Source organism: Numenius arquata, chromosome 5, assembly GCF_964106895.1.
Source record: "Numenius arquata chromosome 5, bNumArq3.hap1.1, whole genome shotgun sequence".
Classification (NCBI taxonomy): domain Eukaryota; kingdom Metazoa; phylum Chordata; class Aves; order Charadriiformes; family Scolopacidae; genus Numenius; species Numenius arquata.
In genome coordinates, this window is record NC_133580.1 from 70,428,943 (window position 1) to 70,499,266 (window position 70,324).

At 45.2% G+C, this 70,324-nt stretch overlaps 4 protein-coding genes across 5 annotated transcripts; 3 read left to right on the plus strand and 1 right to left on the minus strand.

Moving 5' to 3' along the window:
- Positions 1-233: 233 nt before the first annotated feature.
- Positions 234-12,606, plus strand: LOC141464793 (alpha-fetoprotein-like). Its single transcript, XM_074147904.1, has 15 exons — positions 234-360; positions 659-785; positions 2,176-2,236; positions 2,460-2,595; positions 3,552-3,754; positions 4,269-4,416; positions 4,624-4,721; positions 5,254-5,383; positions 5,987-6,201; positions 7,504-7,636; positions 8,269-8,366; positions 9,520-9,658; positions 9,997-10,220; positions 10,886-11,018; positions 11,970-12,606. The coding sequence occupies exons 1-15, from the start codon at positions 352-354 to the stop codon at positions 12,012-12,014; spliced, it is 1,899 nt and encodes a 632-aa protein (XP_074004005.1). The 5' UTR covers positions 234-351; the 3' UTR covers positions 12,015-12,606.
- Positions 12,607-15,257: 2,651 nt separating this feature from the next.
- Positions 15,258-32,726, minus strand: RASSF6 (Ras association domain family member 6). 2 transcript variants are annotated; one of them, XM_074147540.1, is made up of 12 exons: positions 32,567-32,726; positions 30,471-30,702; positions 27,824-27,913; positions 22,558-22,636; positions 21,521-21,672; positions 19,559-19,650; positions 18,941-19,125; positions 18,495-18,596; positions 17,768-17,819; positions 17,189-17,307; positions 17,007-17,104; positions 15,258-16,324 (listed from the first exon to the last, which is right to left on the minus strand). In XM_074147540.1, the coding sequence occupies exons 3-12, from the start codon at positions 27,892-27,894 to the stop codon at positions 16,249-16,251; spliced, it is 1,026 nt and encodes a 341-aa protein (XP_074003641.1). In that variant the 5' UTR covers positions 27,895-27,913; positions 30,471-30,702; positions 32,567-32,726; the 3' UTR covers positions 15,258-16,248. The 2 variants fall into 2 exon arrangements, with proteins under 2 accessions (XP_074003641.1, XP_074003642.1); XM_074147541.1 differs by lacking the exon at positions 30,471-30,702.
- A 27,090-nt stretch (positions 32,727-59,816) lies between these two features.
- LOC141464507 (interleukin-8-like) lies at positions 59,817-61,652 on the plus strand. The gene is made up of 4 exons (XM_074147467.1): positions 59,817-59,880; positions 60,058-60,193; positions 60,962-61,045; positions 61,622-61,652. The coding sequence occupies exons 1-4, from the start codon at positions 59,817-59,819 to the stop codon at positions 61,650-61,652; spliced, it is 315 nt and encodes a 104-aa protein (XP_074003568.1).
- Positions 61,653-65,068: 3,416 nt separating this feature from the next.
- On the plus strand, positions 65,069-67,950 carry LOC141464628 (interleukin-8-like). Its single transcript, XM_074147644.1, has 4 exons — positions 65,069-65,132; positions 65,992-66,130; positions 67,211-67,294; positions 67,875-67,950. Exons 1-4 carry the CDS (start codon positions 65,069-65,071, stop codon positions 67,948-67,950), a joined length of 363 nt encoding a protein of 120 aa, XP_074003745.1.
- The last annotated feature ends 2,374 nt before the right edge of the window (positions 67,951-70,324 follow it).

Consider the following 70,324-nt stretch of genomic DNA (forward strand, 5'->3'; position numbering starts at 1 on the left):
CAAAAATTTGACATTTTATCATGCTGATGCTTACAGCATAGCTTTTTTAATGTCAGCAAAATAACTGAATTAACTGGAATTTTCCCCTTCATTCTACAGTTTTGCACATGATTTTCTTTCAAGATTCGGAGACATTTTGATGGGAATTGTTAACGCTGCAAAAATATTGCAGGGGGTACTTCAGCCTTTTCCCTATGGCACCTTGGGAGTGGGGAGCAAGAGCTGGCTTGTTCAGCAAGGAGGGATGCAAAAATACCAGGTTAACAGCTGAATTGGGGATTTTTTTAGTCAACAGCGTGTCACGAAGGCATCTTCTGCCCAGCAGTCACCTTTGAACAAGCGTATAAGTAGATGCAATCAGTAGGCACAATAAAAACCCCAGGGAGTGTTTAAACTTCATGTTTGAAGTGTGATAAGTTCAAAAATGTCTATTTGTCTAAATTTTAGGGGGAAAAAAAAAAGAGTCTCCAAGGTCCGTCCTTTGCAACAAGCTGGTCCGTTCATCCCAGTGAGCAAATAATGGCGTGTCTAATTATTGCGGGAATATTCCAAAAGGGCTAATGTTATATATGACAGTAAAAGGGTTTTGATTAACCAGGAAATGTTCAGGAGAGTATAAAAGGAACGCTTTCCCCTTAATTCTTTCGGCCTTTCGCAGATGAACCAAGCTCACCCCAGACCCCGGCCAAAATCTGACAGTATGGACTGGAGAACAATAATTTATGTGATTTTATTGGTGAGCCTCACTGTAGTCAAAGCCCTGCCTAGAAGTTACCGGGACGTAGGTAAGAACATATCTCATATTTTAACTCTTTCCTTTTGTATAATACCGGTGGCTGCAGCTTAGCACTCACGGCTATTTGGTAGCTCACTTCCCCACCGTGTTTTTCCTTATGGGTCAAAGGTACACAACCAAACTGTACACAGCTGTATAAATGTTTTGTGCTAAACCTTAGAGATGTTGCTTCTTTATGGCTTGAGGCTCTCTGTGGAGTGCAGGACGGCCTGTCTGTTGAAGGGTAGTTTAATCCCCAGGGATGTGGTTGTGCCATGGATTTTAGGTACTCCAAAACCTGCTGAAGTAAAGGCTGTGATTGCTCCAGCTGCCTTCCAAAGTCCCTGAGGAAGGGAGACAGAGAGGTCCCCAGAAGGCTGCTGCCTCCAGGTGGCTCTTCAGAGTCGCTAAATTACACTATTGCTCCTTATTATCCTTTGGAGGGGTCTTACTCTCTCTTCTCCAGCTACTGAAGGACCCTGCAGTGGCCACACTCTCACTAAGGTTAAAGTGCCTAAAATGGGACAACCGAAACCCTCCAACTGTGTGTGGCTCAGGTGCTGCTTTCACCTTACACGTTGTTATCATTAGTCAACTTTTTCTTCATCTTTATAACTTCCAAGTGCAATTAAATGGCCCAACAGTGTAAACCAGAACCTCTGCTTGCATTATTTAATCTCATGTTGTCGTCTCAGTTGTCACCCTCACATTACTCAGAGGGAGAACTTGGCTTATTTCTTTATTTTATTTAATCCTTTTACACTGATCTCAGCCCTACCGACATGAGGGTGAGACAGTAACATCTTGATATGGGAACAGGCCTCTTGTTTTAAAATTAATCTCTCAGAATAGTCTCTGAAAAACGAGGAACTCAAGAAATTATTGCATTTAGGTTTGCTTGTGGCGAAGGAAAAATATGGGACACATTTGTTTTCCTCTGGGCCGGTTCACAACACGGACAGAAGGATGCAGCGCTGGGGATTCTGGAGGAGCTTTGCCTACCAATGTAGTCCTCCATCCATCACGTTTTCTGCAGAGAAAATCATTCATCCCTAGCTAAAGAGTGGTCAGGCACACCTTTAGCTATGGCGAGGCTAAAAGGTGTTTTTAAGGGGCTTATTTAATCATGTGAAGTGCATCAGCAAAGCAGGTTTTAGCATATTGCTCTCCACAACACTCGAGCCAGGCAGGGAAATTTTATTGGCCCTATTATATTGTAGGTCAGAAACAAAGAGTTTCATGTCCTCATGCTTAAGTCAAATAGGAGGTGAAATCTTATGTGTTCCTACTCCCAGTGCCCCAATACCCCAGTCTTTCTCCAAAGATCCAGTACCAAAAAAAAAAGGTATTGCATGTAATATTTAGTAAACATTTTTTATTCAAATTATCTTGTTTTTCAGAGGAAAGAAACAGCATTGGCCAACGTTTTTCTCAGCTGCAGGAGAATAACTTCAAAGCCATGTAAGTTGTCCAGGTAAAGCCTCTAACTGCAAATTTGCTGCCACCCACCATCCTTGTGTCATTTGGAAATGAGCACACATGGTGTGTCAAACAGCCCTTCTGCCAGCCCGCCCCGACTCAGCCCGGGGTGACACGGACCCTCTTACTGTCTCACACGTAAAAGTTTCATAATTAGCTTTTAGGTATCCAGCAATAGGCTTAATGCTGCGTGTTCTTCTCGTAGTGCCGTGATCATGTTCGCTCAGTACGTGCAAGGAGGCACCTTTGGCAGAGCTGTCAGAATGGCTGAAGACGTCACGGACCTCGCCAGAAGATGTGCTGCTGCCACCGGGGCCCACCCCGACTGCCTGAAGCCTTTGGTGAGCTCATTTGTGCTTCTAATTTGGCAAACATTTTCAGAAATGACTCGTAATTTCAGAGCCCCAGTGTGTGTTTTTCCAAAGAGGTACGAATACATTATCAAGAGATGTGCCTTCCTTGCAGATGCACCTTTGGCCTTACTGACTCTTTCGTGCCCCGACTTATAAAGCATCTCAAGATAAGTGGAGGAAAATCCCTTTTCTTCCCCTCACCCCAAATATCACAGCATCTTTTGAAACCCTTGACCTGTATCTTTCTAAAAGATGTTCAGAAGGTTGTCCTTTTATGGCTGGCGAAGCCAATTTGGAGAAGCCAAAGTGTTTCTAGCAAGTGTGATGTTCATAGGGCTTTGTTCCACTCCGTTAACTCACGGTCCTGGTTTTGGTGGGGTCTGCCCCCACACGCTGCTGGAGCCGGCGGATTGAGTGGTGAGACACGAACGTCGGTCTGTGTTACGGCTCGTTTCTGATTTGTGAGACACACGGAATCAAACCCTGAATTAAAGCAGCTCCCAGCCGCGGCGTGACGGACGGCTGGCCCCGAGCGCTGCTGCTTGGTGAACAACAAACAGGACACTTTTCCTTGTACGAACCTGAGTGTGGTTAGAAAACCATAGATCCCGCTCTGCTGTGACCTGCACTACACACGTGGAACCGTCCTCCTGATTGTTATCAAGAAAAAGGGTCTGAATAATGTTATAAACTCAGAGTGTTTGAAAAGCATTCCGCTTTGGAGTCTGCCTTGGTGTAACAGCAGGTATCGGAGTTTGAGAAACCATCACCCACAGGTTTAAGAGCTGAGTCTGATTTGCGCTGCAGTCAAAGCAGGAGGCAATGACGAGAGAATGAGTTTATGCAAGTTGGGGCTTGTTGGCTTAAAGTAGCCTCCTCAGAGAGTGCAGAGGAGTAAAATGGAATCCTCACGCAAATGAACTTTTTCCCCTCATTTTTCACAGGACAGTATCTTCCTCGATACAATATGCCAGGAGGAAAATCTTCCCAGGTTTACTGATTGCTGCGCTAAAAAGGATCCCGAAAGAAATGACTGCTTCCTCTCCCTTAAAAACTCATCGAGAGGGTTCTTTTCTCCTTTTGAGAGGCCAAATGCTGAAGCTGCCTGCAAAAATCATTCACAGCATCAACATCAATTGACAGGCTAGTAAGTAAATAAATCATAGATTTCATAGATTCATTGCCTGGATACGAGTTACGAGCCTGGAGACAGCAAATGCAGAATCAACCAAAAAGTTCAGTCTCAGGTTCTCTGTAATCTCCTACTTGTTTTTCTTCCTGATGTGAATTATTTGTGCAATTCATCTAAGCTGTAATTGTCATTTTGTGAAGCCCGTTCTGCCACCTCCTGCTTCGGATATAGGTCCAAATGACGAAGCAGCTGGCCTGGTTTGTGGTACTCCACATAAAGGACTCCTCTGAAACCAAGGGCAACCCCTTAGTCATTAAAAGCCAAGCAGAAGGTTTGCTGCCCCTAAGCCAGAACTGACAAGATTTGAGACTTCAATTTCCAGGAAAATGTCACCCCTATCAGAAACATTGAAAACAACCACTTTCTGGCAGCTATCATTTTAATACACAGCAGATGCTGCAATAACACTGCTGCCCCCTGCATGTAGGGCCTTATGCCAAAACTAAAGACATTTTTCTCTGGGTTTTAGCTTTATCTACGAGGTTTCCAGAAGGCATCCTTTCCTCTACGCCCCAACAATCCTCTCTGTCGCTCTCCGGTACGAAGAGATGATGAAGAACTGCTGTGGAAGCGCTGAGGACCCCACTCACAACCCGGAGGAATGCTTCCGGAGACAGGTACTCCACGGCAGGGCTTTACTTTATTAATGTGACCCGTGACAAAATAGTAAGCACAGCAGTTAGTTCACAGCACAGCTTGGACAGCATTTTTCTTTCACTATTAAAAAAAAAATCCCTGTTTAAAAAACCATTGCTGCAGTAGTTTTAGCAATAAAGTGTTGTCTTTTTTTTCCACTTTCATGGTCTGCACCTTCCTTCTACCAGGCACCAAAGGTGGTGAAGCCGGTGAAAGAAGACGGCCTGAGGCAGGAACACACATGCGGAATCTTGAAAAAGTTTGGAGAAAGGACCTTAAAGGCTCTGTGAGTCTTCCTCATGTTTTGTCCTTATTTCGAAATCCAGCGTGGCTGTTGCCTGTGGGTGCCTCCACACGGTACCGTGACCCCCAATACCAGCCTCATCCCTTCGGTGTGCAGGGCACTAGTAGCATCTAACAAGGCAGACAGATTCAGAATACAGATTTATGCGTGACAGCAGTCACTGTTTCCTTACACACTGCCATTAGCTTTCAAAATCTAAGCCTGAAATTTGAAACGAACACATCTCTGTGGTGAAAGTTAGGGAGATTGTGAGCAAAATACAGCTCCTCTTCTCTTGCTCCTGTAATTTCATGCTCACCCACCACATTTCTTTCCACCACCTCACACTGCTATTCACCCAGGACCCTCAGATAACTCTGAAAACCTCAGCTATTGGCTTCAAGGGACATTTATTTAACTTCAGCGGGAGCAGGGAGAGACCATTCCTGAGCAGTTTGGGTACCCCCCCCCCAGGAAAATGATGACACAGTCTCACGCTGTGAATAGAGACAATAACTATTTTTCTTCTTCATAGGAAACTTGCTCAGATAAGTCAAAAATTCCCTAAAGCTGATTTTGCTACTGTTAACAAACTAGTGACGGATATTGCTAACATGCACCAGGACTGCTGTCGTGGGGATATGCTGGACTGCATGCACGACAGGGTAAAACTCATTTAATAGCTGTATGTCTGCAGAAATGCAATGCTTTTTGTTGTTGTTCTGATTTTTTTTTTTTCCCTCCTGTGCTGTACTGATTGCTCTCCAAAACTGGAGTTTAACTCTTCAGTCTAAAAACCTGGTTGATTTTCCTATTTGCCTTTTCCTGGTGTGAAGACACCAAAAGAAGGGCAGAAAGATCTTGTTGTGACTAAAATGACCTCACGCCGCTTCAGCAGACTTGGCTGCAGCTCCTCGCTGTGCCATGTATTTTCTGTGCAGCTTTCGGCAGAACACAGCCTCTGCCCATCCTCTGCCTCCTTCTAACGTCCCAAACCCACTATCTCACCACTTCTCTGTGGTGTTCAGCAAGACAGAGAACTCAGTTTAGGTGGTTCCCTCGTAGCACTTATTTAACAGCAAGCGAGGGACTGCAGCAAACAGATCACCAGGGCTTCAGCTTTTGTCTTCGTTCTGCCAGTCCCCTCTTCTCTTTGGGACTCACCTTTTCTCTCTGAAAAATGGAGATAGAAACACTGATTAAAAAAAAAAAAAAAAGACCAAGATCTGGTACAATGCCCTTCATTCCATTTTTTTTTTACTTTACAGGAGGAGATTCTACACTATGTCTGCACCAACCAAGACGTCCTATCGAGTAAAATTAAGAAGTGCTGTGAGAAGCCTCTGCTGCAAAGAAGTGAATGCATAGTTAATGCAGACAACGATGACAAACCCGCAGGCTTGTCCCCCCACGTCAGGGAGTTTATAGAAGACAAAGGAATATGTGAACGTTTTGCCCAGGAAAAAGACGCACACTTAGCCAGGTAACACGGGGCTTCCTCTGCTCTTCAGTCGGGCTGTTTCAATACCTGCGTCACAAGGTGACACTGCAGACGTTGAAACGCAGGTCATCAGGCTCAGCTTTGTCTGTTCTGTGAGCCCTGGGGGTTGTGGAATGGGAACAAATGCAGAACAGGGCACAACTGTTATTTCAGAGACAAAATCGAAGAAACGCCTGTGAAGTTGCGGTACTATCCGTTCTGCTGTCAGGCCCAAAATACAGCTTTGATCCCTGCTTAAGTGGGAATTCAAAACCATTTAAGTCAGACTCATGTCTTGATTGAAAGGGCCTGGAAAACAAATCCTATGAAGAGCGGTTGAAGGAGCTGGGACTGTTTAGTTTGAGGAAGAGGAGGCTGAGGGGAGACCTCATCACTCTCTACAACTACTTGAAAGGACACTGTAGAGAGGTTGGTGCTGGTCTCTTTGCACAGATAATTAATGACAGAACAAGAGGGAATGGCTTCAAGCTCCAACAGGGTAGGTTTAGACTGAACATTAGGAAAGAATTTTTCACAGAACGAGTGGTCGGGCATTGGAACAGGCTGCCCAGGGAGGTGGTCGAGTCACCATCCCTGGATGTGTTTAAGAGCCGTTTAGATGTGGTGTTGGGGGATATGGTGTAGGGGAGAACTTTGTAGTGTAGGGTAGATGGTTGGACTCGATGATCCCAAGGGTCTCTTCCAACCTGGATGATTCTATGATTCTATGAAACGGGATGGGTCCATTTCTGTTCTAGCCCTGTTCCTTTGTGCACCGAAGCCCTGGTCCTACCTGCAGTAAACCTGGAGGAGAACTCTACAGGCTGCAACAGAAACAGCATCAAGTCCCAAAGACACAGAAATCCCTTCAAATAACAACCATCACTTCCTTTTAGGAAAAGTGCAGCTCATTGATTGGCACAACTGCTGGGTAGGGTGACTGCCTCAGCAGAGCTAATCATTTCAGCATCTGCTGAGAAATGGGTCTGTTACTGGAAATTATTTCATGATCGTTTAGATGGAATTAAAGAAAGAGCAAAACTCCAGCACCACGAAGCCCTCAGCTGAGCTCAACCCGAGCTAACGCTGAGCTGGGGGTGTTACAGGCACAGGACGTGCTCAGGCACCGCTGTGCTCAGCCGGCCACGTTTCATTCAGGTTCAGAACAGGGAGAAATCCTCCCCATTCCCCCTCACGTCAGACAAAAACCACCCCAGAGGCTCCCCTGCCATCCTTACCATCCCCAGCCTCTCGAGGGCAGGTGTTTTGGCTTCTCTCTAATTCCCCATTCTCCGTGTATTTCAGGTTTCTGTATGAATACTCCAGGAGACACCCTGAATTTTCGGCTCAGATGCTGCTAAGGATTGGCAAAGGCTACGAGGAGCTGCTGCAGGAGTGCTGCCGAGCCGGCGCGCCAGACGACTGCTGCAACAGAGGGGTGGGTGCCCTCCTTCACACCACGCACCCCTGGATCCACGCGTGCCACCGCGTGGCTGGTTCTGGCTAAATAGCCAATATCCCCGGTCCGGAGCGAGCACCCACAGCTCCTCTAACAAACCCTGCAAATATTACAAGGCCCGACTGATTCCCATGTGGAAAAAGCATCAACAGGGCCTTTGAATCTTACAGTGGTGAAGGAATTTAACGTGGATAGACAGCGATGGCGGGGAAAGGGATGGAGCTCACCTTTCTGTGAGCCCTGCTCTCCTTGGGGCTCCCTCGTGCTGCCAGTTCCCCTCTTGCCAATGTAGAAGGCGCTTAAGGTTGTTGTCTCCGATAGAGCAGCGGGGCTGCAATGATCTGAAGGTAGGAGCCACCCTGTGCCTCAGACCTAGCCCTCCATCAGTTATACAAAATTGCGTATTCCTAGGGGATGGAAGGTGGGCATTTATCCCATTCAGGCAGTTTATAGAGGTTTCAGACAGATGTGGACTTGCCAGTGGAATTAAAAACGGGTGGTATATACCAGGTGAGAGGAAGCTACAGATAGCCAGGCCTTGTCCAGAGGCAGCAGGGCATTCTGCATCCCCCGGAGACAATGACTCCTCAAATTGACTTATCTTTTTTCAGGAGGAAGAACTGAAGAAACATATTTATGAAACTGAAAGTGTCATGAAGACGAGCTGTGACATTTACAAGGAGAAAGGAGATTACTATTTCCAAAACGAGTATTACTTTTTTCTATGCTTACGTTACTCCCCTACCAGCTGTGCACAACTCGGGCCGGAGTCAAGCCGCGCTGGTTAAAAAAGCCAGGCTAAAAGCCACCACATGAGTATCGGACCAATATATTAACGGCTTCTAGGTTTTTTTTTCCTCTTTTCCAAGACAATGTCCTGGTCTCTCATGAGTTCTCTCCTTAACTCATGAAGTGGCGAAGTGACAAATGATCAATCTCCATCCGTGTTTCCTATGATGTTCTGGCTTTACAGCTGCATTTTCAGCTGTAACTTAAGAGTCATAGATTTGGGCAAAAGCCAGTTGCTGTGTCTTTTGCAAAAGACCTCGCTCTCTCTAGCTCCAGTTTGCAGCAGATGCAAACTTTAACAATTCTCGCAAAAATCTAACTCCAGCAGAGAGAGCAGAACGGGACTGGCTGAACCACACGCTGTGCTTAAACACAACATGCAGGCACAGGCCTCCTGGAGGAACTTTGGCCCCGATTTGCAATGTTAATTAGCACATGCCTAACTTAAAGTATGCGAGCAATCTCAGTGAAACCTCTCCACTGCTTTTATACTCACAGTTAGGCTTCAGCCAGCCCTCTCTGGGGAGATACATCTGGCTTTTTGCACTCCCAGGAGTGCTGGGTCTTTGAAAGACCTTTGGCACTAGAGGTTTCCAACAAACCTGGTGGGCTGCTTCTGCCTGTTCTATCCATCATTAAGGTTTTCCTGGCCATGATGGTGAATAAGCAAAGAGTTTTTTTAATAGAAAAAACACAAGTGAACTTTTTTGAGCTTACTTTCTGCACTCGTCTGTCAAGACTCACGTTAAAGTTTGCTCTTAGACAAGCTCCCAGGGAAATGAATAATATGGGAACACATATGTACTACCTGGTAAGAGGATCCACCAATGCGTAACTGGCAACACTATCCTTAATTTTAGTTGTTTAACCCGGTAAGAGGCTGGTCAGAACAAGGCAGGAGCTCAGGCAGACAGAGCAGGCTGACACTCTCCTGCCCGAGTGTATAGACACCAGGCTCAGCCCTGCCCTCGTGCCAAGAGGAGCTCTGTGGGCTTTGGCTGGGGCTCTAGGCACATGAAGGCAGTGGCTCGCTGCCCGCTGGAACAGCGGCGTCAGAGGAATTGTCCTTGCAGGCTTCTCTTGAGCTTCACCAAGAAGATGCCGCAGCTGACATCCGCAGAGCTGATAAAATTCACCAAGCAAATGACCGCCATCGGTTCCAAATGCTGCCAGCTGAGCCAGGACAAGCTGCTGCCTTGTGCCGAGGAGAACGTGAGTATTTTTCTTCTCTCTCTCAGTCCTACTTTTTCTTGAGACTCTTCCACCAATTCTGCCAGCGGAGCCCAAGAGCTTGGAGTAAAGGTAAATGAGAATAATGTTCCCTGAGCTATTGAGCTGGCCCAGAGACGTCCTTCCACGCCTGACGTGAGCATAACTCGGCAGAAGTTAGCATTCAGCAGAAATATAAACTATTGTCTGTCTTACAAACAAGGTTTAATTTAAATTCCCAGTAATTTTTTATAACTTCACTAAAGCATCATGTATTTCAGGGATTTTTGAAAATGAAAAAAAACAATGTAAAATTGTTTTTTTCCTTTCTCTTGGTAAAGCTGGATCTGGTGCTTGGAGAAATATGCAGAAGACACCTGAGCGATCCCATAAACCCAGGAGTCTGCCAGTGCTGCAGCGGCTCCTACGCTCTCCGGAGGCCCTGCATGGGGAAGCTGGAAATGGATGAGACTTACGTGCCCTTGACCTTGACTCCTGGGCTGTTCCCTTTCCACGAAGACTTGTGTACGACTGAAGAGGAGAAGTTGCAGCACAAGAAGCAGGAGTAAGACGTGTTTAAGCCCGTTTTACCCTGTTACCCCTCTGTTTCTTATTCTTACCCTGGCAACCCTCACCTTTCCCTTCTCCACCCCCTCTGGCCACCTCGTGCTGCAATAGTGTTTGGAAAACCAGCCGCACACCCCTCAGCCCCTCTTCCAAGCTCCTTTTTTCCCCTCTCACGCTAGTCCCAGCTTTCAGCAACAAGGAAGCTGCTGCCTAAAGTACGGCATGACCTTTATGGTTCAATTAGGGTTCATTTCCCAGAGCAGGAGAGGCCATGCCTTTTTCTGCACCCCCTGCCCTCCCCTTCAGTCTCTGAAAAGCTCCGGTGTTCGGTTGCCTCGCTCAGAGAAAACTTACAAGAAAAGAAACCCCATTCTGTCCCGGGCTCCGGAGCGGTGCCCACCACAGACACCATCCGCAGGGTTCATTCTTGGTGGAGCAACTCTGAAAATGAGCATCAATATTTTTATGTCACAGGGGAACGGGGCGCATCTTTGCTCCCTGCTGCAAACACGTGTTTGGGCGGTGAATAAAAACGGAAAAGCTGCAGAAAGGCAGCGAGGGGGTAACAAAAAGAGGGGCTTTGCAGGACTAGGGTTTGGGAAGTGCTTCGGAAGCCCCGTGCTCACCTCCCAGCTTCACGGGCTCGCTGTGCTTTCCCCGCAGGATGCTCATCACCCTCATCAAGTACAAGCCCCAGATCACGCAGGAGCAGCTGAGCTCCGTCACCGCCGCCTTCGCTGCCATGAGGGAGCGGTGCTGCGGAGGAGACCACCCCGAGACCTGCTTTCTGCGAGAGGTAGCGCTCCTGTCTGCACCCGCACCTTCCCAACCGAAACACTGAGTGTGAACGTCTCCATTAAGCAGCAAAAGCAAAGCCTGGGAAGCCAGAATTCCTGCCGTTGTTACATTTCCAAAGACAAACTTTCATGCCTGCACAAGTAGATCTGTGAGCGGTTGAACGATCACTAGAGAACGTGTCAAATTAGTGCTGTGTTTACGTGCAGCAATTTATAGAGAGAGGCAGCTACGGCCGCTGCTGCTGGGCAGTCACGGGGACGTGCCCCGTTGAAGGATGAGGGTGAAGCTCTTTCCCTGACTGACAGGTCTTAACTGAATTTCTCCTGAAAAGTTCCTCCGCAATAGGGAGAGAAAGGAGATATCCGAATTCTAGGTCAAAGCATTTTCCCTCTTTATTCTCCCTACCTGTTTTCCTCATCTTTCCTAGTTATTTTAGCTCACTGAACGTCACACCACAGAGCTGCTTCGGCTTCTCTGTACCCTCCAGTGAATCTGCTGTTGCCTGCTCCTCGTCTCTCTCTCTCTCTCAGATATCCCTTCACTGGATTTCAACAAACCACCCACCACCCTTGAGCCTTGCGCTCTCTTTTCCCAAGTCTTTGCTTTAATGATAAAATTCTCTCTTTTATTAAAAGGAAATTTCCACCTCTGAATACACCCAACCAGCCTGCCAGCGAAGCAGCATTCTACTAACTCTTCCTAACGAAGTGGTATTTGGGGATTCTTCCAATAAATACCCAATCTTCCAAGGTGATCCGAGCAGACCAGTGAAAGCCAAACACGTATTAAACACAGAGATATGTGTACGTGCGCTCGGCGCAGACAGCGCTCGTGCACAACTCGCACAGATTATAAAGCATTACCTACCGCTGCCACGCTCCTTTGCCTTGTTCACAAGCACATCCTCCTCCTGAATCCACTGCTCATTGGTATTTTGCTTTTTTTCCAGGGTCCAGAACTTATAAAAAGAAGTGAAAAACTGTTGTCGGCGTAAGGAGCTTGCACGGGGGGGGAGGATACCCGCTGGATCAAAGTCACACACACTTACCAGCGGGCGCATCTTTGCTAAAGGTTCATCAAGTATAAACAGGAACACGTGATTTGTCACAGGGGAGAAAACGAACCTGTGCCTCTTTCCTCACGAATCTAACGAAGTCCTGAGGGTTTGCACCGGCTGCGGTTCCGCCTCTGTCCCATCTGCTCCCGCGACCGAGGGAAAAGAGGTGCCTCAATAAAACATCGAATTCCCGCACAGCATCTGCTGAGCTGGGGAACTGCAAACCTGCTCCCAGCGCTCGGCTCACCTGGAAATTAAATCTCTCTGTCCGTTTCATTCGGATGGGATGGAAACCCGTAGGCAAACACCTCATTTCTGGATCCTATCGCTTTGATTTAAAATTATCAAGGATACATAAAATTTAAACCAATTTAACTTAATGGCAGGTTAAGTCCAGAGAGGGGGTGCAGCACCTTAAAGAAATCCACTGAAAGAATAAGTCAAATGGCTGAAAATTCAGGGTTTAGATGTTGCCACCATCTTATGTTATGGAATGTTATTTTACCTGTACCAAATAGCCACACATATTAAAAAAAAAAAAAAGTGTTTTAGATCTTAGGCTTACGAACCATAAACGCAAATGAGATCAAATTAAGAAAATCTGCCTGTAACCACTTACAAATTATTTTTTAATCACCAAATAATTATTTTTGCGTTTTTATAGCACTGTCCTTGAAAGACAACACACACACTCGCTAATAGGGGCTGCTCTAGGGGAGTTGTAAAGTTACCCTGAAGCACAGAAAAAGATTATCTTGGGCATCCTGAAGAGGGTGAGAAAGAAGAAAAATGAGCAAAATGGGATGGAAAGGGCAGAGCAGGAGCCGCTCGCACCTGGGCAGCAGATGGAGGTTTAGAGAAAGCACGGGGAGGCAGCAAATTCACTCTCCGGGTCGTTTGACACAAAACCAGTTTTTGGCTTTTTACTTTCTTTTTACACTAAAAGGCATGTTAAAAATCATATGTCAAACCCAGTACTGAAATAAAGAAATGTTTGTTCTGGAAACCCTTGGCTCAAAGGAGGAGACACCCAGGACCCCCATCCTTTCGGTGGCTGTACCTGCCAGCAGTTACCCAAGAAGTATTTGAAAATACCTGTAAGATTAAAGAAACATCACACCCAAACCAACGTCTCATGAAACGCAAACCCAGCTGAAAGCATCACCACCAGGGAGAAGGTTCCAGAGTCAGACTGAAGAGGTGGCCAACTCCAGTCCCACCGGGATCGATCCTGCACACACCACCAGGCCATACTTTCATTAAGGATATAAATAATGAGGAGAAAACCCGTTCATTGGGCCGGCGGCTGACAGCAAGACAGACACACTGTTGGGAATCCCTCAGCAACATTTCAAACGTCCAATTCATCTTGGCAAATTAGAGAAATAGCCTGGGAAAAGCCAGCTGCGTTCTGTGAGGACAGGTTTACCACAGGACACAGGTACGATGGAGCAGCTGCGACATCTCGGGACGGGAAAACTGCTCAGGAGGGAGCTGCATGGACAAAAATGCCGTTAGGACAAATCACACACTGACTGAGGGTCATCAAGGGTTTGCTGCTAATTAGAGTCTCACTTGGTGCTCGTGTATCGGGGGTATAAGCACGACAGCAGATACAACAGGATAACGAGCCGTGTAATACACAGAGCACGGTTTCCTTTCCCTCACCTCTGGAAAGGGCTCTGCTGGAGTATTAGGACAAGCCTCGGGTACCGAGTGTTTCACTGAAAAAGAGAAAAACAGTGCCAGTCAATGATCCAGGAAACACGAGCAGGAAAGCTGAAGTAGGCTGGGGCTGCCTGGTTTAATGAGAAAGGCTGCAGGGACTTGGAAATCTCCATATTCCAAACCAGACTCATCCCAGGGCAAACAGCAGCCGGTCAGTGCCTGGGAAGGGAACAAAGCACCGACTGTCCGTCCGGGAAAGGTGGGGAGGTGTGAGACACACGCACTCACACTCACCAGGCTTCACCTGGGAACACACGATGTCCCCAACAGCAAACCGAGGGCTGGGTGACCAGCCTGGGCCTCTCCCAGCACGGGGTTTCCTTAGGATTTGATGTTCTGATGAAGATCAGGCTTCTGGAATTTGGGGGGTGCTTTGGGTTCTCAGCTTTTTATTTCTTAAATCCTGTGATGACCGTGGCTTTTTCTGAGGGGCAGCCCGGCAGTGCACACGCAGGTAAGGTCTGTAATTGCTGTCTTTATGGTTAATGGCTTCGGCTCCGAATTCCAAAGCGACTCTCCATTTCCTCTGTCACCTCTGGTTTCCATCGCTGTGTCACCTCGAATATCCAATAATGATTTGGAATAAATTCTTCCCCTGTTCTTGTCTGTGTTTGTCCGAAACAACTCATTTACGTGAGCACAGGATTCACGAAGCACCAACACCGCGGCTCCATCTCACCAACCCCAGCAGGCTCTGGATAACCTGGGCTACGTTCCATCATTATTATCCAGCATCTTCCAGTCCCACTTCAGCAGGACAAGTGAAACAAAAAGGTTTCAAGTATTTGACATCAGGTGGTGGCAAAATGGCTCAATTTAAGAATTGTGTCCATACAGAGGATTGGGGAACTTGCTTGGAAACGCTTCCCTTTCCCTGCGGTCTGTGCTTTGATTTCTCTTTTAATCACAGACCAAGGAATTCTATTTCCTGTTGCGGGATTTCCAGACTGCACCCCCATACAGCTCCCCAAGCATTTCCAGAACAGAACACGTAACAGAAATAGCCCGTTCTGCATAAGAACTCAAACACTTTTGCCTGGTTCGATGGGGAACGGGTGCCCCGGCGCAGGCAGAGCTCCCTGGAGCACTTGCTGTTTCCCGATGAGCACAGACCAGCTGAATTATCTCCTCCCCTCTCTGTTCCCTCACCCATAATTGTTTTCCTGGGCAGGATTAGAACAGACTGTACATTAAAATGAACCCCTTGCCCCAGCCGCATCAGCGTCAATTAAGCACGTTGACCCTTCATTTTTAAGTTACCATCCCAATAAGATCATCTCAGGGAGTATGAAGTTTTTCATATTTGATTTATTCCACGTGATTTCAGGCAACGTTTTCTGTGCGTTGATTTCCTCCCTCTCCCAGTGTCGGTCTCGTGATCTGCAGGAAGCAAAGGCAGCCGAGACAGAGCACAGGTACCACGTAAAGACAAACTAATACAGGAGGGCAATTAATTGTGCACAAATTGGATTTTATTTACATCTGTACCATTTGAGCTTCAATATTCAGCAGGACTCAAGCAGACAGGACCCGACGGCTACTGGGCGCTGGGCTGGGGCCACTGTCCCAGGCCCACAGGGGTGGGAAGGGCCAGCCCGACCCTGCCAGGGCTGCCACGCTCCATCCCCTGCTCAACACTCCTCCTTTCCCCTCGGCAAACGGAAACCACGGGAAACAACACCCGATCATCTGCTCCAACGGCAGAACACCCCGAGAGGCCTCCCAGGACCCGCTCGAGCAGATGCAGCAGCGTTTACTGAGAGCTCTGACTCTGCAGTTCGGGAGATATTTCAGAGAGAAATGCCCTCGTCAGTTTAAGAGCTGAGCCGCTGTTACGTGGGAGGGTTCCCATTTATACTTTAACTGTAGCTCAAAGCTTAAGCAAGTTCGGCATCGACCACGCTGGAGCCAGTGGGATCTCGGGTCTCTCTTGCACAGGTATTTTTTTAAGATGAGGGAAAAGCTTAACTGCAATCTTAGATACATAAACACTTTTTGCCACTTATCTCTACTGAAAAGCTTCCTCCTAATTTAATTCAACATTTCTCCAATAGAAGGAAAACCATATACTTAGTTTTCGTATTTTCTGTATGATTAACACATTGGTTATTGCAATAATTTTCTTATAGGCTAGACTTTGGGCAATAGTTTTTTAGTAGGTTTTAAAGCTTTGTGCTTTTCACAGGTTTTTTCCCCTATCTTAAGTTTCAAGCCGGATTCAGCATCTCTCTCTCGGGGGATCCAGTGCGTCTCCTGAGGTGGTTCCCAGTTTGTATCCCAGGGCTGCAGAGCAGCGGGTTCAGTTTCGGGTGCGTAATTATCACAAGAAACGTCAGCACTTAAACCCTCCTGGGCTTCTTGCGCTCTCCAGTCCCGGCACGTCCTGCAAACATCCCGACTCCCCGTCGGCGACGGGGCGGGGGGTGGTCGCAGGAGCCCGTTCTCAAACCGTGGTCTCCGTTTTCTTCACAGTTCGGCTGCGGAGGTGCTGGCATATCAACCTCTTCTCTTTCAGGTACCTGAGGTGGGGAGAGAGAGAGAGAGAGAATGCATTTAAGTAACACAGAATCCAGTAAAAATTGAACCAAATTCTACCGTGGTAGTTGAACGGCTGGAAAATGTATTAACGGAAGCTTTTCTGATAGAAAATGGCAATCGCTATTTATTTTTTTTATCCACGTTTCCTGGCCACTTCCATTCAGAGTGACTCTCAGATGGTCATCTGGTAACAGACCCACAGCTGGCACAGACTCTCGCAGCTTTTGGCCTCAGGACTCATATGTTCAGAAACAGCAGTGAGTTTTGAACTTGTACCTGTTTGTGCATTTTGAGCCGCTCCGAGATCTCACACCATTTATCAGAAGTGAAGTTTTAAAGGGACATTAAGAATTTGGCACTAATAAACACACTGCTTCCTAAACAGTACCACGGTCCGTGCCGCATTTATACTCCCCGAGGAAACACAGAGCAGCAAGGAGAGACTGAGGAACCAGCCCGGGGCTCAGAAGACAAACAAAATAAACAGGAATGACCCTGAGAGTCTGAATTTTCTGGAAAGATCCCCCCGTGTGGAGGTAGGTGGTATTTGCTCTGCATCCTTCAACAGCAACAGCTCCTCTGGGCGTGCAGGATGTAGAAGGATTATAAATCCCACCCAGTCTCACTGGAAGCAGTCACCCCACTCATTTTACTTCTATTTACCTGGCGATTGTCTGTTGAATCTCCTGCTCCTCTTCTTCATTTATCCTGTGCAGGATTGACTCCAAAAAGGGAAGATGAAATTGGATATATTGGGCAACCTGTCAAAAAGACAAGAAGTGCCCATCAGCGAGTACGTTAACTGGGAAAAATACTGAATTGCTGATATTTGATGATATACGTACGTCACTGCTGATCTCTTCCACGTCCCTGTCCATCAGAAAGAACTTGGCAACCTTCTCAGAGGGCCCCTGCAAGAGCCTGTGCAGCAAGGGAACATCTCCGCTCCTCAGCTGCTTCTTCTCTGGGATTGGAAATAAATGTGGTGAAGAGAGCACAGGACGGTGCCTCCAGGTACCTCAATGTGGTCAGTAGTCGTTTTTCTGGACAAAGATCCTATACGTGACTGATGGGCAACTATTAGATACCTCACAAGTCTCTACGACACATTCTCAGGAGGATGTGGAACCTCACTTACACTGTGCGTTTTCAAGAAATAGGCAGCTGCCAACAGAAAGAAGTTGCAATTTTGGTGGCCAAAGCAGCGTTTGGGAGACTGATCCCAGACCCATCAGCTTGACCGCAGCTCCCTAAAACAAAGCCTACTTTGTAATTTTCAAACATCATAAGATGTTTGATCAGAAGATGACACATCTCTAAGGGGTCTCCTGAAAAGCCACCCTGTCACACCGAGCCCACGCTGTCTGAGAAGGATGGACACCGCGATGAACCCCGTCACTCCGAGCGAAGGGGTCCCCACTCACCTCCGGAGGCGTGGATGATGTAAAGTGCAAATTCCTGGGGGCTGTTCTCGATCTGTTCAACACAAACAGAAAAGTCTACTCGGGCTGACTGACACTCAGTAGCATCAGAAGTAATTCTGCGATAGCAGAGTCTCTGGACGAGTTAAACGGAGAATTATCAAAAACAGTACACTAAGGAGCTACGTAGAAAAAAGATAGTGGAGAAACACAGCAGCAACAGTAAACAGATTTCTGGCTGGGTATAATCACATGGTAACGCAGACTGTGCCAAAGAAACTCCAAGGAAAAAAATAAAGTGGTTTCAGACCACTTCAGACCGCAGCACAGCACTCATCTCGAGCACTGGTTTTAACCGTGACTTTGTGGAGCTTCCCGAGTGCCTGGATCTAACAGGTCCCGTGTCCCAACAGGTCCTTTGTCCCAGCCCCCTGGGCTAAGAGAGAATTCCCCTTTGTTTTAAGGAAAATACAGTTACCGGTGCCCGTCACTAGAGGGAAGCCCGGCCACACGCATTAACCCAACATCCTTTACCTGCGCTGCGAAATGATAGAAGCGCAGCAGCATCAGCTCTTCTAGACCTAAACAGCCCTAAGACATTTGTAAAATAACAGGGACACCACCCTGTTCCTTAAAAATGGCCCATGTTGGTTTTTTTCTATGCTCTATTCTGTGTGCCATCCCCTCCCAGGTGTCTCCCGCACTCGCTTCTGCAAACACGCGGCGTTACCTTAAACTTCCGAAGCAGTTGTTCTATCACTTGTCTCGTTCTCATCTGGCTGTTGATTCTTATTTTGGTTTCTGATCCAAAAGCTGGAGTAAAAACTGATGTCTAGGAACAAGAATGGCAGGAAAAGGGGATGAGTGGGAGGTGTCCCTGCCCAGGGCAGGGGGCTGGAACCCCATGATCTTTAAGGTCCGTTCCGATTCTACAATTCTATGACTGCTGCACTCAGTGGCTGGGACTCTGAGGGGTGCCATAAACCAAGGGTGTCCTCAGGAGAGCATCCCTGGGCAGGGTTGAGCCCAAATCCTGGTGACACCAGTCTGGCCACGCAGGAGACGGCGGGGAGTCCTCCCCTTGGCTAAGGGGGTGCAGGGGAGGCCAGAAGCTCACTGGACATTTTTATCTGCCCCAGCACCCAACCTCAGGTGAGGAAACACAGACATTGGTACCTCGTAGTTGTAGAAGTGGCCGTTAATTGAAAACCTGTGAGTTTCCACTTCTGTCCTCGCTATCATGGGTGGCCTGGTCCTCTTTGGCACGGCCACAGCGTGGCTGGTGGCCCCGGGCAGGGTGGCACAGTCACGTTCCTGATCTCTCTTGGGCTTCAGAGTGCAGCTTTCGTAACAGGAATAACCTGGACAAAAGGGAACCGCATCAGTGTGTGGCACAGCTCTTCCCTCCCAGCCAGCACTCCCACGGGGAGAAGGTTCTTGGTGCAGGGATTTATATATATATATTTATTTTTTAACTATTTTTTGGGTGGGAGGAGTGGGAGAGGAGAGGGCACAGGCGTGCGGCGAAGAGCTGCAGCGTCTGCAGAGGCCACAGTTTGTTCATCCATTCGCTTCTTGGGAAGGATTCCTTGGTGAAAGCACAACTGGTTGAAAAATTAATCTGCAGAGCAATGTTTTCCCCAACCAGTGGTACATCAGCGTTTCACCAGCGCGTAATGCATGGGACAGAAACAGATTTCCCTTTCCTGGCAGGGAAGGCCTAATGCGTCAAATTACTTTTGCACAGTCCCAGAACAAAGAACTTTTAGTGAACACAAAAGCACCGGCACTAACCTTTCTTGAGGTCTGGCTTTTGTTCAGTAGATTTCAATGTCTCCCCACTAATGTGATGTAGGTCATCAAACTCTCCCCAGCGCGTCATTCCCCTGAAATACCAAACGTGTATTTATCATTGATTACTCCTCATGCACTCGGTGATTTCAATTACTCCTGAAGCCAGGCTTCGTGTAACACATTCCTAGCCCTGTTCGGCTTCACAGAACGTGACTACGGACTTCGCTGTGGTGGGCGAAGCCGGTAATTTCAGTTTATGTCATAATAAAATTAGTAAGATGCGGTGTGACTAGGGATCCCAAACGTAACACAATCCTATTTAGGGCCTGTTGAACATCCACCACGACGTCCCCTAAACAATTTGCAGCGGTTATTTACCCGTTTTATAGCAATGCCCTGGATTAATGACAGGGTGCCGGGCAGGCGTGCAGAACACACACACATTGTGTGGACGCACCGTGTCTGTTACATGGAGGGGGACATAAAGGATTAAATTCCCGCAGTAGCCCCTCGTGCCACCCAAACCAGTTCTGTACAAGAGCAGGGCATTCAGTCCAGCCCGTTTTAAACCCCAACTTTCTTTATGCCAACATTTGCCTATTTCACTGCATAAACTCTCTAGCAGAAAGCCTTTGGCCAGTTACTGCTCTGACTGAGAATAAAACAATTGGTAGGAAAATATTAAGAATCCATTTCCTATATGAATTCAAAGCCATATTCAACGAACTCCAGTGAACGTGCCAAGCGACGCTCTGGTTGTGTTCCCTGCATTTAAGGAGTTCATTTAAGCTCAGGCAGGGAAGCTGCTCCGCATACCTCACAGCGTGTCGGGGCAGCTCCACACTGCTCTGATCGTGAATTAATATTTACTTTAAGATTCAGATCTCCACCACTCAGACGTTTTTGTAAGAAACAAAAGGCAAAGCATAACTTTAGCTGCCAGACCGGACCCTTCCTGCCGGCCACACGCACCCGGGACCAGGACCCGGTCGAGGGAGAGAGAGAACCAGAACTGCCTCAGACTCGAGTTCTTTGCTGGGTTCTCCTGTCGGGTTCCAGCCCTTAATTTCAACAGCAGGAGACAGGGAGGAAGACTGTCCCTGACTTTACTGGAGCTCCACAGCTGCAGTGGTGGTAGGATTAAATTGACAATTCACACACGTACCACAGACAATGGATAATTAAGAACACGAGCTCCGAAATACAGAATTTAGCAGGGAGTCAGTCAGGGTGAATATTCACCCCCCGTATTACACATCGCTCAGCCTCAGCTCCTCAGATACAATTCCAAATTCACCAACCAAGGCTGGGAAATAGTGTTCAAAACAGCAAGAAGAAAAATCCTCGAAGAACCTACATCAGTTTTTAAAGACATGGCCAATCTCGCAGGAGTCAGAGCAGCACAAGGCACTGATGGGAGATGCCCCAGGCAGCAGCCCAAATCTGTCTCTATTTCTAAGGGGTTTTAACATTAGATCTCGCGTGGACAAAGCCAGAATTCATTCCTTGGCTCTAACCCTGTCTGGAGATCAATGGGGTCCCACCTGGGGTACCCGGGAGGGTAACATGCCATAGACAATCACTTAGCACTGACCTACCAGCTTTTTGCTTCATGCTGGAGAACGTGCACCCGCATGAGGTCTTTCGGGGGCTACCACCGTTATTAGGTGTATAGACACACGGGGGGGGGTTGTACGTTTTTACATGTATACATTTCTATACATATAGACAAGAGCAGCCTCCTCTACCTTCTCAACAGCTCTCCAGCTGAAAGCCAAAGATGCTACCAAGATGCATCCTTCTGCCCAGCAGAAGCTGTTGAAAGACCACACCACTGGGCAAGCGACCACCACAGCCTCTGGGGCACCTGGGACAACCAGGCAGCTGTGGCCACCGCAGCCACCTACCCAGGCTGTCCTGACACACCAGCCTGCCTCCTCCTTACTGAAGTCGGTACATTACCTTTTGCCAGGGAACAATCCCACGTTCTCTGTGGACTTCAGGGTTACGAAGGAGGGTATCTGCTTCTCATCCTGAATTTTCAATCGGATAGGGTGTCGCACTCCCCAAAATATTGACAAGATTCCTTCAATAAATGGTTTGCTTCCTTCTCGCTGGAGGGGAAAAAAAAGGAATAAGGAATACTGCATAAAAATTGAGTAATAATAATCAATTTCCCCTCAAAGTAGCAGGAATATGTTGAAATCACCAAGGCTGACACAGCCCTGGAATAGGTCACCTCGAGAGGCTGTGTCATCTCCATATTTAAGATATTTCCAAGACAGGTAGCTAAAGCTGCACCTGACCTGGTCTTGTGTCAGCATTAGCCTGACTTTGACCAGGAGGTTTTCCAACCAACATGCCCATAATTCCATACAATTCCATGTCAAATCCTATTTGTTCTACTTGGATGAATAGCTCTTCCGAAACCAGGGTGCCAAGAAGGTGCTAACGGGGAAGGACAACCGCTGGTGAAGGAGGAAGCAGCAGTTAATGGTCCGTGTTCACACAGGGCACTGCATCAGTCCCCGTTCTGCTGACACACAACTCTCGCTGCTGGGCGGGCTGGGACAGAAGAGCGAGGACTGCCCAGAATTGTACCGATGTCCTTTTGGATCTTGGTATGAGTGAAATAACAGAAAGGCAGCTCGTGGAGAAGGGAGTTCAGAGCTCTAAAGCAGGGGCTCTGGTAGGAGAGACACAGTTCATGCTTTAGGCTCTCCTGGTCTCCAAGAGGATGCGTTCCCAGGGCCACGCTTACGAGCGTTTTCTCTGCACTGAAGGGTCACACTCGAGCAGAGAGCAGCAATCTCTTCTCCTCACAGCATCTGACTCCAGCACTCACTGTGGCGCTTGTATTCCAGTGATATATTCCATCTAACACACTAACAGAGAACAGGCATCCTACACCGGTCACTCCAGCCACGTTAAACATCACCCATCAGCACTTTTCCTACTATTACACTCTGCTTTTTGAGTTAGTTTCACACGATCCTTACCTGATTGTGCGACAGTTGCAGATTTTCTTGATCAGAATAGTAAGAGTTGTACGTCTTCAGAAGAGAACTGAGCTGCTCTCTAGAATGAAAGATGACAAGGAAAAGAATCATTTTTAAACCTCTGTATCGCTGTAAAGCCCAGGTGCTCAGTGGCAGGGTGACAGCCCGTATCTGTGTGCAGGTTTCTTAATGATTAATACATCATTTTCCGGGACTAAAATTCTGTCAGGATACTGGGCTGCTTCTAAGTTGCTTCTGCGAAGACGTGATACACAGAGGAAATCAATTAGTCATGCTCTGATGTGACGTTAATAACGCTGCCCCAGAATAACTCGTACTTTGGACTTGTGTTATGGTCACGAGGGGGAAGCAAACAGGAACAACGCTCCCGTGCGCCGGCGCTGCAGATTGTTCTGGTGAGGTTACACTTTGCTTCCCCTGCGTGATGGGTTCCACTGGGTTTTTATATTTTCTCAGATTCTCTTCTTATATCAAAATACCTACAGTACGCCTAGACACAATATTTCAGTTTGTTTCTGCTTGAAACACAACAGCTTCACATTAAGTCTCTGCTCGGAGGAGACAGGATGGAGATGAAGAGAACCCCTGCCAGCAAGCAGGGACCGTAAACGTGCCCATCACCTCAGATCTCAAACAGAACTGCATGATACAGCTAAAAAAAGAAAAAAGGCAGCATAACATTCTGCTTTGAATTCACTGCGCTGAGGCAGGAAGGCGATGTGAGGCACACGGCTGCTAAAGATGTTTAAAACTTAATATTTAAGAACCACCATCGGACTTAACTATACCTGTCTCCATCCTTGCTAAACTCACAATGCTGCAGGAGAAGAGGGTTTCAGAAAACATCTCAAATTTGATGGCATTTCAAAAATAACCAAATTAAAGGCCACAGTCGCCACCTCCTCCCTTTGGTAACTTTGTCTGGGAAGAAAGAACTTTAGCTACTGGATTTTAACTACGTGATTTCCAAACCTCCTGGGAAATGTCAGCAGAAATTGGGCCACTCATCATCCCGAGCAGCCGAGGCAGCGCAGGCAGCCCTCCTGCGGCATCCCAGGAGGGTTAAAGCCACCCGGGCAGGACAAGGCCATCTCTCCATCAACATCCCCTGCAAACGGGCAGCGATACGTGGCATGAACCACGGAGACAAAAAGCAAGTTGGAGCTCAGGCTAAAGAGGACCAAAAAGAGACAGAATTACGTGAAATGTATTTCAGGAGCATCAGGAGCGAAACGCTCCTCCACGCAGCAATTAAACGGCAAAGATTATTTAGACTGTCGTTCAAGAAAGCCATTTTCCCCAGCAGAGATAATTAAGCATGGGGAACAATTGCATGGAAACGCACAAGTTCTTCCTCCCGGACAACCTTTAAACCAACTGAGCTGACTGTCAAGATGGGTTAATGTACGGTCTTGCAGCCCTGAGTGAAGACACCAAGTTTGTTTCCAAACAGTGTCTGTTATTCCCATGTTTGTGTCTCATACAGATACTATAACAGCTGAGCCACAGGCACCACTTGCAAACTCTTCTCAGTCAGTTCCACAGAGACCCACTGAAACTATCCAAGGCCCATGTACCCTCAGAAGTACTATTACAACTCCTACACCAATTTAAGTAAAAAAAACAGAAAAACCTCTACCCCAAAGACAAGAACTTAATTCTAGCACCATCACTGAAAAACAAGTCGCACAGAGGAATAACACCCAGTAGAAATCACATTTTATTATTCCAACAGTCAGAGTTCACCAAGAAGATCACAGAAATAACGTCGGAGGTGCAGGAATATCTGGTCCAAGATCCCAAGGGTCTCTTCCAACCTAGACGATTCTATACACCGGGTATTAGACAGCACCTGCAGAGAGACCCATGGGGAGAGGAGCTTCACAGTGCAGCTTGGGGCATGGGAAACACCACCAGGAACAGTTGCAGCAGAACTTTTAACAGTTGTGTCACAAGACAGCCACGTCCCAGAACGCGAGGACATTATCAACGGTGACAGTGGCACCCTTATCAGAGATGACAAACCTAGGAGTGATCTCTCCCCAAGGAACGGGATCAGCTTGTCCCTCACTGCAGAGCAGCTCAGGAGGGTATTTCCAGGGGTGAAGTGAATATTATTTCAGAGTATCTCTCTCTGATCAGACTGTGCCTCAGTTTACTCAAACTGACTCCTGCACAGCTGACTCTGTAAACTTAATAAAGAAGTTAAACTTAATAAAGAAGTTCTGTAAACTTAAATAAAGAAGTCAGTGCTGCTCCAAGGGAGCAGGGAATGCATTTATATGTATATCTATATGCCATCCGCAGAGTGTGCAAGTGAAAATCTTCAGAACTCGGCTACATCCTGTTCCTTGGGGAGCCTTTTCCCGTGTTGAGAAGGGAAAAGATTTGCTCAGCAGGTAACGTTAGGGCAAGGCCTGCACCACTAAACTCCACAAGGTTAACGGCATTCCCTTCCAACACTCCGCATGTAAATTATTTACTTTGTTAACTTCCTGCAACTCCCCCCCAAAATATCTTAAAGTGGCTTTACCAACAAAGCGCTGGGCTCCAAAGCGGCATTTTCAACATTTGCTTCAACTCCCTTTGCTCTTAAATCCTAATAACACAAGTGGGGAAAGCCCTTCCTTCCATTGTGCTGGAACAGCTCAATACAGGTCCTTGGCATCCCGTGAGCTATCAGGAACTGTATATTTAGGTCATCCCACCAAAAGGGAAAGTCCTAATAGACTTAGATATGAATCACATACAAGCGAAATTTTGATCGTGCTGGCTCAAGGTAAACAAGATTAAGCACGTTTTGGCTTAATGCAGATGCAATACAAGATTAAGGTGCAAGGAGGAGACAGGTGGTTTAGTTTGACAGACCTTGCAATAGACCTGCTGATCCTGCTTGCGAGGGCTTCAAAAAGAAATCTTTTTATACTCTGCAGCCCAATACCTTTGGCAATCATTTTATTGACCACTGTTATTGCGCAGGTAGAAGGTCGGGGAGATCAGTTCCCCGGAGATTAGGAATACGTAAGGACTTGGGTCACACTCCGAGGCCCATCTATTACTCTCAGTCCACGTTGGCTGCAAAGGCAAATAAAAATCACAAGCTAAAAGCACTAAGTGACATGGAAAGGGTGATCTCCAAAGCAGATTCTGTTTCTCAGAGCAAGCTCTGAAGATTTTCACTTAGTTTTTTGCCTTGTCTAGGAAAACTTCCCATTAACTTTCACAGAAGTTTGCACAAATACATCTTTGGGGTTTTAGTCTCGCATTAGTGCAACCAACGGTGACGAATCACATAAGCCATTAGAAAAGGCCCGAGGCAGAGATTTAACAGCAGCTTTCCCTGGCTTGTTTGTCCTTGTGTAGCCGAGAGACATTAGGAAAGAAAATCTTTCTTCTTTTAGCCCCAGAAGGAGTAACACACACCAACCTACTGGCTTCCAGGACAGGTCTTGGTGTCACACATCTCCACTAGGAAGACCCAAAGACTGCCCTAACCAGAGGCCAATGGTCACCTCTTCAACTACACTGCCAGATAACCAGCGAGTGGCTCTGTGGTGTTGGGAGACTGTTCCTCACAGCCCGGCTTTGTGACAACAGCCAAAAGCAGCCCTTTGTGGATGCCAAAGCCAAGGAACTGGTAGAACAACTTAGAGACAAACTCCAAAAAGGCAGCGTTTACTGCAGATTCACCACTTTCCTCAGTAATGAAGGCGGGATACCAGGGAGCTGTAAGGCCAAGCGCCCCCGTGGTAAACCACAACAAAGCCCAGAGCATGTTCTCTCGAAACACTGACCCAGGACAATTCACCTGTGTCCTCTCTTCTCTCCCCAGCCTTACACATTCATCCACGGATATTTATGGCAGTTATGCTTAAAGACGCAATGTTCACCCAGCCAAATAATCCCACACGCTTGGGTCAGCCTTTTGATCCAGCCATTGTGCAATTCCCCGGCAGCAGGCTCGCCGTGTCAGCAGGATCTGCACGATACAGCTGGAAGAGGAGTAACGTAACAGCAGATTCAAGGTGTAGATGCGGGACGATAGTCTGGAAATTGCATTGGAAGCAAGCTCGAGCGCATGCGGAATATGTTAGGGATTCTAAAAACACCTATTCGGGGTTTTTTGCATGGCAAAAAACTTGAACAGTACTTTAAACCATGACTCTGATGCAGAAGGTTCTCAACCAGGATCCCCATTTCACCACTTGGAGAGGCCAATATATAGAGGAATAAAAACCCAGAGACGCTGGTTCATCTGGAACACTTCCAAACGCTGCTGTGCCAAGGATATGAAAGTTGACACACATTAATTACCTCCGACACAAAAGCACTATGTCCGAAATCAGTGGCAGTATAAAAGGAACAGCTCTTCAGGGGAGGGGAGAGATGCATTTATTGCCTGTGTGCTTTGGGCAAAGCTCTGACACCCTTCCTTAAAAAGGGAGAAATCAACGGCTCTGTTCACGCCACATATGAAAGTATCGGGATTCAGATGCAAATACCTACGGCAGCACAAGAAATTCTACCGCAGGCCCCATCCTGGGGTGCATTTATGGTGAGCTGCTTCCCACAGGAACAGCAAGAGGGATGGAAATGAAGTGAGAAAAGAGCCCCCTCTTCCAGCTCCCGTGCTCTGGTCAACAAGGGAAAAATCAGTCCCCTGAAAAGGGGATGGAGCTCGACGCCAGGAGGCTCAGGGTTTACGGCAGCATTAGGAGAAATTCCTACCAGCCAAGTTTGACCACAGAAAAGCATCCCAAGCAATACAGTTTGAGTGCAATTCCAAAGTTTTTACAAATAGGTTAAAGAACCGCTTTCACTCGCCACTGCCGGAACAGAGCTGGGAGCCCGATGGGTCTCCCTGCAAAGAAACCTGCCCTCTGGGACCACAGACCAGAGCCCGTGTCTCAGGCAGGGGAGCTCAGGTTAGGCACTGGAACTCACGTTCAATTCCAGCAGATTTCAAAGACAGGAAGCTCTTCTTCCCTAATTTGGAGCTTTATTTCAGTATCCTCTAAAAGTGCTGTTCTACCTAATGAACAAATCCAGACCAAAGGGTTTAATGCTCTGCTCTTTGAAATCCATGCAAAGGGCAACTTTGTTCTGGACACACTTGGCAGAAAGCAAGTTGTAGGAACTGCTGCTGCTACAGGCTCAGCTCTCCACAAGATCCCCTGGTAATGAATAAATATGGAGTAACTTGGAAAAAAGTCATTAAAAATATATATATATTTTAATAATTTACCTGGTTATGAACTTCTCCTCGTTGATGGAAACAGAAGGCAGATGCTGTGCTTTCATAGTCACTTTCTTCATTTATTCAGAAGAGATCAATCTAAACAAAAAATAAAAAAAAATTAGTTAACTAATTTAATTAGTTAATTAATTTAACTAAAAAAAGTTAAAAAAATAATTGTATCCACACTAATGCCCCTAAGAACGACTAAATGGCAAACACAACAACAAAGCTTCAGTTTGCGAGGTGAAACAGGCTCAGGCACTCGAGCTAAGGGCTAACTCTACCATATTTTGACTACTTTGTACTTAGCCCCAATACCCGAACATTTCCTGCTCCTAGTAAAAAAGCCATCAGCCATTCCCACCAAGTATCTCCCAGTACCTTAAATCCCAAGTACCACACAAACCAGGACTTTCCAAGCAGTTTTAGGACTACTCTACAACTCAACTCCACGATTATGCTTGACTTTTAGTAGACTGCGACTGCAACCCATTTACTGGTTAGGATTCATTTGTTAATTATGGATAGAGTATTGCCCAGGGTCATCAAAAAAATAAGTGACTCAGCAAATCACCCTAAACCAGGTTCATAAAACTAGACAAGAGAAGGAGAAGTGTTGATCATAGGCAGAGTCCTGCAGCTGAGATATTAAAGAGAGAAGAAGGCTATAATTAAAGTGATGTAGCAATATAATTTACAGATCACCATGTAGCGATTCCAGCATGTTATGCAGGCAACAAGCCAGACCCATGAGACTCCGACAATGCATTCTTCAATCAGTTTAATTATGGAGTCTTGGCTGCTTCCATTCCCCCTCAGGTACTAGAGGAAAAGGCAGACTGAGGAAAGTAAGCAGAGAGACTCAAGATTGTTTTTCCAGTGCAGTATCTGTTGTCAGTCTCAGCCCAAGCGGCATCACACCGATGGGTGGGCAAAAATGAATCCCATGGAAAGCAGTAAAATCTCCAAGGATTGCACTGGAAGTTGACTACTCCACTTTTACTTCTTACTTGGGCGTGATGACCGAGGAATTTGCCTAACATGGACGTGATGTCCATCCTCCCTCACACCGGGAGATGGACTCGAGTCTGGTTTCAGACTGCAGGGGAGAGAGCCCGGTGAACGACCTCTGAAAAGCAGTTTATTGTCTACAGTACTAACGACAAGCAGCCTTCAGAAAAATCAATTTAGGAAAGACATTCAAGCTTGAAAAGACTGCAGCTAGCTAAAGAGTTAGCGCTTAGCTTCTGCACAAATGGTCCCTCACTACTGAGATTCTTTTTTAGCAGAATTACATAAAGTTTCCATAGTCATAGATGAATGACTTCTAAAAAAGTACACGTGGACAAATGAGAAGTTTTGCATAAAAATACATTCTCTTCAACCTGCAAAGCACAGAGGAAGTTATTTCACAGCCTCTGAAAGCAGAGTGCAGCACCACAACGAGCTGTCCGTGGGCAGCCGGGGTTTCTAACAGTGCTCACTGCAAAGGGCAGGACAGATCCCAGTGCCCGTTGTCCTTTGGGTGACATCCATCGAGGCAAAAACATCCCCGAAAGCCAAATAAGGGACTTCTGTACAGACATGAGTTTGTCTAGGAGGAGGAGACCGCTGTACGCCCGTGTAATAGTGGTGTTTCTCTGCCTCCGAGTTCAGTAACCATCGGCCACACCGTGAAATCTGCTTTTATGTGATTTACTAATACCTCCGACTGAATCAGCTGCCTGTGCCAATGGAGTTGCAAAACAATTTTAAAAGACGCAGAGGAGTTTATGTACATTGGCACCTGAACAACTGGATGCACGCTTGGGCTTCCTCCCGTCTGTCAGGAAACAACACGTTGAGGAGAGCAGATCGCCAAGCCACCACTGCTAAACGTAGAGCAGCGGCTCCAGCAAGCTCTAGCCCCGCTTCGCTGCTCATGGATGCGTTCTTTTCAGTAGAATTTGACCTTAAAATGATTCATACGAAAGAAAAAGCCGATCTCTACAGATCCAGAGGCGTGATCTTTACGCAAAAAGAAAAGATTATCACTGGACTAACCGTTGTGTTACGCAGTCAGTGGCTCTTACTAAATTATTTGCCTTGAAAACCTTGAGCGTATCTCAAGTCACTAAAATGCTGACAAGGAAACAAACTGGAAGGGTAGCTGGTGATGGGAACAACTCTTCACCAGCGCCTCCCCCGTTTCTCGCCCTCGCTGCCCCATTAGCCGGGACAAAGACCGGCCTTTTCTCCTGTAGCCGGGGCAGAAGCACAAAAACCCACTCGTTAACGTTTTCCTCAGTGGTGGCCAGTTCTGCTTATCAGGCTGGTACAAAACATTCCCACCCCCCAGCTCACCCCAGGGACAAACCACCCCTCTGTACCCTTCCCACGGGCACATTTCGGCTACACACATCTTACAGCCCTAATTTTTAGTAAACCCCAAAACCTGCGGGTTGGGACCCGGCAGTGACTTCCCCAGCGCGTTTGTGACACCCCAAGTGACAGTGTATTTACACTGGGGCTCCATAAACCCACAGAGCTGTCACACTTCCTATCACCCCCCGGCATTTTATCGTTCTCCACGCCACTTCCTTGTAGCTCTTTTGAGGAAGCCAAGAGCAGTGTGGTTTTTCTATTGTTCCCTTTGGTTTGAACTAATACGTACTAATTTCCCAGCTCGTCCAGCAGCACACGGCTGTGCCCGTCTGTCCAAAGCTCTCTCCTGACTGGCTTGGCCTCAGGCAGGCTCTTCAGTGTGATGTGAAACGGGGCTGGAACCACAGCATTCTCTCAGATGGGCAAGACCTTGGAAGCGGGACCTCGGCTGGACTAACCTCCTGGTCCGAGACTTGACCAAGAAGAAACTCAGGGAAAGACCGACTGAAGCCTAAAGTACTCTTGGAAGGAAAGAAAAGACACAGAAGGGCAAGATAGGGGTAAATCAGAAGTGGGGCAGATGCCAAATAAGCAACTCCAGAGGCAGACTGGGAAAAGGAAGGGGAAAAGAGACCACTGCACAATCCCAAAGCTGTGAGAGATCAATGGCCACATCAGGGCACAAGGCAAATCTCACAGAGGCAGTGAACGTTACTTTTCTCTAAGATTTATATCTTACCTGAAATGTTTGATGTGTTTTGGGGTTGGGGTTTTGTGTGGGGTTTTTTTTTTTTATTGTACAAAACAAAGCAAAAAAAACCAAAGTCCAAGTGTTAGTGGAGAGGCAGATGAGAGAACTTGCTTCATTTTATTATGTAGGGCGATTTTTAAGTTACTTGCTTAAGGGGACAGCACGGGGACAGGACAGCGGAGCAATGACAAAGCAAAGGTGAGAGCAAACGGCCGGGCAGATTTTTACACCAGGATGAAAGATGGCCACTGGAGAGGAGGGCTGGAAGGAGAGGGATGCTCAGCATCCAGAGCTGAGCCAAGCAGGGGCAGCGAAACTGCATTTCAATTTGTATATAACAGCCTGGCCATGCTTTTTGGTGCATCCTTAACACTATTAAGCTGGGGACCGGGGAGTGAGCAGTGTGCGACACACAGCTCCTACCAGCGGTAAGAACAACTAAAACCCCAAACCTCCCCAAAGGTTTCCAGGTGTTTTGACGCAGTGCTTCCCAAAGCTGTTCCGAAAACACACTGAGCCAGGATGGGGTGAACCCTCTCTGTTTCTCGTACGGAAACCACAAGGCTCAGCAGTCTATTAACTTACCTATCGACAGCTCACACATCTAATGGTTCGTAGAGCACAAAGAGCTAAGGCACAATAGCACATAAACCTGAGGCATTTGCTAAACTCAGGAGCGCCTGGAGTTCAGCAAGATTTTGGGCCATTATCTGTTACTATAAAAACGTGTTTAGGATTTATTCACATTCATAAGAAATTGAGGATCAGCAGAATAATTTTACTAGTCTTTACCTCGTCACGTGCTATAGTTATATGAGCCTTTGTGTTGGGTTTCTCTTTGGGTATTTTATTTGTGTTTAAGTTAGATGTCCTACCACCAAACCAAGCGGCTAATCAGAACGAAGTACTCACTGCGAACACTTGCACTTTCTCCACTGAAAACAAGGGGGCTTTTTTCTGTCTTGCAAAATACTTCACAATTTATTTTTAAAATGAACTGCTGCAGTTCAGAGCAGGAACAGCACTACTCGAATGCAAAACACAGTGTAACCCCTGCGCTCAGGCAGGTCCAGAACGGGCTCTGATTTACCAAAACCAAAAGAAATCTGGTATTTATCAGTGAATACGGCCCCTTAACTTCCTGAGCCACAAAGGAAGATACACAAGCTCCCTCCCTTCACACAAACAACGACAACAAAGTAGGGCTTGCACCAAATGTATTGCAAACTCTAAGTAATCCATTATTACGAAGAAAAGTTACTTTCTGTTTCAGGTCGCTTAGGACAGACAGCTTTTACCCGCCAAAAAGAACAGACAAGGTCACCGACGTAACCTATTAAATCACGCCGGCGCTGGATGAAGGGCAGCAGAGGCTTATGCCCACGTACACGCCGAGCAGCAGCGCTATCATCTGTCCCTGTTAACCACAGCCCACTCAGGCAAAGCCACCTCCAGATTTAGGAACTTCTTCAATGAGAATTTCTGACCGAACGTTCCTCCTTCCCTCCGGCACCCTAATTACCCAAAAGGAATTTGGCTGGAGCTGTGGGTGACTGTGAAGGACCTTGCTTCCCACTGGCACAGCAGGTTACAGGGCGAGCGGAGGAGCAGCTCCAGCTTTCCATCCCGCTTACCTGAACATCCGAGCGGAGACGGAGAAGCAGAGGAGGAGTTCCACGTCCCTTTCCCCGAGCCCTGGACAAGGCATGACAGCGTTGCGCCGGCTGACAGCTACTCCTGCCACTTCATGGAGCCCACAGAGCTGGTAATTACTGTTTTGCTTAAACTGGGAGTGCTGGAAACCCAGGACACTCCCCACACCTCGGTGCATGTCGGGAATATTTACCTACCCACTTTCCTTCCTCCGAGCCAGCGGCTGACAGGAGCGCTCCCTTAGTCACGGTTACACCTACGGGGAGGCTCCGGTTAACACTTTAATCACTAACTTCATAACGAGAGGCAACCTGCTGACTCTAGGTAATTATTTGCTGACAGGACGCGCCCTGAAACATCCTGTGCTGAGAGCACTGTTATGCTTTAACCTCTTGTCTGTTTTCTAATCCGTAGGATTAGGTCATTTTTCCTTCTCCAGATGTTCAGTGGAATAACCAAGACACACCATCAGATGATACCTAAATACAAATATATGGATTTGTAACATTATGTCAAAAATTCTGACAACACAACTCGTTCACTTAATCACATACAGCTGTATATCCAATTTCTTGCCTAACAGCCCTATGAATACTATTCATTGGGCAAGAGTTGTGTCTGTGAGGGAGAAGGCATCGCTGCTTAGCTTAGTTGCTCAGTAGCTAATTACATAAGCAGATGTTTAAGCTGTAAAAAAAAAAAAATATCTGAACCACACGTACCTTCCAAGTTCCTACTGTTTGCCCATCCATTTACAGCAAGCAATTTATCCACAGGATCAAGCCTAAAACTGGAAGTTATTGGGCCACAGAGCATGAAAAAGACTGAGCTTCAATATGCCTTCATACCCATCTTATTGTAGTGTGATTTATATCGAGTTATTTCTGTTTTATATAATTTTATGTCAGGGAGAAGCAGGACAGACCCATAAATATTTGATTCCTTAGCACATCATTATCCTCTGGTGTCCTCCTCTCGGGAGCTGGACTCATTGCTGTACAAACACCACAATCTACATGGTATTTGGGATTACTGTTTATACTGCAGTTCCTAGCTCTGCACCTGAAAAATATTTCAATCAAGACTTCATTGTGTACAGAGCATTGAAAAGTCTTTCAGAACACAGGAAAGAGTCAACAAACGAGATTTTTGCTCAGTTCAGAACAGCACAGAAGCTCCATACTGTGGTGGGCTCAGAGCTTCAGGCCAAGTTTAACCCCTGGAGCTGCTGCGTCTCTTCTCCATCTCTTTAACACAAACCCATACAACTTCCCAACTCGTGTGAAACCAGAGGTTTGATTTTTCCTGTCACAACCACTTAATGAGAGGACTCGAGCAGAGAGCTGGCACAGCCTGGCACCTTCCAGGCTCCGAACCAAGATAATGTCTAATCTGACACGCGTGCCCTCCTGCTGGACACTGTAAAGCTGCTCCCTACCAGAAGGCATCCCAGTATTTTTAGAACTGCAGACCACATTATTAGCTTACAACAGGGCAAGGTGATGTTAACCCTTCAGTGTAACTCAAGCTCCATCCTGACTCCCCACTTTTCAGCCTTTGTCTGTTTTTTCTCAAGATTAATTTTTTAGCTATAGCTTTTTTTATGTTTACAAGCAAGTTTTGAAAACCCAAGGCTTGAACTACTTAGACTCATGCAAAGATGTCTCAGTAAGAAATTAATACAATAAAGCAATAAAAAGCCCAGCTGTAATAAAGGAGTATAGTTCTCCTTCCCAGGTAACCCAGGTGAGTTGGTTTTCACACGGGCTTGGTGAGTGTGGCTCAGGTTTGTCTCCAGTTTTCACTCTCACATTTGAACCTCTCCTCCCAATGCCTGGTTCTGATCTCGTTTCAGTCATACACAGTCCCCCGGCCAGTGCAATCAGGAGACTGCTCCCTCTAGGAATACGTATCACATTAAAAAAAAGAAAGAGGTTTTTAGGGCCACAAAGCAGAAATTAGTTTACTGTAAACTCCAAGAAAGAGAATACTTTCACAGTTCCTTTCACAGTAAATAATCAATGCACAAGGAGCATTATTTTTTCGTCTTTCATAATAAACATGGTTTATATGCCCTGGAAATCTAAGAACAAGTCACAACTTGGCTATACTATTTCACCCCTTAAGTGAAGCACGACGATTATTTGCTTGGAACAGGCAGGGAACGTGATGATCCTTGAGTCTTTATAGGCTGTTTATGTTTCAGACTCCTTGCATGATTAATATTCAAATAATTTTAAGTTAATAAGTAATTGGAAGTTGGAGTTCAGCTGTTTAGTAACTTGGCCTCAAATCATTAACAAAGAGACTGCTAAAGCTAGAAGAACATCTCAAACAGAAACTAAGGGATTCCTGCTCTATTTCTGTGGCACACAAGGCTACTAATAAGCAGGCTGGCCATGGTGAGGTCTCAGTGGAAGTGTTCTGATACATGAGCTCACAACAGCTTTCTCTGCTTTACTGAGAAGGAAAATCCCTAATATTGTGTGCAAAGAGCTATTTCTGGAGAGCTTCATATCACTAAGCCCAAGAACTTTCCGTTTTTGGAGTTTCTTAGCTACTACGATGTAAGGATCTGAAATGAACATAAACCAAGTGATCGGTTCCTCCCTTTCCATTACTAGGGTTACCGAGAGGATTGTGTTGATAAGAGCAACAAATCAAGGAATTTACAACAAGCAGATCTACCCTGCAAAGGGCCTCCCATTCCTTGGTAAGATTATTTTCTGTCATCACACCAAAGCGCCAACAGCAACACTTGTGTGCCAGGACACGTCTCGCAGACAGAACCGATAAGCACGGAAACCAGAAACTAGGAAACAGCTGATTAGCTCAGATGGTTAAATACACAACACACACATCCACCACGGTGCCTGGTTACCTGCCATGGGCCAGAACCCCTCGCACACACCCTGTGGTGAATCTGGGGGCCACAAGCTTTTAAGGAACAGAAAAGGAGCAGAGCTGATGTTGGCAGCAGCACGTGCGCTAAAGACTATGGGTTTTGACATCACTGACAGAGGTGGAAAGTCCCAAGTACTGACCTTTGTCTACGTGAGAAGCAGCTTGCAGATAGCACTGTCTTTATCCTCTTGTGCCACCGTTAGAGGGACGGGTCATACCTGAGCATCTGAGACACCATTAGTCACACATTGGTGTTACGCACCCATGAGATCATCCATTTGATACCAAAGAGCTTTATAAACCCGTACAAGGGTTTTCATTGCCGGGAGCTACAGCATATCACAAAGGGCAGAAGCAGAAGGAACTGCCCTGTCCAAAAGAGCTACACTCACGCAGCTTCACTCCCTTTAGAGCCCAACCAGCAGTAAAATCACAGCCTCACCACACCCAGCCAACTTACACAGCACTCATAAACCCCAGTTCCTCCACACTCATGGCTTCCAGACCCAGATTTTCTTCAAATTCAAGGTTTTCCATAAAACATTACTTCCTTAGATTTCTTTCTATGTACCACTCTATATCTGGGCTCCTCTGTCTTCAAGATACAAACCCCTGTTCAGCCCTTCTTTTGAGAGCCCCAGTCAAGACCCCCTCATGTTCCTCACACAAAACCATCCAAGTTGCAATAGAGGATCCTTTTATGCTCTGGCCACTCCTCGGTAATGGTCAATTGGGGCTCATGTGACTGTAGCACCTGACTCCCATTCCCAATATGCTAATGATTTTTCTGTAATTACTTCTTTCTTAAAGCAGCTGAGTCATAATGTGGACTGTTCCCTATTTTCCATTTCTTTTAAAACAGTGGTTTGGTGTTCTCCACAATCAGAAGGTCATACTAGATTTAAACTAGACTTCTGAGGAAGCTTCAGATCCTAATTCTAACTGGAAGCTGTTACCATCGTTCCTGCGAAGATGTACCCACCTACTCCAGTTGGAACTGCCCTTGCAAAAATGCCACTTATTTTTTCTGTTACTTCTACACTTGCCTTTGGACTGTTTACAAACAGGAAGATTCGATCTGCAAAGTGTTGTATGACCATTTGAGAGGGGACAATTATTGTGCCAAGATTTCCCCTGTTCTCCTCATTCTAAGATGTCCTAAATTGTAAAGCAAATTTCTGCAATAACTCTAATTCCAATATATTTTGCATCATAGACGTACAAATGCAAGTCTATATTTCCTCTCTCTATATCTCAGCTCCACTGAAGGTCAGTCCTCATTATAAATACGTGAACTTTATACAAAAAAGCCTGCCAGTAATCAGTCTGAGTTTAAGTCTCTGGCAAATTCAGAGAGGAGCTCAGCAGCAAATTATTTTTTTGGTGCAAACTGCAAGTTATCTTTGAAAAAAAAGTGTGAAGTAAACTGTACTTCAGGAGTGTCACTATTTTATAGCATACTACCTAAATGCAGTGTAACATACTACTAAACTAAGATGAATATTCCAGCTTCATAGCAACTGATGCCGAGTCGTAATTATGAAGCGAAAACCTCCTAATGTTAAATTAGCTTAATGCTGGGCTGGATATTGGTTAAAGAGCACTCATCCAAATACCTTGCCACTGTCTATGTAAACACTTCAGCAGTTACGAAAAGTAGCCCAGATTTCTAGATATCATTCTCTTCACACTTGCCAACAGAAAATATGAGTTTTTCACGCAATATTCTGCTCTGGGTCACTAGATGGAAGTGGCTTTAGGAAAAATGACAACCAGTGCCAGCCAGCGTTGCCAGAACTTACACACTTCAAGAAAATAGCAAGGATGAGAGAGGACCTGGAAACTGGATTTAGCAGATGTTTTACTGAGACTGAGTTATAAAGACATTTTAGAAAATAATGTGTGATACAATACTATGTGACATCACCATATTTTACATGACTGTACTGGACCAAGTTTCCTGATGGCATAAAATGATGAAACTCCATCAATACTGAAGGAAAATGACCTTTTAGTGTACATAGGGTCATTAGGGGACCAAGGAGACTGACCCACAAGTCCCCTAGCAAGAGCTCAGCTCCTGCAACGTGTTCTCGTATCAGGTGCCCAGACACACAGTATGAAGAGCCCAGTTGCACTTACGCCACCTCATTTATTCTAACATCCACTCTAGAAGAAAATCAGATCTCCTTAAAGAGTCTTTACATACCAGGGCTTCTCCTGGACAGATGAGGACATCGTGTATGTAACTTTTTGTGCAATAAAAGTGTTGAGGTTGAAAAGGAATAGTGTGGGAAAGAGTACTCCCTCGTTTTTGCTGTATAAGTGAGGCATGAGAAGCTGGTGGGCACAGGGGGAATGCCTGGCAATTGCTGCCTGTCTCTGAGCAGCCCACGCTCTTTGCTCACAGTCGCTGCGCGGTGACACATTCCTCACATTGTGTCCCACTGCCTCTGCACGGCACACAGTTCTTTGTATGCTGCTAAGCACAAATAACTGGTGTAATACATCAAAGTCCTGGGACACCAGCATAAAAACAGCGACATCTGAGGCTTAAAAACATTTCCATAGTGAATATTGATGGTGTAAGCAAGTAACATCCTTCAAGTGCACCATAAAAATTGAGAGAGAACTGACTTTTTAATTTTTGTATTGGGTTAGATGTCTAAACAGACAGTAGAGCGGACGATCTATAAGCATCTGTAACATACGTTTGCTCTGGAAAACCTCACAAGAGCACAGAGAGCACTGCAAAGGAGACAAGATGGGGCTGACTTGCGGAGGTTCTGCCTTGGGTCTGGTGGTTTGAAGAGAGCTCCGTGACTCCCCAGTTCTCTCTAAGAAAGTCCACCTTCTGACACTGCGACACTTCTCAACTCCGCTCAATCTTCTTGCTGAAAATCACCCCAAAGACACTGCAGCCATTGGCTCTGGATCGCTCCCATCCTTCCGTAACGCCGCTTTTCTACTACAATATGAAATAACCCCTTTGGGCACGGCTGTCTAGTGTATTTTACCAAGAGTAAACACATTTCTGTACTTACTGTGTCACATTCATATTTTTCTCCTGAGTGTCTGATTGTATGGGTCACATTTTTCTCCTCATTCGGTTATCCAAGCCCAGACTCTTCTGCGTAGGGTCCCAGAGCACAGCGAGTGCTGCGTGCTGCGGGTGGCAGTTACGTGTCAGCTCCATGGCAGAGGCGGTGGCATTTCGGTGGCGCTGGAGGAAACAATAGTGTCTCTAACTCCCAAGGGCTAAATCTTCCCTCAGTGCTTGGCTAACTCGTTTACAACCTACCCTAGGTTTCATGCCAATTAACAGGGCTAAAATTTGATCTCATCGTTGAGGATATGTCTTTCTGGTCTAGGAGTGCTGTGGAAAACCAAAGCCAGATGAGAAGGGGAGCACATGGAACACAGTGGAATATAAAATCACTATCTGATTTGGACGGTGAGCTCTCCCTGTTCCTGTGTAAGGCAAATAAACAAGTCAATAGCTGTTTAGGAGCTGCTGAAATTCTGGAAAGATTCTTCCCTGCACGGTTTTTGGGAGGGTGTGTCTTCCAGATTTGGAATTTGATCCATCTGAAACTGTCATTCTCAGCCCCGCAGGCGATACCTCGCTTCCAGCCAGTACACATGTCCTTGCAAGCGAAGAATCTGAACAAGCTGCCCGCTGGGAATGCAAATCCAGCCTCCGGGACGGCGTTGTCCCAGCTTCCACGCTTGCAGGAGGCAATCCTCATGGCAGGAACCCACGGGCTGCTGGGTGACAGTCTCCAACAAGAGGATGTTCCACCAGCTACAAAGCTGCAGAGAGAGAGGAGCATCCTCAGGACTGTAAGTTGGATGAAACGCTAGCCCAGGTCTGTGGAGAGCACAGGTTCTAACAGGCGCAGGAATGGGAGCAATTTCAGGCTTGAAATTGTAGGCAAAAGTTACTGCAGGAATGGGAACTGCATCTGAGCGGTAAATGCCCAGCTGTTGCTGGAGGCGTATGGACAGGGAGCTGAACGCTCCTCTCCCACGGCCCCTGGATTCTGCAGAGATCCCCTTTGCCCCCTTCTGTAGCAGCAGTGCTGCAAAAGTCGGCACTGAATTTTCAAGCCTTCATTCCCCGCAATAAATTTCAGAATTTTAGACACCTTTGTGACAAAGTAAGGAATATCTAGCGAAATACCCTGAAACCGGAGTCACACAGAACAACAACCATTTTTACAAGACTGATGTGAACGTTCAAGCCTGGCACCACTCTCTTGACATCGAACACCGCAGGTCTGCACTTCAGTGACAATGTTTTTCAAAGAGGGACAGTCCTTTGTCTCTGCTCTTCACAGACAGCTGCCTTCCTTACCTGAAATTTCATCAAAGGTGACGTTCTTCTGGGGTTGGATCCTTCTGCTTCCTTCACCCCACAGCCATGGGGAAGGTCTTGCCAGGCGCAGGTTGTGCTTTTTTTCCAGCGAACGGACTTCACACGGCAATGACACTGCATAACTCCATGCTGCAAAACGAAAAGTGACATCTCTCTCAGTGTCTACACTCTGAGGGCACCAATTCACCTTAATGACCCTGATTTGCCTCACCTGGAACCTCCCCACCTCCACCCATGGACTCATGACCCTATTTAAGCTCAGCCTGGAGGAGCTGCTCTTTTTTAAGCTGTGTTGTAGGAATGTTGGTCTCTATCTCAGCGGTAGACCTGTCTATGCCCGGCCGTGGACCCTCTTCATCCTCATCTGCAGACTGGATTGCTTTACCGTCCCTCTAGGATTGGTGGGCAGTCACCGGATGGTCTGGTTGGGACTTGGGGGTTGATTTCTTGGATTGACCTTGGTCTTGGTTCATCACCATGATCTTCTCTGGTACTTGGACTCTTGGTTCAATGTGACCACACTCCCTGGTTCTGCTCAGCTTGCTTTGCCAAGGTTCCAGAGGAGGTTTTTATCAGGTGAGATGACCAAGGGGTGTGCTGAGCATCTCCCAGGGAACTAGAGGAGTAGAGTGCCTGCCAGAGCTGGCTGGGCTCAGGCTGCAGGTAGCTTACAGCCCGATGTGGTGGCCTTGCACTGGCCCCTGCTGGCTTCTGCAGCAAAATGTGCACCAGAGACTCAGGGAGAGTCGTGGCTACCATCTCCCTGGGGCTGCGCCGCCAGGCACTGCAGCTAACACACACCTACTCGAAGAGCTTCTTTTAAACTGGGCATTTGGCTTTTCCTATTTTACTACAAACGGCAAACACAATGGAAAATGTAGTGAAAAAGGACGAAGGCACTCAAGTCCTCGTGTTGTGTGTATTCAGGAGCTTAGATCTATGGCCACGTTGCACATGCCACTGCAGCACTTAATTTTTACAAGCTGCCAGGGTGTCTGTGGACAACTTATATTGTCCATTAATTATAAAATTAATAATTTTAATCATATGCTGTTAAAGTATTTTCAAAAGTGAGGTTTTTTTTTAATTAATGAAGTATATGTCCAAACTAAACTTCTTAACTTTAAATGTCTTGCAAAATGCATAATTCTGTATTTAACTTGCCAGCTGAAACAAAACTAAATGGCTCTTGGATTTTGTTAGAAGTTCTTACGAATGTAAACATAATTTCTGCTCGCTCTCACGTACTTTGTCTATCTTGATCTCCACTGATTTTCTTTAGCTCTATTTTTCACCAAGTCTGTTTCCAGAAAAACATGTTATTGCAAGCCTTCCCTGGTACATAATCTGAGTAAAAGCTGTTTTATTCGGAAGATGTGTGTGAAGATGATACACTAATAAAGTTATTTGATATGCCAACTGTTTATTTTACTCTGGGCTTGTTCCTTAGTACTTCACCTTTTCTTGTCTCTTCAGACTCTAAATGTTTCGGATTACACACTTGTTAGCCTTTTTCCTGCTCGCTTAAGAACTGAAAAAAATCACCATTCCAATATAACCACTAATAATTGTATCTAATTGAAGTCAACACCGCTGTAATAAAGGAAAACACCTACAAACGGAGTAGTCTCTGCTCTGTGATGCTGGGATAACCAGGGTGCAGGGGAGTGGAAGCACCACAAGGTGGTGTAGCCCCAAGGACGTGTGGATTTGGCTGACACAATTCTTTTAGACAAAAGCTTGTATTTAACTTGGCGAAGCTGAAATCAGTTTACTCTCCTGCTGGTGGAGGGGTGTCAGACCCATCGGTGTTTGTGTACTGGAGTTACCACTTGTGAGAATGCTCTATGGAGTGCAGAAAAAATAACTTAAATTTTACGTTGGGAAGATGTTTTAAGGGCCCATGTAATTACACAGTGTTGAGGAGGCTGTTAGAATGGAAGGCAGATTCCAAGATTTAAGGAATGGTCAAAGGGAGAAAAGATTAAAGGGGTCCTGACTCGCTACATGTAGAGATAAACCACAGCAGATGATGCCAAACCTCTCATTTACACCTGCCCTGCTACCAGACTACAAAGTGGTCTGGCTTTAAAGGTAAATCTTAGAATCATAGAATTGTCCAGGTTGGAAGGGACCTTTAAGGTCACGTAGTCTCCAACCATCAACATAACTCTGATAAAAAAACCAACCAAACAAAAAAACCCCACCTCCACCACTCCACCCCCCCATCACTAAACCATGTCTCCCAGCTCTATGTCAACCCGTCTTTTGATTCCCTCCAGGGATGGTGCCTCTAACACCTCCCTGGGCAGCCCATCCCAAGGCTTAATAACCCTTTCAGTGTAAAAATTTTTCCTAATATCCAATCTGAGTGTCTGGAAAACTACAGATCAGTAAGTTTATGCCTTTAACTGGCAAATGAGTAGAAAAGAGAACAAAGAGTCAGTGAACAAAGGACTACACCTGAGATACAGGAGAAGTGTTAACATAGCTTTTGTTGGCAAAACCTGTGGCTCCGGACCTGCTGCAGGCAGCAGGGACCCAGGTGGAGGGATGCTCTGGCTCCCTGCAGGAAAGAAACGATGTCCAGCACCAAAGATTCCTCAAGAGAGGAGAGATGACTTGTGTGGAAGAATAAAAGGTTAGAAACAGAGGGCAGGACTAAATAATGGTCACTTTTCTTATTGGAGAGAGGTGGTCTGAGTCCGACAGAGCTGCTTTGGGACCGGTGCTGTTTGACATGAAGTGAATCAGGAGGGTGAGAACTTCCATCTTCAAGAGCTGAGTTGTGTGTAACAAGGAGACAGTTCTCCTTGTCCTCTAGAACTCTTCACGTACAATATAAGTGTGGTACAGCACCTATGGATCAAGTGTCCCACCAGTGACCTTCTGACCCTCTCTAACTAGACTAATATGTGATTACATGGAAACATGCAGATTGTGGATTTGGTGTTGAACTGTTTCTGTGTCATTAAGAGCAAGCTCTGAACGCTCTGTGACAAGAGGCTGCTGGATCAGACCTGGCCACCAGGTGGAACTGTGGATCTGCCTTTAGTGAGAGCCTAAAGCAGTCGCCAAGAGGGCTACCTGCCTTTCTCTTGCTGCACATCTGCCTGCAGTCGCTGCAACATCAGGTCTGGGAGTTGCTAACGCTGGGTTTATTTAAGAGCAGGGATGGTGAGGAATGAAACTCGGTGGGTTCCTGGGAGAGGGATAGTTCATGCACGGATACTGCTGTCTCTCGTATGTCTCCTGGCTAACACATACATACGTGGGGGAAAACTTGACCTCCTAATTACATTGCCTTAAGAAGTACTGAAATTACGTTTTATTGAGCTGCATTTTACTGCGGTGACCTGAGCCAGAAAAGAGGGAGGGAAGAAGGATAGCAACGCAGGGAGGGAGGGAATGGACTTAGATACATCTCCACGGTACACCAGTAGCCAGAGTGAACAACCATTACTGGTGTTTACCTACCAAAGGGGTGCCCATGCTGGGTCTGAGGCTGCGGGAGCAGATGGGAAACAGAAAATGAGTCCATCCTCGGGGATATCTGTAGATCTTCCTGGACAAGAAGCAAGAGCAGAAAAAGGGCATGAGATGTCCGGTTTTGGTTAAAAGCTTTACGATGGCTCAATGACAGAAAAGGTAACCGGTCCTGGACAAAGAAGCTGAAGTGATACCAGAGTCTCCTGCTTGCTTGGGGCTGTTAGTGAAGCACTTGCAAAGAGAAACCCCAATATTCCTAGCAAAACCAAATATTATTACAGGAAAAAATGTGTATCAAAAATGCTAAGTCTTGGATGAAACAAGACCTGGATAGGGCCACTCTGGCCCGTTCTGTTGTAAGTGAAAGAGGCTGCTGCTTGTTGTGAACTGGAAAATGGGCTGAGACCCTCACTGTCTATTAGGCAGTTTTCACCGAAGCTGCTGAACAGACCTGCTTTGGCAGGGGGTTGGACTAGATGATGTCCAGAGGTCCATTCCAACCCCATATCATTCTGTGATTCTGTGAATGACACACCTTGTTAATAAACGTAAGCTTCTTACCAGGAATGACCCATACGGATAATCTGACAATTTCCAGGGCCAGGCCGATGCGCCCGAAACTGATACAGCAAAACACTACAAACTCCCAAATTAAGGTGACACCACAACGCAGCGCTTGTGCTGAAAAGAGAAGGCTCATGGCCAGTCAGCAGCTTGCTATTTCCTGGGTGGTTTGTGTGGGCCTGCAGTAACTTGTTCCTGAAGGTTACTTTCCATGTAGTATCATAAATTATGCCATTTCTCATAAAATAAAACACAAGTACCTCTTTGTCAGCAGCTCTGAAAGTCACGTGGGCAGCAGTGCATTCTATTCCTGTTCAAAGCAATCTTCGAGAACACAATTTAAGTCCATGTTTGGACACTGTTATTAGGGCAGAACCCTAAAATACACTGGAAAGCTTTTAAACATGCAGTTCAAAATCTAGAGGAGAGGCAAGCCTTTTATTGTAGGCTTTATTCTACGTTTCTGTTGCATTTCAGTGACAACACTACTGGTGCTATCTACACACCCTGCTAGTGTATTATTGTATCTTGTTGAAAAATAAATACGAGACCAAAATGTGGGGGGAAATACTTCATTTCATTGTGCATGATGTCAAGGGGGGAATACTCCTTCATTCTTTTTTTCTGCTACAACAGGAAAAGCAATTTCCCTAGAAAAAAAATGTGCAATGGCTGTTAATAGTAACAAGCTGCCTCTATGTATCACCTCTCACTTGGGAATATCAATAAATTTAGTCTAAAGCCTGTGTGACAAAATTATTAAGAACCTAAGGAATGGTGAAATCCATGGACAAGGGTTTTTCCAAAGGATGGCGTGGTTTTTGGTACCGCCTTTGAAATTCAGACATACCTGGCTTACAAAAAGAAATGAAGGTGCACTCTGAAAATCATGCCGCTTTCAAGCTTTCGGCAAAACCAATGGCATCTGCAGCCATTTGGGTAAGATTGGAGAAGAAATGAGACTTTCAGAAAGGTCATAGAAGGTCTCATAAGCTGAAAGGTAAATTTTTGCAGTCTGTAGCTGAAGGATTCTTTAATGACCTCACTGAACTCCTCTAGCAATGACAAACAGGGGAAAACAGTATTTCCAGCTCTGGGGATCTCGTTGCACCAGAGGCTGCCTGCTGAGTGCCCCAATTGGCCTCACTAGCCCCAGTGAGCCTCTCCTGGAACCTCCCCACCCACCCTGAGACCCACCTGATGGTAACTTGCCCACTTGCTATAAGCTTGAGCACTGACTCCTGATAGCATTTGCTGGTTGCTATCTCACTCAAGCTAGAAAAAATTATGTTGATTTTAATTGGAAGTAAATTTAGAAATATTTAAATGTTGGGATTCAAGTAATAGCAGGGGAGACTTTTTGCTTTGCAATCTGTGAATTAAGATACTTTCAAATGGATTCTGTGAATTTATTTCTGGTGTAAGCAACAATATTCTCAGCTGGTACCCTCCTACAACATCCCCTTCTTACTGCTGTCTACACATAGCATGCTTCATCTCAGGCTTTTTGCAGCAAAATATTGCCATGGCCTCTAATGGTCATTAAATGATCAGATGCTTATTATGTTCACCTGTTTCACACCTCCTGAAACAGAACCATTAAAGCTCTGAATTCAAAAGACCAGTGAACTATGCACATGTGAAAGGGAATTGATGTTGTAGAAATGGCAGAGGTGGTGGGACTTATGTCTTTGATGCTTGAAGTGTGCACTTATCACATACCAGAAGAAAATCCTGGAGTGTTTTTCGCTTGCTAAGGCATGTGAGATGGGGGGAAAAAAAATACCAGATTGCACAAGCGGAGAGTGTGACAGGGAAATCACCTGGGTGACTTCAGGGGGGTGAAAAAGACCCTCGCAATCCCCAACAATGCAAAAGTGAAGTAAATCATGCAAATCCTGCAGCAGAAGCGTGACCTGTGTCAGCTCTGGCATTACTAAGAAAACAAACCGGGCTGCACCGAAAACCCGTGTGTCACCCATAGCTGAATTCCCTGGCTCTAAGCTGTGAAGCAAAACCCTAATCCAACCCAAATGCTTTTTCCTGTGTTAGTTTATTTGTTTATGAAAAGTGATCAGGGTGAAATATATCGCTTGAATCCTTTCCAGAGGATTATACGGTAGATTTATTTCAGAAAGGAAGAAAGGAGGCCTCTCTGTCTGAATAACACATTCTGTTTCCTTTTTAAAAGACTGAAGGGCCTAAAGTGTTAAAGATAAGCCCATACCCATAATTTGCATCTTTTCACTTAAAATACTCAAAATGAAGGTTTTGTTTCTTTCAAAGGTCTTCTAGATCCATACTTTAAAGTATACTTGGTAACTCACAAACCCTGCTTTGGCAAAAAGATAACCCAGTTTTGCTTACATTGTCTGAGGTCTGTACTTGTGTCCAACAACTGTGCCAATACTTTATTTAATCAGGTAACCCATGGCAATCCTCTGCTCCTGTTTTTTAAAGTGTATATATTCTTTAAAAAAAACCCAAATGTTAATCACTCAGTTCTCAAGGCCTTTAAACTAACTTTCCTTCACGCTGTATAATTTTTTTTTTTATATACAAAAAAGAGTGTTTCTTTTTCTGAACCTCTAGAGAAGACTCGCAGTAACTCAAACACATCTCCTGGGAGACAGGCAGCTTCAATCTATGCAGCTATGTAATATTATAGAGGAGAAGTCAGCCACAAAGAAATAAAACTTAATCTTCAGAGGTAATTAATTTGCTCTGGAATGACCTTTGAGGATGACAGCCTCATCTTTGATAAGATCTTTGCAGATCCTAATCCCAGAGTCCCAAAACTCTGCACCAGAGCTAAGAGCTGGACTGAAATCTCCAGGGTTCCAGGGTAATGCTTTAGGCGTGTGATTGTCTTTTCTCTGGGTCTATCCATCTTCCACATCAGATACGTGAAATAAATCTAAACTACTTGCTCGTTTTGTCCTGGGTTGTCCTTATATTTTTCTTTCACGAGGGACTTGCCTTAAGCTGAAAATTCCTAATGGGTCCATACGTTCCCATGGGCACTTCTAAAGTAAGATGCTGGCATTGCCTTGATTATTGCCCTCACAGCTACCCAGCAACTTCAACAGAGGTTACAAATGTGAAAATCAGGCCACTTATTTAAGTATCCACGTGCAGATTCAAGGGTAGAACTTCAAATACCAAAGGCTGTGCTGTTAACTTCCTGCAGAATGTTAACGTCGCACCCGCTAGAAAATACACACATTTACGTTTTCTTCTCACAAAGGGATTTTGTGTCCTTGGGGTGAGCCTTAGACAAAACTTCTGTACTCACGTAGCCACACGGCAACGGGAGCTCCAGATGCAGATTCTGCTCTGGGCTTTGTGATTCAGGCCTCTGGGACACCAGCGAGTGGCTGCTGGTTGTGCAAGAGCGGGGCAGGGTGTGGAAAGGCTCCATCGGATTTGGGAGAGCCGTGGCTCAGCGCCAGCCTGAGGAGCACCTCAGGGCTGAGTCACCCCGACTGTTATTCATTTTTGCTGAGGCAGTGTGCAAAAGCTGGGCTTGGGCTGAATTTGTACTTCAGGTTATTGTAGATGCTCTTCGAAAACAGGAAAATGGGACATGCTTGCTGGTGCTGGACTCTTTCGACCTGCTGCAGGCCCTGCAGGCTGTAAGATGCCATCTGGCAAGGCTGCAAATGCTGCCAGAACCCCGTATACGCACTCCCTGCCATTCCTGACTTTATTATAAGTGTCTGCTGGGTTTATGCTGAAAGAGAGGATCTAAAGCATCCACCTACTCGTCCTCTTACAGGGAGAGATGCTCATTCTGAACCCACCGATGAGCTACAGCAGGAACTTGGGCTGTGTGGTGGTGAAACGCTGCCTGCCCGGAGCAGAAGCATTCTCCATTAGCAGAAATGCTAATTGCCGCTCCCAGGGGGGAAGCTGCCCCACTGTCCTTAATGAGGGACCGCAATTGCTCTTTCCACGTGACACCGTCCTTGCTTGCGTGCCAGCCGTGGAGAAGTGGATGACACTGGATGTGCAACACAACGAGATTGCAACAGGCTGCGGGCATGATTTTATTGTCTTGCTGGAACTCATTACCAAGTTCCTGCCTTCAAGAAAAAGAATGACACGAAAACGGCCTTTGGATGTCCCCACAAGGAGTGATTCATTTCAAAATGAGTGATGGCTGGTACATGGGCTTGAGGATGGGGCCCGGAAAAACAGCAAAGGTGCAATGTACCCACGTTGCCTTTGGAGACACATTTTCATGGTCTGAAGGACACGAGGCATGTCTGTGAGCAACTCACCTTAGGCACCAACTGCTCTTCTGCCTCCAGCCTCCTCGTTTTCCCTTTATACCATCACAGTCACATGCAACACAACGCTCTGCTAGAGTTGTGACAGTAAATACAAACTAGAAATAATAGCGGTATGGTCTGACTGAGCAGCACTGAGCACCCGATACCTGGTTGCTGTCGAGGTTAAGGGATTCAGCGTATTATTAGAGATACCCAACACTTCCTTCATTCACACCCATTGCTGCTGGAGGAATAGCCAACAGGCCTGAACTTGCCACAAAATGAAGTGACCTATATGTTCGTAAGGCTTAATAGAGACAGCTTCCATTCTGTGATAAAAATGTCATTATGTCTTGTAATTCCATTGTGTAGCTTAATTTGATGGCGCCTTAGCTCTTTAAGGTTTTAGAGCAACCCTTCAGATGTTATCTGCCAGCTAATAGGGCATGTCTGATGCTTCACGCAGGGGATTGCAGTAAATGCTTTTCTAGGCTGTGTTGTTGCAGGTAAGGATGTGGTTTGAAACACACAGCTTTGGGGAAGCCGGCGTAGGAAGTTCTATGCCTTCCTCAGCCCTGGCCTCTTCTTCCCACCTCTGCAGAGCGGCTTTTGCACCGTCTCTTCAGTTATTTCACTACCACTATCACAGGGCCAGAGTACAAAATGCCCCCCCTGCTTCAAATAAATAAGGAAGAACCACCCTATGAATGAAATGACCAGCAATAGAATGAAAAAAACATGTCTGTAAGAACAAGCACCTCAGAAATCTCAGCCCATTCCTATTCCCAGATCTCAAAATAACTCCCAAAAGTCTTCCACTGAAACTCTGATTTGGCTGCATGTTTCCCTTTCTGGATTCATCTGTGCAAAACATAGTAAAATGGCAGAATAAATGTTGGTTGTTGGGAAATATCTTTGGTTCAGAAAAGAAATAAGGAACTGCCAATAAAGGAGGATTCCGAGGACCTCACCATGGTGCAACACAACTTGCCTTAATGCTCTGCCTAAAGAGTAAATGTAATCTTTAGTATCTTCAGAAGGGAAGCAATTCATTTGTTGGCTGAACTTGACCCTCCTGGTTTACGTTTTCTCACTGTCAACAAATCACAGCAGTACTCAAAAAATGTGTAAGAAAACCAAACTTGTTTGCTCTTACGCCTTCTGCTACAGACAGATGCTTTTCATCTGGAATTTCTTTTGTTAGATGATTACCATAATGTCTGGCATTTCCTTTCAGACCGGGTTGTGAAAAGAGTAGGACATGCACCGGCTTATATGGAATTACAAGCATTCCTTTCTAAATGCACTATGGTGAGTTAAAGACGTGACACATCATTTTTAATTAGTAACTTCTTAAACAAGTATCACAAAACACCAATGAAAAAAGTATATGATGGAAACTACTGCTGTGATACAAAGCTTTGGACGGGATCTTCTTGTCTGTCACGGCAGGAGTGTTTACACCAGAGCAACAAAGAACACGCCAGCTTTTTCATTCGGAGTGTGTATTTCAGCAGACAGTGCTTCAGTGGTCAATGGTGACCTGAGCTCTGTCTTGAAACTGGGCAGAAAAGACTAAAAGTTTCAAGGAGGCCCCACAAATATACACCAGAGCTCATTTTTTCTCTTCCTGTCTGATTCTATACCTCGAAATTCAAGCCTTATTACTTGAAGAGTATAATAACAAAGGCTGTGAGTTCTAGCGTACTCCATAGCTCTCCCCTCTCCCACACTTCCACAGCGCACCCCACGCACGCTCACGTGAAAGGTGCACAGAGTGACGCTCAAGCCAACAAGGGCACATCCTGCTCATTTTGCAACATGAACTGGAAGGAAATTTCAAACTCTGGTTTAGTAACCATTCCCTCATCAAAAGCACTGTTACATCTCCCTCACTAAAGCGCAAGGCAAATCCTTATGAACTAATAATTGCACGGTGTTTTACAACTACCCACCACTTGTACGGAGTGAGATAAAGCACTTGAGCCCCCGTCGCTGCCCCTGGTACACAGAACTGGACAATTTTATTACCTGCAATACTTTCCAAAGTGGCTTCCATTTCACCAAAAAAAAAGCATTTCTAGATTGCAGAAACAGGGCTGAGAGGTGCAGGGTGGTTACAGGACCTTCGCAGTTCCACGTGAAGCTTAAAGCTTTCATCAAAGATGGCTCCAAGTTACCCCAATTGTACATAAATACATCCTGACTCAGGCTGGACAGTCCGATGCTCTGAATCATAGAACGATAGAATGTGTTGGGTTGGAAGGGACCTTTAAAGGTCATCCAGTCCAACCCCACATGAATGTGGCACTTGGGAACTGCTCTTTAAGGTACTATTGCCTAGAAATTGTTTATGTCCCAACTGTATTAGCTTGCTTGGCCTTCTGTGTTCATGAAGACTTTTGTCACTCTGGAAACACTCCCCACGCTCCACCTGTGACCAGTACCAAATTTTCAGTCAACACAAAAGCAGCAATAAAGCTCACACACAGTAGGAGAGGTGCTAGAGCAGCCACGTTGCTGTGCTATGAGATCTTAGAAGGTTCAAGGTTGGACAGAAGGTTCAAGCTCTGAAAGCCATACACCGCCGAAGTAACTGTCAGCCCCTAACTGCTCTGCCAGCATTCATGAATCACCTGTGGTTACAGGTGACACCAAGTCACAGAGTCAGGTCCTGGCAAAAACTTGACCACAATTTGTGTACTGGTGCTCCTTGCTGGTCTGAGAAATGGCACTCTCCCGTTACCACCCCAAAATGATTAGGTTTTTGGCATAAATCATACTGGGGCTGCAGCACCCTCAGGGGTAGAGTTCAAGGCAAAAACCAAGATCATGGCTGTGGACTGCAGGAGAGCAGACTTGGGTCTTTTCAAGGATCTGAAGAGAATAATCCCATGGGAGACTGTCCTGGAGAGCAGTGTTCCAGGAGCACTGGTTGATCTTCAGGTATCACCTCCCCACCAAGCTCAAGAGTCGTCCATCCTAGCAAGCACAAAATCCAGCAAAGGCAGCGGGAGGCCTGCGTGGATGAACAAGGAGCTCCCAACAAAACTCCAATGTAAAACAAAAGCATACAGAGGTTTGAAAATCTCCATCCTTAGAGATATTCAAAACTTAACAAGGTCCTGAGCAACCTGCTCTGGTTGACCCTGCTTTGAACAGGTAGGACGTGTGTGTGTGTGTAAGTGTATGAGTGTGGACTGGGCGTTCTCCAGAGGGCTCTTCCAGCCTTATTCTCTCATGTGTTTCTGCGAAACTGTGATTCTCCATCTGGCTCAGGAAGAGAAAATGACGTCTGGTGAGATGATACCTGCAGTGCCATTGGGCATCAGTATTTCCAGCCCAGAGTGTTCACGCAGTGATTTGTTGAGGAGATTGTCTGAAATAGGGAGTGAGAAATCTCTGAAGTCACACATGGGGCATTTGAATCCAAAAGGAGAAAATTGTCTCAAAGTAACTCAAGGCCTTTAAGACTGGCAAATCCTTAGTGGGTTTGGTGTAATGGAACTTGGCCAAATGCCTCAAGTAGAACAGTAAAACTAGAATACATGACAACAATCTTTGCAGGACAGAACCTTTTAAACCTCATCAAAGCCAAAAAGTAGATGTAAATATAAAGTCTAACCAAGAAGAAGGGGTCCTAGGACTCTTGCATTTTTCATTTACTCTCTGACAGTCTATGAGAAACTCTCCTGAAGGACTCCTTACTACCCAAGATGGTATTGTCCTCCAAAACTGCAGAAATCACGGAGATTTTGCAGAGGCAATGGAAATCTTTTCTGAAGAACGTATGTGATGGACTGAATGAACCTTATGACAGGCTGCCAGCCAGTGAGCAGTCATGCATGCCTCTTCAGAAATGAAAATGAAAAAAAGATTTGCGGGAATCAAAGCTTATAATGACTATTAACAGTTCCCAAGCTCTCCTGTGGTTATTACACCCAAGAAGAATGGGGAAGGGTTATTGTTTTGTGTGGGTGGTTAAACCTTCGGCTCAGTGCCTGCCCCCACTGCATGCCTTATGCTCATAATGGATGGTTTCCTGGTTATCTGTACTGGGAGTGGAGACTTCAATAAGTTGGACTTAACAAACAGGAATTGGCAGGAAAAATGCTGGGGAAAATCAAACTCCTTGCTATAGATTTATATCCTTGATCTACATTAAAGAATCAGGCATTTGGGTTTGGCATCGACCACTAATGTTCTGTGTCAACAGAGCTGTTTATGATAAATTGAAGTGGGTAAATTCCCGTATTCTAATTACATTACTTTTTATAACAGTAAATCAGCTCTGGGCTGGAAGGAAGAGAAGCTGATATATAAAAGTAATTTTCACATCTTTCATTGAATCCCAATGACAAATACTTTTCCTACAAGAATCCAAGACCAGAAAGGACAACAAGTGTAATACTGGAGAGGGGGTAGGGTGGGGATGACAGAGGGAGATTAGGGCTTTCAGAAGTTCAGGACACACCTGAGGAACTGCTAAAGGTATAAACCCACTTGCAGTTCTGACCATGACAGTTCAAACTAGCTCAGATCTTGGTTGATGGTGGTTTGATAAACATCAGACCCATCCATCCATCCATCCTCATGTCATACTCTACACACATCAGTCATACAGAGATAAGATCTACCCCAGATTAAGAAAATGAGTCTGGGTAGGAAGCGTTTAGGTCAGATTACAAATGGCTACTTTCACCTGTCAACTCTTTCTTTTGAAGAGTTAAAGAGCTTCATCGCTTTCCCCAAAGCACAGGGGTGAATTGCAAATGCTCCAGATGTAAGGAGATACGATTCAGAGGGCGAGACATAGATTTACACTGCTGATCAATGGCATTTTTAATTTCAAGTTCACAAAATCTGAGAAACATTACACAGAAATCGAGTTGCTTTCCAAAAGTGCTATAATACTGCAGGCAATCTGTGGAGGCTTAAAAGATATGAATTCTGTCTTTGTATCACTGGGCTTTTAAAAATCTAGAGAGCTACTTGTGAGTGCTTGGAAAGCAAAAAAAAAAGGTGCGAATTCACAAACTCTCTGTGTCACCCAAGTATTCTGGTTTGCTATTACATACCTATGAGGATTGGGAGATGGCAAAACAGGTCACACCGAAAGTATTTGTTTGACCTGCTGCTAACTTTTTATCAGTGTTACAAAATCCATTGGAGTTAAAGGAAGTTCTCCACGGCAGGAGTTGCCAAGAGGTCAGAATAATGTAAACTATTCCCTGGGATTTTCAATCTGATATAGGAAAAAAATTACAACATGAAGGCAAGAAGAGGGAAAGCCAGTAGCAAGAAAAATCAGTTTGGTTTCCCTGAAATCCATTACCTTCCAGCACAGTGCTACCGATCAGAAAAAGCCTAAGAAGTGTATGCTGGAGGTGCTGCCTTCGCTCTTTTTTCTCAAGGAGCAGGACTGGGTGGGAAGAGTCAGGACCTGGGGTCTGCTCCCGTCTCAGGTGACTTCCCTGACTTCTGCCCAGCATCTGTAACATCTGCAGGAGGAAGTGGAATACCCAGGTGCAACTGCAACGCAAGTCCTTATTTGTACCTGCTAATAGGGGAAACCAATCTCTTCCCCAGCAAATACTCAAAATCGACATTCCACGGAGCAGAACAAACACAAATTGCTAATCTGCCAAAATTGATGCCATGTACTCAGCAGGGCAAATATTTAACCTGTAAATAAACCAGCAGAAAGGAATTCTGGGGAAGAGTTACCTGCTTGGAGCCAGCTCCTGCTTCTGCAGTGTTCCACCAGCAGGACTGCACCAGCGGCAGATTCCTTATGACGTGTTTGTTCCAGTTTGGCCTCCAGTTTGGCACTTACTCAGGAGCGTTTTCCCTCAGCTCCAGTGTCAGAGGTCTTTGTTTAAGGAGCTAAAATCTCTGTCTCGGTTTCATGTGATGTAAACGTACCGAGAGTCTGCCCAGGGATGCTCAGTCCCACGAGGATCCAGCTTCCCACACAATGGGGATGGGCCCTCCCGGATGAAATGCAAACTGACGTTCCCTTCCTCGCCAATTCCTTCTGTCTTCACCCTTTGTTCTCTCAGCTGCAGGTGAGAGCACACACGCAAGCCCTCAATCTCCAGCTCAAACTGATTTTTCCTCCATACAGCTGAAACTTTGGGAATAAAAACGCCGTGATGATTTACACACGGGAATTTGAGGCCTCTCTGTCTCCTGTTGTGCTTCGCATCATCTCACTGCCTCTGAGTTCAGGACCTGGTTCTCTTCAGATTTAGGTCCCATGCCAAAGCATGACTCGTTGATTTTCATTTTCTCCTGATTTACACCAGTAGGCGGATGGTGAGAGCTGCGATACCCATGTAGCACAGGGATGTTAATTCCGCTTTGCTTTGCAATAGGCTTGCAAATACAATAGCTTTGGAAAAACTGTCATTATTTTACCCTCCTCCCTCAAGCAGATAAAGGCTACCTCGAAACCAAACATCTAGTTTTGGCACAGCTGAGGGGACAGACACTTGCAAAGGGGGGACCAGGGAGTGATGGAGGGAGCGGGAGCAAGCGCTGCTCCTGGGCGTCTTCTCCAGTCCTTTCCTTGCCCTCAGCCACTGTTTCTGCTCAGTCCTGGAAGCCTTGGCCTTGTCACGTTAGATAAAAGATTTGTTTGAGTAACTCTTTGGTTCGTGTGTTGTAATTGCTTTTTAGTTACTTACGATGATTAATGAAAAAAGGTATTTATTTAATACGAAAGACAACAGATGGTGATGCCAGCTGAAATACTGGAAAATCCCTGAGTAATCCTATTGCAATTTTTTTTTTCCTTAAAAATGCAGCTATTGCAGTTAAACCAAAGTGGTCACTTTTTCTTTAAAAAGTTGCTGCATGTTGATAGCATGAACACCCTGATCATGCTTCAGGCTGCATCCTGCCCGTTTTCTTCCTTTTCTTCTTCTTTTTTTTTTTTTTTTTAATTTTTCCCAATACTACTTCCCTTTTTGGAGATGACTTCATTTCCTATGCAGTTGCTACATACGTGGGGAAACCCCAGGAATATACAAAGGCAGATATTTTTCATCAAACCGGATCAGTAAATGGCTTTTGATTGTATTGTGAACGGGCCAAAGGGCACAGAAAGGAAGAGCTGCAATTTTGGATTCCTCCAGCCTGATGAGAACTGTGGATAAAGTTCTGAGTCAACCACAATTGTTGTCGTCGAGGCTGAGGGACTTTGCTGGAGCAATGCTCAAGAGCGCCATTGATGAATTTTAGAATTCCAGCTACAAGGGTGGAGTATTAAATTCCTAGCACTGGGATCCAGAACAGCCAGCAAGATGAACAAAGGGAAAATAAGCCTTCAGAAAAATCAGAAGAGGGAGAAAGAAGTGATAGCGATGGATTCAGACGTGTTACAGTATTGTGTATTCCTGGCGCATTTGCTTGTGCTGCAGGGAGATCCATGTGCCACACGCTCTCCAGGCAGAACTCGAAGGTGCTTCTCCTGCCTCTAAACCAGAGATTTCATCAGCAGTGGAGGTGGAAAAAACTATTCACCAGCATACGTGTGTTGCAAGTGTTCTGCTCTGCAGCAAGAACCGCAGGCCGCACGGAAAATACAGGAACAGGGATCATCATCTCCTGCGCCAGGAGGAAGTGGCAGTGTGGTACAGCAGCGCTCCGGCTCTACTCCGTGTTCTCAGAAGACATTTGCAACCTTATGACTAATTAATACTCCTTTGTTAGAGCACAATGACCTTTGTAACACCTGCCCAGTAGAGGATGGATTCAGAAAATACACTTCGCGTCCAGCACTTCTAGAAACAAATGGATGCGATTTCCATTCTCGTTAACGGTGGTGAACATCGAGCACAAACAGCTTCAGGAAGAGGGGCAGAGACAACCACACGAATTTCAGTGAGCCTTTCCTGAGAAGAAGGGCTCATCTGAATGAGTTAGGCTTTCAGAATTGCATATTAGCTAAACAAAAGAGAAGGAATATTTTTGTAGAGCTGAAGCAGATCAGGAAGATCGGTACAAACATATATCTCGTGGTGGCATTTCTATTTACAGCCTTTCATACCTTTCATGTAAAAGTCATTCACTGGGACAGTTGGCAAACTTAAAATCTTGTGGGTTTTGTTTCTATCTAATTAAGAAATAGGGAGAAAAGACATATAGTTATGGTATTTGTAACTGTGAGCAAGTTCTCTGTTTGGCCCTCTCAGGTCAGTCCAGCTGCCCCAGGTAAGGTTCACAGCAGAGACTGTCTCGCCACCAAAATACAGATGACACTAGAGACCCAGACTGCCAGACGAAGAAGTTGAGACATTTTCCCTTTGCAGATCAAAAGCATGCATAGATTTTGCATCCAGGGTCATAGAAGTATAAGAAAATAAGATGAAGAATTTGCCTGAAGGAAATCTAAATCTCAAGCAGGACTACCCTTTCCTGCTGAACCTAATATTCTTTAAAAAAATCCCAGCAGCAGCTGTCACAGTCACTGAGTCAGCTGCCCAGCTATTTCTAAATGATCTTTTACATGTTTGGATCTAAAATTCCAGGCATGAGGCATGATTTCTAAAGATACTGGTGAGCACTCACCGAGGGAGGTGAGGACAGAGCCAGGGGTTCCCTAGGGGAAAGAAATCCCCCAGCACTTATGGGAGCATAAGGAAATGTAAAGTTCAGGGTCACTCAGGAGTCAGGGAAAGTTGGGGAGAAGCACACAGAAAATGATCCCAGAAACTCCAATTTTTCCACTCAGATACCTCAAGCTCTCCCTTGCCCTTTGCTATGCCATAGCGTTACAAATGTGGATGCCTTGATTAGTGGAATTAGCAAATTTTATGGCCGTGGTAGCACCTACGGATTGATTTGAACTAATCTAACACGTACCAGCTTGCCGTGTGATTGGGACAGGGACTTCTGTCCCACACATCGATGTCAAAGGCTGGACGCAGGACAGTCACATACTGCTGATAAGCCCATCATTTCTCAGAAATCTTATCACTTGGTAGGTATTAAGGCACTCCTATGGAAAAAAATGGAAGCTTCTCAATAACTGTATTTATGACCCTGTGACAAACCCAGTATTTATTCAGCTGGAGGCTACCAGATACTGTTTATGATACTCATATTTAAGGCTTAGGAATTATTCTCTTCAGAGACTGTATGCATTAGAAATTCAGCAGCTTTTCATTCACCTGCCTCACGTCTCCAAAACTAGGTCCTCGCACATAAATTGAAACAGCAGCTCCTCAATTTCACCCAAATCACAAGAGTTTACAATAAAACATGTGATCTTTTCATTTATGGCTCATCTTTTGACTTCTCTCTGTAACCACAAGAGGAATTTTGTCTTTGTTGACTGTGGGTTTTTTGCAGGTCAAGTCTTCCCCTCACTACCTCTTAAATAACAAGTCAAAGCACGGGCTCCAGAGCCCTGCTCGGTTGTTCCCATTCCTCCATATCAAGATTTGTTATACTGTAATCATGATGTCATATATGATAGCTGTAAGACACTGAAGCCCTTTCTTTGTACTTGAATGGTAATGTACAAGAGCCACAAACATCTTATCTGTCTGGATCCGGAAAGCAGAAATAACGCTTCCTTAAAACACAACAGGCAGGAGGTTCTCTGTAAGGACGACAAAGAATAACGCCTCCATTGCATATACAGTACAGCAGCAATGAGTTCATCTTTGCATGAATGAAAATCATTAATGAAATTAAAGACAAATAACAGTTTCCTGGGTTTATTTAGAAAAGAGGTCTATACTCCTCAGATAGTGCGATTTATGCTTCCATTTTCTCCTTGTATGCAGGCCCGAAGGCATTTCCATTGATGCTCTACTTTTCATTACTGTGAGCAGTTTGCTGTGCGTGGAAATAGTGTGTTGGGGAAACTAAAAAGCCCAGAGATAGGAATGAACAACCCAGTCTGCACTGCTACCGGCACCAGGACACCACTTTGTAAAAAGAGATCACCTGGAGATGTGATACAGGTCTACAGAATTATGAAGGAGGTAGAAATCAGGGACAAGGATCAGTATCTAACCCTTGTTTTCCCATAAAAGCATCAGGAGGTATCAAATGGAGCCAGGCTCGGAGCGGGAGACCATTCGGGATAAATCTCAAACACACTTGATGTTTCCTTATGCGACCCCAGCCCCGTGCTGACGCCGTGGTTGAAGAGAGGACACTGGCCAGGCAGAGCTCAGGTTTGGCACAGATGGGCTGTAATGAAGTGCTTAGAGCTCCCCTTAGCTCATCTGGCAAGCTGAAAATGTGCTGGAAAAACAGGTGCTTAATTCCATACCTACACTTCTTATTAGGCTACTGTTCAGAACACATCCTCTAAGACTATCTATAAACTGAATTGTGTAGAACTCCAGACACTGATAGGTATGGGAATATTAAGTGAGTTTCAGCCTGGCACACATAGATCTGTGTCCTTCAGGAGGGTCAGAGAACAATAAACCCGTATTCATTCATACTGGTCCTATGCTTTGTTCCTGTGACTGTCCCCATTGCCTGGCAGAAGAACAGTAATGGGTTTCCCTAACGTTTAACCCCCCAAAAACTCCACTTGTGTTTTAGTATTATTTTCTATTGTTAATAAAAATGGTTGTAAAAATGGTTATTCAGATTTTATCTGAATAATCCTCCTTCATGATCCCATCTTCACTTGTCCTTTAATTCTACCATAATCAGAAGAAATTTTCTCTTCATGGGGTCAAATTTAAATTAGCGTTAAGTGCCTAAATTTATTTCGGAAGCAGAATCCTGCAGCCGCATTTAGAATTTTCCTCTACCCAGATTCAAAGCAGCAAACAGTTAAGAAGTCTGGTTTCAGAAGCGTTCATCCTCAAAAACAATCCACCTGATTAAGCAAAGCAATTCCTCATATCCTAATAATATATTCTATATGTTCTCAATAGCACGACAAAGTCAGTCTGGGTTCTGTTTGCTGTTTCAGTGGCACTAGGTTTTAATGTATCAAAAAGTGCTGTAAGTATTTCTGCAGAACTTATCTCCACATATAAAGAAAGATTTTTTTAAGTGTCATTGCTGCATATAAGGACAAAGGGAGCTAATTGACATCCAGTTCTAGTACCTATCATTTCCAGAAAGTATTAGCTCCTACTTCTCTCATGTCTTAAGATGAAAAAAAATCAAAGCCCAAAGACATGAAGATGGAAAATCTCAGATCAAATTTCTTCCACCAGAAGTGGAAATTTACAGAGTAAAATAGTAATAACAGTAAAAGTACGAAGGTTCAGAAGAAAATGATCACCAGAAATAGAGTATTACAAAAACCCTATAGATCCCACAAAAATAAGTAGGGGGCAATTTTGCACATATTCTGTTTTTATATTTCTTTAATTAATGCAGTGTTTCCTGCTAATGAAAAGCAATTTCGTGGCCATCCAGGGAAAGGGGCTTACCCGCTCATCTGTGACTCACTCCACAGGGGCCTCTCACAGGCTCGGAGTTTCCCCTGGTGTGACCCACGCGTGGTGCTGGCGTGGGGGGAGCCTGGGACCGTATATAAACACGGCAGCTCCTGGAGCACAGGCACCGGCCACCCCTGGGAGCTCACCTCACCACGAGACCCAGCGACACAAGGAAGAAAAACACTCTTGCATCATGACAGGCAAGGCTGTGGCTGCTCTCCTGGCTCTTCTCCTGATCTCGGCCGCAGGAACAAAAGGTAAAGAGATCCTTTCTAAAGTCCTCCTAACTAATTGCGAGTGTAAATGCTGATGGGGGAGATACCATGCTGTCTCACAAATAACTCTTTGAACACCGTAAGTCAAAAGAACATGTTGTTCTTCCTGTGGAAAGAGTGAAACATCCCACCTTTTTTTATTTATTTCTCGTTTCCCAGGTGAGGCCGTGCCTCGCTCGGCCGTGGAACTGCGGTGCCAGTGCGTGGGCACCCACTCCAGGTTCATCCATCCCAAGTTCATCCAAAACGTCAACCTCACCCCCAGCGGACCTCACTGCAAGAACGTTGAAGTCATGTAAGTGCTTTTGCAAAATCCTCCCTGTTACACAACGAGAAGGAAACAGATTTTACATGAGGGCTGATGTCAGTGTTCTCCGAAGGATGTGAGAGGGCAGCAGGCGCGGCTGCTCAAAATGCAGAACAGCAGCACTCGCTGCCCTGACAAACAACGCGCTACGTGTTAGAAGCTGCCTGTTGGTTTTGCCGATCTCTACTTTTTAAACACCCCATGCAGTATTTCAACCTAAACCCGCAGTCATCAGACAGCAAGTAACTTTCTAGGAGTCTGAATTCCACCAGCATACAAGCAGAGCCACGCTGAGCAAGTGATCAAAACAGGAACTTTAACGGCTAGGTCAAAAACATGATCACGCTTCTACTTAAGTCAATGAAAAAACTACCATTTGCATAAACCCCATATAACCTGGTCACAGTTCCAGAACTCTTACTGGAACAAAATTCCTCTGGACTGGGCAGTACAGTGTCTGAATCAAGATGGAAAGATTTATCCCAGTTAAGCACCATCACAAATACAAAGCAAGCTGGGGGAAAAAGAAAAAGAGAGTCCTGCAAATGATTTATTGCATTCAAACAAACAGATATGAAAAGATATGAAACCATTTAAAACAAAGCAACTTTATGTTAGGCTACAGCCTCAGCTGATGCAGCTTAAAGTAAAGGAGAACACGTAAGTGTGTGCCTGGAATGATGTGATGAGAGAAAAGGGGAATTGCCTCAAAATTCACTAAGTGGACCTTTTTCCTTCCTTTTTTCTGCGTTGCAGAGCCACGCTGCGGGACGGCAGAGAGGTGTGCCTGGAGCCCACTGCTCCCTGGGTGAAGCTCATCATCAAGGCAATCCTAGACAAGTGAGTCCTCTCTTCTCAATGAGCACGGCTTATTATTAAAAATGGGATTTTAAATGAGCCAGCAAACACGTACTGTGCAGAGTGTTCAAAAATTCTGTTTCCTCAGGCGGTTGCTACCGTTTGTGTTCACTAACTGGGACAAACACTGATTGCTTTGAGCCTTAATTACAGCGTTAGGTTCAATCCCTTGCTGTGCCCCACACCCCAGGTGAAGTCAGCCCCACCTCTCGTAAGGCACAAGCCTATTGAAAGCCGGCAGCTCGAGCGCTCAGGAAAGCCAGGCATTCACCCACTGGTTTCCTCTCGCTCACAATGGTAGAAAGCAACAATCAGTTTTTTGAAAGCAATGGTGTTTAGAGGAGGGGGGTGGAAATCAGGCATCAAACTGTGGAAGCCCACAGTTACCGCGTCCTTGTGAAAAGGTGACAATGTGCCGGTGTCCTTCAGGTTCAGGAACAGCTTTTAAGGGGCTTGGACACAGAGGAACAAACCCTTAGTGGTGGGTTCCATCTGATTCCAGCCAGTGACACCCATTCCATTCTCTAATTGTCTCTTTTCCATTTTGTTTCTTTCTAGGGCAAATGCCAAACCTGCGACAGTGTCCTAAGATGAAGAAAAATACCCAAACTCTTCCAGGAAGGCAAAAAATGGTAGAGATGCTCACCCAGCTTCTGGCAGCTCAGCTCCTCCTGCCTCCTGCACTCGCCTTCTGACAGCATCTAGAGAGTACGGACTCCCCGTCTCTGTAGCTACCGGACAACAGCACTTTAAGTCCTTTAAAGAGGTCCCTTTATATAGGAGAGAAATGTCTAACACAAGAACAAGCAGGCAGAAAAAAAGGGCTTGTGGAATGAGATGGAGACGATTCTGGAGGGGTTTTTGCCGGAGGAGCGCGGTGCTCTCCCAGCACAGCTTTCACTAAATGACACCTTCCCTTCTGGCTAACAGTTTAGGAAAAGTGGGTGTTCTCTCCAGGAACACCCGGACGGGGCAGCATCTGCTGTACCCGGGTCACTGCACCCAGAGTGGGCGACTGCCTGGAAGAGAGGAACTCCCAAAATTAGGAAGCCAAAATTCTGTTCTGCGACATCATTCTTTGTGCACTTGTTTTCAAGACACCATTTCTTGTGAATTAGTGTTGAGAAGCTATAAACATACATTTTAATGCCATCTCTCAGTTAGAAAAAAGCACTTTATTTATTTATATAATTATTTATATTTATTTACTTTTGCATAGCTATTTACTTTTGTATAAGAAAGCAGATGGTCTTGAATATTTATTTATTTATTCGTGGAAAATATTTATTTATATGTGCCTAATAAATGCTTGTTGAAATGTTTTCACTTCAATATTGTGTGTTATTAATTTCCCTATTGAAATACAGAACTGAAAAAGAGGATGCATTCATTTTCTCTCAGTTTGTATCACGTACTGGGTTCTCAGGAGGGCAAGCGGCGGCTGGGTTGTGAGAGGCGGCTAATTACAACAGCAAATTCTTGCCTCTTGGGAGAGCAGATGGTTTCCTATAGGAGGAATTATAAAAATGATCTACTTTCTTCCTATTTTCTTTCCAGACTCAGCGTTTTCAGAGGTCACAGACAGAAAGTAATGAACAAATAATGGTTAGTCAGAGAAATTCCAGGGTCATAGCAGCGGTGGTGCTCAGACAGCACGTCAGCTGAGCACCTGGCACTGAACAAAGTTTCTCCTTGTCTTCAATCAGCGGGGAAACCTGATAAACATTAAGGAAGTCACTGAGCATCCTCCTGAATTCCAGTGAGGAGGGAAGGCTACATCAGGAGCAATCCTAAGAAATAGAGCTCCGATTGTAGGGTCATGCATCTGCCTGAGACACAGCTATGGGCAGAGAGATGGCTGGAATACGAGCAGCAAACACTCCAGAAAATGGGAAAGTTGAGCCAATGTTCCGATATTTGTTTTTCTTTGGCCTTTTCCAACCAGGAGCTGCACAAACAGCTCATGTTTGCTCACGGTGCAAGATAAAAAGGGAGTTTCTGGTGCTGTTTGAGGAAGCTCTTGTGCAAGATGACAACTACTCTGGCCACTTTGCTCCCTCTCCCTGTCTCTGTCCCTGTCCCACCCTGCCAGACCCCATCCCTGGAAGGGAAAGGAGACAAAGTGTCTCCAGGGACAGGTTTTGTTCAGACTTGCCTTATAACATTAAGCTTTCCGGTTTTCTGGGTGATGTTTACAGGCTGGCTTCTTTCAGAAATTGCATTTGGAGCTGAGCATGTTGGAAATATCAGCCAAGAACGGGGAGAGGTGGGGAAGAACCCCTTTATACGCACGCCCATAAAGGTATGTGCGTATCCTAAAGGACCGGCACCGGGTTTAGTGCTACACAGGCACTTACAGTAGTCTGTAACCTTTGTCACCAGCAAAATCCCAGGCAAATTTCTGGGAGCTCAATCCTGGCCGAGGAAGGGCTCTTCTTATAAATTCTTCTGTCCAAAACATCAGCGATGGCTGTGCTCCTGGGACCCCAGGCTGTGCATCCACACAGCAGCTGAGCCATTTCCCTCCTTTCTCCATGTGGTATTGCTCATCGGTGAGACAGGAATCACAGGCTGGCTAGAAATGGTAAAATACTGCATTTCTTTTCTGTGTGCACTCACAAGACACCTTTCTTACGAATACAACAACCCTCACGCTTCCAAAAATGTGTTTCAGAGCTGGCAGAGGCCGCTAAGAGAAGCACTGCAGTTCTTCTTGATGACTACCTTTGTCAAACGTGGGCTGCTCTTCCCTGTTGGCCTCCGTGAAATTACTAATTCTCCTGGCAAAATACTTTTACGCTGAGACACTAGTTATGAACTAGGTAACAATCTTATTTAACATTTCCAAAGTGCTGTCCTGCTCCCCAGTGAGCAAGGCCAGAGACTATCTATGTCCAGGATAAACTGCCATCTCCCCTGCATACAATGCCAAGGCTCTCAGTTGGCAGGCTCCTTCTTTTCAAAACCCAGTTGTTTTCTTAATTTTAGTAAAGTACCAAAATTCACTTGGACAACATGTTTTATCAGATCACAATTTGGTCCAGTTTCTCTCCTTGAGACCACCTTTTTTTCCCCTCACAAAAATAAGAATATCCAACATCCCAACCATACACACTAGAAAGGGATTCCTGAGGAATATTTGAGAGATTTCATGTACGAGGTGTTTTAAAAACCTATAATTATTCTAGATGCATGAGGTTAGAAAGAAAAAAAGCAACCTCCTAAGTGCTTATTTTGATCAGGTGTTACTATGGCTCTTATTGTCAGATACTTTCTCTTTTCATATTCTGAACAAATGACATTTTCCGAAGAGCTTAAGTGACTTAGGTGACAATGCCTTGGTCATTTTAAGCTCACCATTTCCTGTTCAGTGACTAAAGAAGCTTTTCAGTACAGAATTAAGCACCTAAATCCCTTTAGTCACACTGATAAAGACAAATTCCTGTCAGAGAACAACAGCAACTACTTATCTCTTGCCTTCATAAGACACTGGCTAAATAACTTCATTGGAGTCACACCAAAATATTGTCCAAGAGATTGGGATGAAAAGTTCCCCTAATTATGTTAGCTAAAAGTTTTTTGCCCAAGGCATTTAGACTCAATGCAAAGAGCTGAACAGAAAGTCTACATTCAGAGATGGAGGGAAAGTCTCTTTATTTCGGGTTGGGGGATGCCTGGCAATGCTGTATTGGTTTCCCAGTGCGAGCTCAGCATTGCTGCTTAAAACTGGCATCCCATGAACAAGTGCAAACAGAAAGTGACGGATAATAATCACAGTTTAAAGAAATAATTAAGAAGTAATTTAGGGAATTCTGAAGTGCTACTTAACGGCCTGTGCGGAGATTTGGACTCCTTATGCAACACACTCACATATTAGGAAACCCGTGTGTACAGAACACCCACGCTGTGCTGGAGAGCACTTGCTTGGCACCTTTTCAGTATAAAACCTGATGGGAAAGAGAACCGGAGCAGGACCTCTGCCAGGAAGAAAACTTCTCCGCAGCAATGGATGGCAAACCTCCTGCTGTTGCTTTGGTTCTCTGTCTGATCTTAATGGCGGGGTCAGAAGGTAAGAAAATGATTTCTTAAAACTCACATAATCAATACAAAACATAATATATATATTTATATACTACTTTATAAATATACATTATGAATATATAATAAATATGAAAATGTAAGTGGGATTATTCTGTGTTAATGATGACTTTTTGCAAGAGATGTGCATCTTCAATGAACTCAGAAATATTCAGAAAACTCAGAAAAACTCAAAATTATTCAGAAATAAAAAGCACCATTTGTATTTGCATCTGTTAGGATGTTGTGGCTGGTTCTGGGGGCAAAACACACTTCTGTCAGGAAATCGGTTTATTCCTACGCCATAATATATGCCTTACCCTAGACTTTAAGAAATGTTTCAGTTAAGACAGGACCTTTTTTCTAAATATGTGCATACGTATCTTCTTTTCCAAATGCCAACTTTCTCCTATTTGTACTTTAATTCTTGGTAGGCAGGATGATGATACTGCTTCCTCAAAGCAAGAGTTACACAATTTGCAGAGGAAAATAAAGAATCTGAGCAGATGATCATGGCAGAAACTAGTAAACAATATGTGGACATAGATAATGACGTTAACCCACTTTGTTGAAGTGATGCAATCTATGTGTAGAATCTGGACAGGCACAAATGAAAACGTCTAATTATTTTGCCTTAGAAATACAAGTTTAAATGCACCTGTATACCAAGAGCGCTGAAAATGTACCTGCTGCTCTTGTGCAGATGAAGTTAATTTTATCTCAAAGTCCTCAGCAAATTAGAGTGTCTGAGTAACAAGAATAAGGCTGACAGAAGGGAATGCTCTTTGCTGCATAGGAGCAAATAATAAGATTGTTCATTTACCCAGACGTAACGTGTTTTTGTTCCACAGGCAGGGCCCTGGTGAGGACGGAGGACAAAGGCTTCCAGTGCCTGTGCAGAAGCACCCAGTCCAAGTTCATCCCTCCCAAGGCTATCCAGAATGTGAGACTGAACCGAAGAGGACCTCACTGCAAAAATGTGGAAATCATGTGAGCACTTTTGCAAAATAGCAGCTTGTTTTCAATGGGAGGAAGTGAGTTGGCATTTCACACCCCAGTTACTTATTTACTTTGGGTGGAATTGCAGATCCCTCACAAAGCCTCCTGGACACTAAGCATAAGGTGTTAGGCCTTCTGTCCAAGGGAATGAGCTAATTTCCCGCCAGTGTTACAAGCCACTTCCAGACAGTATTTTAAAAGTCTCTCTATGCTAATATCTTAATTACCACCAGCATCAGAGGACAGAATTAGATCCCCATAACACAGTGAGGGCACGATTAATACTTTAGGCAATGAAGAGTCAATCAAAGATACAGACTTGATCCCGCTGAAATGAATTCAGTTTCCACTAAGTTGGTCTGCACGCGGCAAAGTCTGAAATGCCGTGAGTTATTCCCCGTGTCACAATTGTGTATGGAGCATTTCCCCACGCGAGGAGTGTGGCACTTACATTGTAAAATCCATGTGAGTACAAAGAAAAAGACACAGTAATCTTCAGTTTAAATCCCATCAGGAACTAGTCACAAGAATGGGATCAATGCATTCATGTAAACAGAAGGCAGCTCCCAGGGTTTATGTACTTTCACTATGGTTTCATAAGCAAATAATACCTGTATTGCCATGCCCTCTGTGCAGCGTCGCGTGTCAACCAGCTCCACCTCACTAGCAATCGGCAATTTCAGCCAGGTTTGAGTTAAAAAAAAAAAAAAGTTTCCAAGATAATGAAGTTCCTGGAAGATCTGCTAAACTATGACCAGATAGAGAACAGAAACCAAACAAAATATTAATCAGGCTCATTAAAAAGATTGCAACATAAGCATCTATATTGACACCATTCATTACAAAAAACCCCCCAAACTTAAATGTCCTACTATAGAAAAGGATAGGAAAATCATTTTGCCCTAGTTCTCTCAGAAATTCTAGCTGCAAAATCTCAAACAAGTTTAATAAGCAAAAGCACGTACCACGTCCTCCAGTTACTTAATTAGCAAATAGCGAAGATAAATGTCAGATCGTTAGGGAAGGGGGGGGATCCATCTACCCTTAACTTGGCCGTGTCTCCCTCGGCAGAGCTGCGCTGAAGGATGGCAGCCAAGTGTGTTTGGAACCCTCTGCGCCCTGGGTCCGCCTCACGGTAAAGGCTATTTTGGCCAGGTAAGTTCTCTTCTTTACTAGAACAGCTTCAGCTGAAAGCTATTTTTAAAAGGCATATTTTGCTTTCCTGACATGAAAATCACCCTTTTCTGGCATCAGGAACTCTTTCCAGCAGTTCTCTCTAAATCTGTATGTTTGATTGCCTGAGGATTAAAATAGTTTCCCAGCGTTGATACCTTCCCCGCGTGTTAAACCACCCACAGGTAAGACGCATCTAAACGTCTGCTGAGAGACTGCACGATCTGGGGGCGTTTGACACTTCCAAAAATCAAGCTCTAAAAGACTCATCTCCTCTTTTGGGTACAATTCCAAGGTACAGCTGGCATTTCTAAGCTTATTAGCTTCCATTGCTGTAAATGGGGACAATCGTGTCCCTGCTTCCCACAATTTGGACACAGGCTTATGGAAATCCTTTCTGTTAGAACAGTGCTTTGATTTTTTTGTCTTGGCACGTATGTCAATTCGTTGATACAGTAAAAATAGTTCATTAAGTTGTTAATGCTCTCCCTGTAGCTTGTATTAATGGTAATTGTTTCATTAATAAATTTCTGAATTCCCTTTATATCTCATCTGATTACAGGGCCAGACACAACACGGAGTCACCGATCAAAGAAAAGTCAAGGAAAAATAGACATTGGAGTTTTTCAAGAATATGAAATGAGAGGAAACCCCTGCTGACCAGAATGTCAAGGAACAACCCCCTCCTTCTGCTACATTACTACATTTGATTATTTTCTTTTCCCTGAGGCGGTTGCTGATTCTACTCAGTTCCTGTGCTGTGTCTGTCTCTCAAACTCTGGCTGTGATGGATCCAGGAGCTCAAGCTTAATGAATGTGTTCTAGTGCTGTAAGGACAATAATAAACAAAGGAAATTCGTTACCTTGAAATGGCCTTACTTAAAGCAGAAACAGAAGGGGTACAATTAGTAAACACATGAATAAAGATATAATAAGGAAAAGTCCGTGTAGCTTTGAAGGAAGTCTTTCATGCACTTGTTACAGTCCTTTGGAGGTGACAACAAGCCCATAGATGCAGGAGGTCCCACAGGTACAGTCAAATTGTTCTTCTGAAATCCTTTCACAACCCTCACCAAACATTAGAAATAATGAGGCTAAGAAAGAAGCCTTGGAAATGGACACGTAACAGGTGAATACACAGAAACGAAGGGCAGAATGAAAAGGTGGGCTGTTTTTGCTAAAGGGACATCACCCACGGATTCTTACTCCAGCTTGTCCTCTGTGGTCTGGCATGGCCACAGGTGCTCTGGGAAGGTCACTTCCTGTGAGCTGAAGCATTCTGATGGTAACAAATGAGGAGTAGTAAAGATCAGACTCAACTTTAAAGAACAGCAGAAGGAGGAGACTCGCTGATTAGGGAAATTCACTGCAGGAAGTACCCAAAGTGCTTGACATAGGAAAAAATCACAATTGAGGCATTCTAGGCTGACCGCTGGCACACAGGAGAGACATCTTGGGATTACACTAAATTGTACCATAGGAATATCAGACCAGGGCTCAGCAGTGAAAAAAACTTCAGAACCACACCAAAAAACCCCAGAAGCCCAACCCATCCAACCATATCGTTAGAAGTTACAAGGGCATGAATAAGAACTAACTAATATAATTCCTTATGCCACTGCGCAACCACGAGATTCACCCACGTGCAGAGCACTGGGCAGCCCCCGGCTCCTGTCTTCAAGAAGACAGAGTGGAGCTGGGAAAGGCTGAAGGTAATTCAACAGAGACGAGCAAATGCCCCATCCAAAAGGGACAAAGCAAACCAGATCTCTTCCTTTCAAAAGTGGGAGACCTCTGGGTGGCCACGAGGGAAGTGAATTCGCACCCATTTCTCCATGAAAGAACCATCCTTGAGAACGTGGCAGAGATCTCCACCAGCTGCAGCAACGTGTTCGACAAAGACCAAAGATTACTTCATTTTCTATGAGTATCCAGAAAATAATTTTTTTGGCAGCACATCTCTAAAATGATCTGTGAGACATGCCGCCCACTGGAATGGGGAATGCTGACTCAGATGGGATCATCTGAAGCAAATGAAGAGTTCTAGGTCACTGCTGGCTTCGGGGCAGCCTAATGACTAGGAGTTAATGACTTTCAGAAGGAAGCAGCTAAAATTAGAGATACTAAATTACCTGTGTTATTTCTGAAGGGATGTTTATTGTGCTGTAGTTTCCACTTATAGATAAGAAGATGAAGGCAGAGAGAGACACACACATATATATTTTTATATATACAAAAAGAAGTTTAGAACTCATATTTCTGAAGAAAAAAACATATTGTTTAATATAATGGGAAATATTTTGCAATTTCTTTTTTCTCTCATGTTTTGCTTCGCAAAAGGATGTTGCAGCTCACATATTAATTAAGTAAAATGTTACTGCTCAAGGATCCAGGAGACTGCTTGTAAGACTAAACATTGGTTTAATGTGTTAATTCCCATTGCATTTATTGTTAATTTCTTTCTACAGTCAAGAAAAAAATTGCAAGCAAAACTGCCATGCCTGCCCCGTGGAGCTGGATGCTGGGAGCCCTGGGTGGGAGGAGGAGGCTGCCATGGGCCAAGCTGCGCTGGCTGGAGCCTGAGGAGACGTTAAGACAACAGCAAGCGACATATTGAATGCATGACGTGTCTAATGACCGCTTCTAATTTAATCCAAAGTTCCCAGCACCAACTTCATAAAATTTACCATGTGTTTCCTCCCGCTACTTCCATATCTTAGTTCCCCAGTCAGAAAATGCTTCCTGCCAAACTCATCAAAGGGAAATACAACTGCAGCAACAAACACAGCCTTCCCAGGGCAGGGAAAACCCCAGCTGCTGGTCCCTAACAATTCTCTACTCGGACTTAGCATCTCCTCTGTTCATACCAAATACAGGGAATTTATTTTTAGTAGGAATGTTTCTTAATATTTGCTAATATTTTATGTTAATACTGTAATTAATATTAATGTATGTTTTCCAGTAGTACCAGATGCCTTATATTAATATTGTCAATGACTTTTCATATTGAAT

Excerpts from the sequence above, each read along its gene's own strand:
- LOC141464628 (XM_074147644.1), top strand. The coding sequence starts at position 65,069 with ATGGATGGCAAACCTCCTGCTGTTGCTTTGGTTCTCTGTCTGATCTTA. Across the intron at positions 66,131-67,210 it reads TGCAAAAATGTGGAAATCAT|AGCTGCGCTGAAGGATGGCA; the intron begins GTGAGCACTTTT and ends CTCCCTCGGCAG. Across the intron at positions 67,295-67,874 it reads GTAAAGGCTATTTTGGCCAG|GGCCAGACACAACACGGAGT; the intron begins GTAAGTTCTCTT and ends ATCTGATTACAG.
- RASSF6 (XM_074147541.1), bottom strand. The coding sequence starts at position 27,894 with ATGAAGAAAGTGACTATGAAAGCACAGCATCTGCCTTCTGTTTCCATC. Across the intron at positions 19,126-19,558 it reads AAAGCCAGACCTCAAGAAAG|GTTATTCCTGTTACGAAAGC; the intron begins GTTAGTGCCGGT and ends CCTTTTGTCCAG. Across the intron at positions 17,105-17,188 it reads TGGAAGAGATCAGCAGTGAC|GTTGCCCAATATATCCAATT; the intron begins GTACGTATATCA and ends TCTTTTTGACAG.
- LOC141464793 (XM_074147904.1), top strand. Across the intron at positions 2,237-2,459 it reads GAGAATAACTTCAAAGCCAT|TGCCGTGATCATGTTCGCTC; the intron begins GTAAGTTGTCCA and ends TTCTTCTCGTAG. Across the intron at positions 7,637-8,268 it reads ACGACTGCTGCAACAGAGGG|GAGGAAGAACTGAAGAAACA; the intron begins GTGGGTGCCCTC and ends ATCTTTTTTCAG.
- LOC141464507 (XM_074147467.1), top strand. The coding sequence starts at position 59,817 with ATGACAGGCAAGGCTGTGGCTGCTCTCCTGGCTCTTCTCCTGATCTCG. Across the intron at positions 59,881-60,057 it reads CTCGGCCGCAGGAACAAAAG|GTGAGGCCGTGCCTCGCTCG; the intron begins GTAAAGAGATCC and ends CTCGTTTCCCAG. Across the intron at positions 61,046-61,621 it reads ATCAAGGCAATCCTAGACAA|GGCAAATGCCAAACCTGCGA; the intron begins GTGAGTCCTCTC and ends GTTTCTTTCTAG.